Here is a 72,089-nt window from a genome sequence, read left to right on the forward strand (position 1 = left end):
TTGCTTTGTGGTTAAGACTTAAGATTTAATGTTACTAAAATATTAGATATGTGATTTGTTGGTTAAGAACTTAAGATATGTGATTGAACAAATTGGGGATGAGAAATATTACTCTCACTCTCTCGGATTGGAGCTTCAGTTCAGCCAAATCATTATTTATTTTTTTTATGATTTGTTTTGTGGTTAAGATTTAAGAACTTACTAAGATATTAGATATGTGATTTGTTTGTTAAGTTATGTGATTGAACAAATTGGGTAAACTGCATAAATTGGGTAAACTGCATAAATTAGTTAAACCATGTTTAGTTTTTTTCTTAACTTGATTTATTTGTTCATTAACTACATATGGTTGTTCATGCATTTGATTGAATTTCATTTCATTTCATTGAACAGTAAATTATGGCTCATCATAGTTCAGGGGATCCCGCATGGGCTCATGCCCGTGCAGGTGTTTCCTCTGCTTCTGTGGCCTCTGCCCCTGCAAGATCAGATGATCCCGCTTGGGCTCATGCTCGTGCAGTGCCTAATGCAAAAAATAACACTATATGTTTGCATTGTAATAAGTTGATTAAAGGGGGTGGTATTACTAGACTTAAGTATCATCTTGCTGGGATTAGGGGTCAAGTTGAACCATGTAAAAAGGCTTCATCTGATATTAGGTTTCAAATGAAACAAATGATTGAAGAATTGAAAAAATCTAAACAAACTAAAAAGAGGATTCAATTAGAAATTGGGAACCCATATGATATTGATGAGGAGGAGGAGGAGGATGATGAGGTTAGAGTTGTTGAAAAGAGTCCCCCTCAAACATTAGGTAAACGAAAATTTAGGGGAAAGGATGTTGACAATGACGTGAGTCAAATAAGAGGAAATAAGAAAATTAAGAGTTATTTTGCTCCTAGAACAACCCCCGGTGCTCAACCCTCTATAAGAAGTGCTTTGGCTACAAAAGCAATGATTGATAATGCAAAAATGAGTGTGGCAAGATGGTGGTATTATTCTAATGTACCCTTTTATGCATCTCAGTCGCCTTATTATCAACCTATGATTGATTCCGTTGCTGCTATTGAAAAATGAGTTGAGGGAACCCCTTTTGAAAAATGCTGTCCATGAAGTTAATGATTTTTTGTTAGATATAAAAAATGATTGGAAAGTATATGGCTGTTCACTGATGTCTGATGGGTGGACAAATCAAAAGCAACAACCAATAATGAATTTTTTGGTGTATTGTCCAAGGGGAGCCATGTTCTTAAAATTAATTGACACTTCAGTCCTTACAAAGGATGCTGAAACTTTGTTTAATATATTTGATTCTGTTGTTCAAGAAATTGGTGTGGAATATATTGTGCAATTGATTACAGATAATGCTTCTGTCTATAAAAAAGCTGGAAAAAAATTACAGCAGAAGTATGGTACTTTGTTTTGGTCTCCTTGTGCAGCTCATTGCATAGACTTGATGTTGGAGAATATTGCTAATCCTAGGTGGTTCCCTCTTATTGATGAAGCAATTAAAAAGGCAAAAAAGATAACAAAGTTCATTTACAACCATGGAGTTGTTTTAGACATGATGAGGCAAGACTTTACAAATGGAAGAGTTATGTCGTCCTGCAATTACAAGGTTTGCCACTAACTTCTTAAGTCTACAAAGCATGCTAAGGTTCAAAAAAGAGCTTAGACAAATGTTCACTTGTGATAAATGGCTTTCATGCCCTCATGCTAAGACTGCCGTTGGGAAGGAGATAAGTAAAATTGTTTTGGAAGATTATGCGTTTTGGTCTCAATGCAAGCACATAGTGAAAGTTAGTGAGCCTTTAGTTAGAGTACTTCGTCTTGTTGATGGGGATGAGAAACCTGCTATGGGGTATTTGTATGAAGCAATGGACAAAGCAAAAGAGGAAATAAAAAGAAGGTTGAAGAACAAAGTTTCTTTGTATGGACATTATGTTAGAGTTATTGATACTAGATGGGACAAACAACTTCATAGTCCTCTGCATGCAGCAGGTTGCTTTCTTAACCCTGCAATATACTTTAGACCTTCATTTAAAAGGCAAAATGAAGTTCAAAGAGGGTTGCTAAGCACTCTAATGAGGTTGGTTCCCGATCCTGACATTCAAGACAAAATAAGTTCACAACTTGATGAGTACAAAAAATCAATTGGTGACTTTGGCACATCACTAGCAATCCGCCAACGAGAGAGACTAAATCCAGGTAAACATTAATAATTTAATAGTATTTCCTTTCAATATGTCTATTTATTCTTTATAGTTGTTATTGTAAAATTACATGAGCAATGCTTATTTTACATTTTTATTTGTTATTATAGTTTCATGGTGGGAGCAATTTGGACTTGGAGCTCCAGACTTACAATCATTTGCCATTCGTGTGCTAAGTCAATGTTGTAGTGCAACCAGTTGTGAGAGAAATTGGAGCACATTTGAGTATGTTCACTCAAATAAGAGAAATAGATTGAAACATAAACGAGTAAATGATTTGGTCTTTGTCCATTATAATTTGAGGTTTCGAGAAAGGTAAATTTATAATCGTTACTCATATGTAAATAAAATGTACTTTCATATAATTATAATTTATAAAATGTTACTAATGTTTAATATTTTCATTGGTAGGAACATTCAAAGGAATAAATATGCAATGGATCCTATAAGCTTGGATAACATTGACTTGATGGGAGATTGGGTGGCTGAAGAACCTACACTTCTTAATCCAGATGACATAAATTGGGATTGCCTTAATGAAGTGAATGTGGAAGAGGATGCTGAATTTGAAACTATTGATGTTGATGATGATGATGATGATGATGATGACAACAACAATGAACATGTCTTGACAAATCTTCCAATGGGTGCTAGTAGTTATTGTGGGAGTTCTTTTGATGATGAATTTGATCAATTTTTCATGGATGATGAGGAGGAGGAGTAGGAATATTATGTTAAATTAATCTTAAATGTTTTTATTGTGTGATACTATATTTGTTTAAGACTTAAGACTTAAGACTAAGTGTATGTTGAATTGATGTTATGTTGATGTTTAAGACTTAAGAGTTAAGATTAAATGATTTGTATTATTTGATATTTAGTTATTTATTTATTAGAATTGACAATTTTATGTTTTACAAGAATATATAAAAATTATTTTTTAGGAACCCCGAAACACCCTGAAACGGTATGCTGAAATCGGCTGGTACCGAAATATTCCGTTCCACTGGACAAACCGAAACGGGCTCCGAAACGGTATTAATAACTTTGGTACTGACAATATAGACTCTGATTGCGCTTCATAGAGTCTCCAGCCATCTTATTCGGCCACTTGAAGAATGGCTTATTCTTGATTTTCTCCAAAACCTGATATACTGGTTCTCTGAATACTTCGTTAACCGTCTGCCTGTTGGCTAATCCGGATTGCCCTGTGAAATCTCTCCTCGGATGGTTATTGTTGTATCGGTCCGACCTGAAATCACTCCTCTTTTGAGGGATAACCTTCTCCTTTCCTTTCCCTTGTAGCTGGTCCTCTTCCACTCTTTTGTATTTGTCAATTTGGTCTATAAGTTGATGTACACCGGTGATAGGCTTGCTAGTCAAGGATTTTTTCAAGACGTGCTCGGTTAGGAGACCGCTTTTAAAAGTGCTGATGGCGACGTCATCAAAGTTGCTGTCCATCTCATTATACATTTCCCAATATCTATCCGAGTATGTTTTAGAATTTCTCCCTCACGCATGGATAATGACAACAACGAATTCAGAGGCCGAGGAGCCTACTGTTCGTAATGAAGCGAGAGCCAAAGGCTTGGGTGAGCTGCTTATAGGAATCTATGGAATTCGTCTTCAAACCGTTGAACCACCTCATCGTTATAGATCCTAGGCTGGACAGGAAAACCTTGCACATTAAAGTTTCGTTCTTGGAGTGGACGCTCATTCTTTGATTAAATTGGCTCACATGCTCTACGGGGTCCATTCAACCATTATAAATGGTGAACGTAGGTTGATGGAATCGCCGAGGTAGCCTAGCCCCTTCTATCTTGCGCGTGAAGGGTGACTTAGAGATCTGATCCAAAGTTTTACTCATGGCATCATTACCCAGGCCCCTATTAGATAGGCCCTTGTGTTTTCGTCTATGATGGTGATCGTCTTCATAAGAGAAGGTTTTGCTTAGAGGAGTTCTTGATCTCTGCCTGTAATTGTTGTCCTCTTCATCATTAGAGGATATGTCAGAACTAGAAGGAGACGACCTCCGTTGTGCATAGCGCAGTTTCTTTTTCAAGACATCTATCTCCTGCTGCATGGCTTGGTTGTTGTTTTGTCTCTGGGATACGCGACTGCCCACTTGGGAGTGGCTTTTGCTCGTCTGGGTGGTATGCACACTCCCCTCTCGATTCCTTTCATTCTCCTGATTTTGTTCATGTTCAGGGCTAGGAAAATTACCCTGTTGCTGGGATCCTACTGGTTCTGTCCGTTGGGGACCTGCTTGGTGTGGACCTGATCCTACCATGTCTAATTGTTGCACTCACTAACACACAAGTTATTCCCACAGACGATGCCAATTGTAGGGACTGGGTTTGAGCACTTTTCCTAAGGGATAAGTGAATTCAAGCTCAGTAAGCTCAATACAATAATTTTGTAGAGAGTGGGTAGAAGGATTGCGTTTTAATGAGTGTAACAACGGTTGAAGATGATTTGAAGAATGAATAAGTAAAACAAATATGGATTTGAACAAGCAATTCGATCCTCGGCACTAGTCCGAGGAGCTTCAATTTATTATTTCTTGAGTGACAATGACGATGGTTACAAAGTTAGTTCAGATGGCTACAGTGTTTTCTCTGGTAAAATCTCTGATCCCTTTTCTCATAGCTAATTCTTCCTTATATACTACTTTCCTCCTTCATCTCCATCATACACGTGCAGGTCAAATCTGCTATCGTCGGTCTTTGTCACATCAACTTCCTCCCAAAGTTCTTAGGTAGTAGCTGTGAGTCTGAAAAGCCATTACTCAGGTATCATTTCCACATTAATACGGCCAGAGTGTTAGTTGTGGAGCATTTAATGTAGAGGCAGTAGCTTTTCCTGGAATTGCTCTACCACTATGCTCCAGTGTGCTTACTGTACTTATCTTTTTCCTTGGAGTGCTTTGGAAGATTATCTTTGCCGGTAAATCACTTTTCTTCCACCTCGGCTTTGGCTAGCCGAGGACAGAGTTGTCCTCGACGCGGTTTCCTGGGTTGCCATGATCACCATTGTCTTCTTCATATGCGATTATGGGCCTCGACATGGGCCTTAGGCCCAGTACAAAAGGTGAATGTATATCACTGGGCTCTATGACCCCACAGATACTTTATATGAATTCTTATTTAAATTAAACTCGACTAAAAATTATATATTATAACAATGTCGTGAATAAACATGAACACTTACGTGGAAACATTTTAATTTTCAAGTAGTCAAAAAAAAAAAAAATGCTTTCATTATATATATAGACACACACACACATACATACACAACTATAGATAATAAGAGTTTTGTAGCTTAAATGATATCTCCCCATGCACAAAGTGCATCAAATTTTAGAGGGAAAAGAATTCGAGCTGTATGTTGTAACTATCCAAAAAAAAAGAAATATATATATATATATTTATATTTATAGATGTATCTATCAAGTAACCCATTTAATGGTGAGTTCTAATTAGTTCAACTGGTAAAGTCTCTGATGGTTGTATAAGAGATCTGTGATTCAATCCCCCGCCTACACCAAAAACTGATTGGTGTCTTGGTCTGATGATAAAGAGCAATCATCAGGAGTGGACGCCATAAGTTGAAACTCTCTAAAAAAAAAAGAAAAAAGTAACCCATTTAATGCATGAGAAAATTAAACAAAATATGACAAATTTTATATTTAATTATCTTCTAAATATATAATTTGGTAATTATATTGTAATTAATATGGATTAATTACTTTGTAGTTATTAATATGGATTTATTATAACATGAAAATTTAATTGCTACTACCAATTTCATAAGATCGAGACATAGAATACGTTGCTCTCTTGAGATGATATATCATATATGCTCTTTGTAATATATTTGATCAATTGATGCAACAAATTCTCCGGATGCAACAAATTCTCCAGATACAACAACTCAAATTAGAAATCCTAATATAGTTCAGACTAGGTGAATACGAAATAGTTGTTATTTTAGTAGCTTTAAAAGAATTAGGGATTAGTTTTCAAAAGAATAAAGAATTAGGGATTACAAATTTGGAGGATAAAGTTGAAAAAAAATAAAACTTTATGAGACCAAAATGTGAATTGACCAAAACTTAGAGGGTGTAAAATAATGTTTAGCCTAGATTTATATAAACTTAACCAAGATTAGCAACTCCAAGAAAATCACACGTCACAAAAACCGGCGGATCTTACTTCAAATGCAAGGCAGCCGGCCAAGATTGGAATCTCCTGATGCGGACCACCAAGGGCACTTTTTAACTGGACGAAACTACCCTTCCTCTCTCGTCTGTCCTTGTCGGTTCCTATGATTTTCGAGCTTATAAAATCACGCTAACATCTACATCTAGCTACGGGATAAGAAAGCTGTTCGGCTCTCAATTCTTACCGCTTATTCTTTCTCAAAAAAAAAAAAAAAAAAAAAAAAAAAAAAAAATCTTACCGCTTATTCATGATTAAAATATGTAAACAAGTTTATATCACTCCATAATTGTCAAATATAAAGTGATTGGTTAATGATAACATAATCATATGACATGTGCGGAGCCATGTGTCTGGTTTATTTTGATTTTTGTCCAAATCTACAAACGTTTAAATTAAATCAAAATTATTGGCTAAGTTTGTGGTTGGCTCCAGTTTAAAAAGTCAGCTTATTTTACTATTCAGTTTATTTTTGCTACTATTCATGGGTCCTATTATACTTTTTGATACTATTTATGAGTTTCACTGTACTATTTTAGCTAATTTTTACTTTTATTTACAGTATTTTCAGTAAATTTTTTTTCAATTTTAACTAAATAAGTGAATCCCAAATAAACCTTAAGCCTTTTAATATTTTACTATTTCTTTCAATGGATGTAGATCAGTTCGAACTTAAAAAATAAAAATAAATGCTGAGTTTGCGTTGCTTCTAGTAATTGCTTGACAACTTTAACAATGTATTAATTATAATTATTTATTTTAGGCAATACTTGTTTACCAATTCCTGGTTCTCATCAATTTCAAGATACCAAATTAGATCTAGACACTAGGCTTATTTAAAAAAAAAAAACCTTTAGCCTATTATATTCTTGTCAAGGTTCTAGATTAAATTTTCCATGGGTGTATAATTTAAGGTGTTAGAAGCGATTTTAATTTTTCATAAAAATAGGGAAAAAAAAAACTAATAATCTTGGATTATTTGCATCTTTACTGTTATGTTAGGTATGAGTACCTATCAAAAAAAAAAAAAAAAAAAGTATGAGTTGGATGTTGACTTTATAAGTGTCAAAACATGCTTACCTCGTTCTTCTCCTCTTCTTCTTAAAAAAGAGAAAACAAGACAACTGCTTGCCAAGCTATCTTAAGAGTTAAACATTTTATTTTCCTAAAAAGAGTATATTACGTAGTTTAATCTCCTCCAATTAAAAAAAGGGAGAGAATATGATAGTAGCTACTAGTACTCACTTGTTTCCATCAAAAGTATAATAACTAATTAATGAGATGTGTTATGTTCACAATATTTTTATAATATTTTCACAACAAATTATAGGTAGTTGATTGTTATTGGTTCAAATTTGAATATTTTTTGTCACAACAATAACCACAAGTAATAACCTGTCACTTAAAATTTGTTGTTATTTGGTCACAACAAGTAATAACCATCAAGTAATAACCTGTCACTTAAAATTTGTTGTAAAAGTATTATGGTCATTTTATTTCTCTTGATTAATCTCTTTGGCCAAAAATCAAAGAAAAGAAATGAAAGTGACACAGCAAGATGCGGATTCGCCACTCCTCACTTTGAACTAAACAAGAAAAAGTCAAAAAAAAAAAAAAAAAAAAGCAAACAAAAAAGGAAAAGTCACTCAAGCTTACCGTTTGGTTTTTCCATAGACGTTGCAACTTCCAATTAATAAAAACGTGTATTTTAAATTAAAATTTTTGAAAGAAAAAACAAAATTTCTGTACTGGTAGGGGTGACGTGTCGAATACGATATAAAAGTTTCGCCATTTTTGAGTCATTAGTCTACAAACCCATTAGGGCGGGAACCCAAAAAATTTCACCTAAAACAAACAAATGCCCGTAAGTTCTTCTCTCTTTCTTTCTCTCTCTCCTTTTTATTTTTGTTTGTCGCTCTCTGTTCTATTTTAGGGTTTTCAAATTTCAATTTCAAAACCCTCCCCTTTTGTTTTGCGAAAATTCTAGGGTTTCATTCACCTTCACCACGCTCATTCTCACACAGGAACCGAAGATGAGTGTCCGCAAGGGCTCAAAGGTTTGGGCCGAGGACAGAGATTTCGCTTGGGTACCGGCCGAGGTCCTCGGCTCCGTTGGCAATCAAGTCCAAATCGTTACCTCTTCGGGAAAGAAGGTGAAAAACGAAAAACCAATCTTGTCCTTTTTCTCTGTGTGTAAATTTTGACTTTTTTTTTGGATTTGTTTAGGTATTGGTTTCGCCGGCGAAATTGTTTCCGAGAGATGCGGATGAGGAAGATCATGTTGGAGTGGACGATATGACCAAGTTGGCGTATTTGAATGAGCCTGGTGTGCTTTACAATCTTCAGAGGAGATATGCTCTCAATGACATATATGTGAGTCAAAAAGTCATTTTTTTAAAATTTTTGTTGTGGTGTGTGATTATGGGGGATTGGTTAGTTTAACGGCCAATTGTGGACTTAATCATGTTGTTTTGAGTGGATTTTTGTTTTTGTCTTTAGTGGTTAATTAGATTCTGATTCTGTGTTTGGATTCAAGTTCTTTAAGCTAATGTGACAAAAAAGAATGGGATAATTTGAAACTGTGTTGGGGTAAGAAGTCAAACTGGGGAGTGGGGGGCCTTGAGCATTGCACTCTGTGTTGGTATCTGATATGAAAAATGGGCATTTCCTTTTTTTTGAGTTGGGGTTATGCCGAAGTCAAATAAATCAGAAGTTAAAGCTGGCAAATGTGTTAGTTATTATAGTTTGTTCTCTGGAGTTGGTTATAATGATGCTCATGTCCTTGAATTCTTCGAGTTAATGCAACAGATCACTAATTTTTCATTTATTTATTTTTAAATGGAAACAGAATTTTAAATTACTTTTTGGATAATTCGGTAGTTGGGGGAGGACGAGTTTGAAACCTGGACGTCTATTGGAGACACTAGGAGGTGCCACTGTGCTAGTTGAACTACGAGGCTCTTGGTGGGAAACAAATTTTTAGTAGTCAAATCAAGGGTATAAATTCTGACTGTGCATGCCAAGCTGGTATTAATTTTGGGATTATGGCCATCCATGCATGGAAAGAAGTTATTAGTGGTCGAATTTGTTACACATAGATAAAATGTAAATGCCGTATTGCCTGAATAAGAGTTCCTTTGGTGGCTGTTTCGCTCAATCACGCTTGGTCATCTTAATAGTTATGACGTGGTTGCCATAGGTAGCCAGCTCTTCTAATACATTGTTTTAAAAAAAAAAGGTCACACCCGATGCACAAAGCTCCCACTTTTGTTGGGTCTGGGAGAGGTCACACCCATCCCACCAAGTTTTAAAAATGAAAATTTTTAAATCTAATTGCCAGGGATGGCCTTTTGTGCTTCCAGATTGGTGCATGACTCAATAGTTAGATGGCATTGAAAATTGAATTTCTTTCAAGTTGCATTCTTCTACTGCAGGATTAGTAGATCTGTATCCTTTTAAAACATAGGTCCTTGGGTTTACCTCCTAATGAGAATTGAGATCCTAGCATGGGTGTCTCATCATTGAGACTTGCTTGTTCCTTGTGGAGTGCCTCAAAGAAAATAGAGAAAGAGAGGGATTTTATTTTTTGGTCTCTCTTACAATTCAAAATAAGAGAAAAAAGTTACTATTGCTTACTCTTTTTTCCTTAGCACCAGTCTTCTTTCTTGAGGAACAATGAAAAAAGCGACTAAGTTCAGGTCTAGCACTGAGGCTGAATATTAAACTCTCTCTCCATCACTGCATCTGATCCTTTCCAAGGCTGAATATCAAAATCTCTTGTGCGGATGTCAATGGATTTAGTGATTGAATGCCATTAGACAGAATTTCTCAATATTAGAGAGCTGTTCCAAGGTGCCAACCGTGTATAGTGCATGTAAGGGTTGCTGGCTTATTAAAAAGCATGCCATGTGCTTGTCCAGGCTATGCAGAGGCTCATATACTACTTGATAGCCTACCAAGTGGTAGATGGACCCATTACATTTGTATTAAGTACAATAATATGGTCGCTAGAATAGAAGCCTTTAAAGAGAGTTTTTCTTTTTTGGGGGGGGGGTTAATAATAAATTTTTATTATCTGTTTTTGATAAGCAGTATAATTTATTAATAAAAAAAATGTTAAGACAGGTTCATGATGATGAGCACTTTGTAAATTAAAATAATTGCAAAAAAATTGTACAAAAAGAACATGATTCTCTAAAATTTAGTAGAGTGGTACTGCCGGTGAGACCACATGTACAGTACCAATCAAACAAAGTTCGAATTACCAAGACTTCAAGCTGGTTCTTTGCTGTGACCGTATCCTCAAAAGTATAATAATTGTGCTCCTTTCACAATAGCCACATCAAACATAATGGTTCAAAGTTTCAAATCGCTGAAAATTGCTTCCCAAACCAATTTCTTCGCCCAGATAAAAGATAAACTGTCCTCATTGGCAACACCCAAGCGAGCCCAAACATTCTAAGAACCAAGCTCCATATGGAGCAAATCACGGGTATTCACATATTGGTCAAATGTGCATGTCGTTTTAAAGCAGCACGCCATGGGAAGAAACCATATTCTACATCTACTAAATGCTCGTATGCTATTTTCCCCCACTTAATATTGCCTTGATTCTTGTGTTCTTAATTTTCATATTTAGTAGGGTTTTAAATGATTGCTAACTAGTCTGCAACTTGATATATTTCTGTAAATGCCATAATTGTCATGCTGTAAATTCACATGGAATAATGGGAGTTTTAGTTTATTGATTCTTAACATAAACTTCTGGGATATTGAATTGACACACGAATTATTATCTTTTGTCTCTGATAGACATATACGGGAAGCATTTTGATAGCTGTGAACCCATTCACAAAGCTTCCGCACCTGTATGATGTCCACATGATGGAGCAGTATAAAGGAGCTCCATTTGGAGAGCTAAGTCCCCATGTTTTTGCTGTGGCTGATGCGTCATATAGGTTTGTTACTTTCAAATGTTGTATAAGTTGTGCATATACATTATGCTATTCCATGTTTAGTGATTTTCTTTGGATTTTTGTTATAGAGCAATGATGGATGATGGTCGAAGCCAATCTATACTGGTCAGTGGAGAAAGTGGGGCTGGGAAGACTGAGACAACAAAATTGATTATGCAGTATCTTACTTATGTTGGTGGCCGTGCTGCTGGTGACGACAGAACAGTTGAGCAGCAAGTTCTTGAAGTAAGAGTTTTCATGGAGTCAATCTAATTACCTAATATAGCCACAATATGTACAATATTCATTAGATATAGGTGTTATTTTTATTATTTGGTTAGTTGATAGAGCAGAATACTTTTGGTCACCACATAAACAAAAGTTGGTAGCTAAGAAGATATTGTTTAGGTTGATAATTAGGGACTTTGTTCAGGATGGACCACTTGGCCTACAACTTGAATTGAATATGGAAAAAAGCTTAGATCCTGTTTGTTTGTGATAATGGACTTGCCAAGTTTTATTTTCTTTTACGTTATTGAAATTGTTGTGTTTAAAATTTTGCTATTGACTGTGCTGACTCTGGTTTCTGCATGATTCAGTCAAACCCACTTTTGGAGGCATTTGGTAATGCGAGGACCATTAGAAATGACAATTCAAGGTGGGTTTTATATATATTTTTCTCAATTTCAGTAATAATGCTCAATTATTCGACGAAGTTAAATTGCTTGCCATCATGTGGTTTTTGCCTTCTCCCTTCTCCACCCCAAAAAATCTAAGAAATTAGCTTGGTATTTCATTATTTACCCTTGTGCTGTTATACTTATTAATTAATTAATTTATTGATATACATTTGGCCATGGTGTTGCATTGTGACTGATATGCTATATATATGGTAGAATATCTCTTTATAACCATAACAGTAGATTTTTTGATAATAACTAATTTTGTTAAATCTTGAAAGATGCCAAGTAAGTGTAACCCTAGATTGTTACACATGACAGTGGATGGCATGTCAGATATATAAGCAACCAAAACCATCTTCAGTAAATTATTTTTTCTAGTAGGAAATTATGAAAATTATAGTAATTGGGTTATTTTCTTTGACTTATTATTAGTCTTATGAATAGACGTGTAAACTTTAAACACATACTAAAAAAGCAATTAAGAAATTTATTTATTAGGTTATTGATGAGAGAGAGGGAGAGCAAATAATTAAAAAAAAGACTTAAATATGCTTTTGGTTCTCATCTTTTAGGGATGTTTTCATTTTGGTCCTCAACAAATTTAGTGTTTCATGTTTGTCCTTGAACATTTTTTAACAAAGTTTCATTCTCGTCCTTTCCATCATATAGTTGATAGGAATTGCTGACATCACTAACATAATACTTATGTCACTTAATCATAAAAAGGGAAAATTATATTTTAAACCCTATAATTTAGGGGTTTAATATTTTATTCCTTGTAGTTTTAAAAGTAACAAATTAAATCATGTGATTTCAAAACGTAACAATTAAACCTCACCTATTGTGTTTGTGGCTTAACAATATCGATTGGTGGTTTAATATGTTACTTTTTGATACCTCAAGGTTTGATTTATTAATTTTGAAATTATAGGGTTTAAAATTTGTTACTTTTTATTTAAAATTATCCAAAGGTTAGTTTCTTTATTTAGACAGCGGCTTTGGGGAAAATTTCAACCATTGATAATTTAAAAAGGCGAAAAGTGGTGGTGGTGGTGGATTGGACTTGTATGTGCAAGAGGAATGGGGAGACCACTGACCACTTACTCCTACACTGCCTAGTATCTCAAGAGCCTTGGAATATGGTGTGTTCACTATTTTGGGTTCATTGGGTCATGTTATGTAGTGTTGTGGAACTTTTGGCAAGTTGGTCAAACAAGTTCAACAGACTTAGATCTAAGGTGCTTTGGAGAATGATCCCTCATTGTCTTATGTGGGTCATTTGGAGGGAAATGAATACACGTACCTTTGACAGAATGAATAATCAATTCATGAGTTTTTTGATAATTTGTTTGATTGGGCAAATGCTATGGGTGTTTTTACTTTTATTTTTTTACCTGATATGCTTGATTTTTGTACTTTCATCGTTACTTAGTTTTTTCCCCTGTTCTTCTAGCACACGGCCTGTGTGCTTTTTTTTCCCTATGTATTTTCTCTTCTATTTTCAATGAAGTTTATTACTTATCAATTTTTTTTTTTTTTTTACTTTAAAAAGTTTTAGGGTTTAATTTGTTACGCACTCAAAAAAAAAAAAAAAAAAAATCCTAAAAAAGATAATTTGGCATTAAAAAAGGCTAAATCAGTATTTTAATGAAAAACAACAATCAGCTAAAAAAAACCTACAAAAATGCCACATAGAACCCGTCTCAAAAACAGCCCCTGTGAAACCAACTTTAAGTCGAGCCATATCCAATTCTCACCCAAACATCGCCCTTTAATCCCAATTTGCTGCTGCTTCAGCCCAATGGTTTCTCTCTCTACAAGCTCTCATGGTCACTCACCTCTTTCATTACATTGAAATCCATTGAGCTGGAGTTTTGAACATTGCACATACCTCTCTCTCTTTCATTGCTATACATTTCTCTTCCCTCCATGCGCATCTCTCTACTCCAAGTTGCACAACGTGATCTTCACCAATCTTGATGACTTTTAGTTTTAGCTGAACTGCTTTAATTCTCTTAGATTCTCCTTCATGGTTATGATACTCTATTGAGATCTATGTCAAAACTGAGAAAATTGACCAACCACCCTAGTGAATTCGACCACACCAGGTAGAAAGCCTCCAACAGTGCAGTTGGGTTTGCCATTTTCTAAAACTGAAGGGATTGCCTAGATGGTTTGAACTCCCACAAAACTATCCAAACCTATCAACAATCACCCCCAGGATTGTATTTACTACCTTAGTTGTAAATTTCCAAGTCTTGAGGCTAAATAACTGTGTTTAATGAGGGGATTGAGGTTGGTGTGATAGAGTGTGACATGCAGAGAGAGAGAGAGAGAGAGAGAGAGAGAGAGAGAGAGAGGGTGTGTGTTGGTTGCCAAGAAAGTCAAGGAAAAGAAATGAAAGTGAATATTTTGATAAATAAGAATTTTTATTACGATAAATGGAATGCACCAAGTACAAGGTACATCTACTAGATTTATATCAAACAAAGATCTAAAATTACAATGATCTTTAAATTCTAGAAGTTGGAGAGAGAATAATTCCTGATGCAGTCATCCATTTACACAAGGTTCTAGGGAATTGCAATTTTGTCTTAAATTGTCCTTTCACATCCCTCAGTTTCTAGCATGTCTTTCTCGGCATAGGCACCACATGAATGAGGGATGGCTTTTCAAATCTTATTGTTCCGATGTCTCCCAAATTCTGAATTGCTAGCAACCAAGTAATCTGTAATCCCCAGAGACATCACACATTAAACCCCAAATAAAGCTAAACCATATCCCACAGCTCTCTGGCAAGAGGGCAATGAAGAAGCAAATGATCAATTGTCTCCAAAATAATGTTTCTCCTCCTCAGGTTATCCACAATCAAGATTTTCCCCATAGGCGTTGTCCGGAGGATATCTGAAATCAATATACCTGCAGCTCTTTTTGTTTCCGCACTTTCGGTAATATTAATGATTGTTCGGCCATGTTGTGGCTTTAAATTCCTTTTCATCATGTGGTTTTTGCCTTCTCCATCTCTGAGAATCTAAGAAATTAGCATGATATTTCATTATTTACTCTTGTGCTGTGATATGATCACGAGAGTATCTTTTTAATCAATTAATTTATTGATATGCATCTGATGTGTTACATTGTGATTGCTATGCTTTATATGTTAGAGTATCTTTCTTTTTATATTTATTAATTAGTTAATTATGGTAATTGTTTTGTTGAGGAATGCATGTTACATAATTAGTGCATTACTTTTAAGAGATGGGACCTGTTGGGTTCGGACATTTTGTTTTATATTTTGGTATATAACATTAATATTTATGTATGCCATACACTATTTGGTCACATTGATAACTGATGTTTTTCACTAAAATAGTGGAAACCATAATGGTTATGATAATATGGCATAGTTTTTATAATGCAAGTTTTCCATATAACCATAGCCGTTCATTTGTTTTTTGATAATTATTTTGTTAAAAGAAGCCAAGAGGCCTAGTTGCTTACACACGACAGTGGCTGGCATTTGTCAGATATATAAGCCATCAAAACCAGTCTTTAGTAAGTTATTTTTTAAAAAGGAAATTATGAAAATTATAGCTTTGTTATAACTTTTGGAATAATTTGTTACGGCTGATGTATCCATCCCTTACTGTTTCCTCTGCCTGGGAAATATGATAAAAAGTATTTATTTTTTGAGATTTTTGTATGGGAAAATGACCTCATATGCAGCCACTTTCTCACAGAATTTTGGGCCCCACACACCTGTTGGCTCCACATGCTGTGAGAGGGTGGCTGCATACAGTTGCTCCATGGGGTACCATACCACTGTTTAAGCACTATCTTTTTTCTTTTTCTTTTTCTTTTGGATTTCTGTTTTATGTATAGTTGTACTGAAATTATTTTATGTTAAGATGGATGAGACCGTTCAAAGGTGGGAGTGACTTTTTTTGAGGAGAAGATGAGTCATGAGAGAGTCTCTTAGGTTGGTCTGGCCATGCATCACAATGACCAATTAATACATCGATGAGAGAGTAATTTAATTTAAGTCGATAGCGTGAATAGAGGCAGAGAGAGGCCTAAATTAACTTATAAAAGTATTGAGGAAGGATATATTAATTAGAGAGGTGATAAGGAGTATGATATTGGATAGGAAACTATTGTGGGGAAGAATATATGTGAAAACACCTATTAGTTAACTTAGGATTCATAGGCTGTAGTTGAGTTAGGTTAAATGTAATAATTACGTGTAAAAAATATGCTCATAAGTCTAACACAAAAAGCTTGAATGAACAAGTGGGTGAAAACTGAAAATTCTGTGATAAGTAAAAGAACGGGAAGTCAGATTTAATATACTAGAGAGAGAAGGCATAGGAATGAGGATCAGCTAAAGATTAATATCTAAAGGAGTAAGCTGTTGGTGTAAATGGAAAGGACATGTATGATATGTCATTATAATTCAAACTTATCTTGACTTACGAGATTAGCAGGTAATTAGTTTATCTGCATGTTGAGTCTAGCTAGAATTACTTTTATATATATGTGTGTATATATATATATATATATATATATATAAAGTCTAGCTAGACTATTGGATTTACTTATCACTTATCCAAAAAAAAAAATAAATTGGATTCATCAATAATTTTGGAATAAAATAAATCAATTATGTGGATGATCTTACATTAAATATGGTTTTGTAATAACCTTTAATCTATTGGCACATTTCTTGTTAGAATAGTAGTTAAATGGTTAAATTTACCCTTTCCTAAAGGTTTAAGCTTTTGGGACTAGTGGTCATGTATAGTGGAATTAGAGCAGGTGGTTTTTGTTTAAACCTTGTGTCCTCTACCTCCCATCTAAAAAGATAAAATCCCACATGTTAGGTCCCACTTATTTATTTTTAGTTTTTGATAAGTAATTTTAGGCCCCACTTATTAAGAGGGAGTGTGTTAGAGTAATAGCTAAATGATTAAATTCAGCATTTCCTGAAAGCTTAATCTTTTGGGACAAGTGATAGTTTTTTAGTTCTCAGTCATTTAACTTCCATCCATACTAATTATTTCATCCTTTATTTTTGTTTATTTTTCATGTCAGTCGATTTGGCAAGTTTGTTGAAATCCAGTTTGATGCAAGTGGTAGAATATCCGGTGCAGCAATCAGGACATACCTTTTGGAACGGTCCCGTGTTGTTAAGATAACAGATCCTGAAAGGAATTATCATTGCTTCTATCAGTTGTGTGCTTCTGGAGTGGTAATCTCTCTCTCTCTCTCTCTCTCTCTCTCTCTCTCTCTCTTGTATTGTCTTTATTTATTTATATTTAAATGTGAATATTGTGTGTTGAAGTGTGCTTGGTGTTGCTTAAGGCTTTGTTGATTTGTGTTGTGATGCTTTTATCATATGTACTTAAGTCATGGACATTGTTTTTGAGATTTATTTGTGTGTCCAGGATGCTGAGAAGTACAAGTTAGATCATCCAAGCCACTTCCACTACTTAAATCAAAGCAGGAGGTATGAACTAGATGGTGTGAGCAGTTTGGAGGAATACTTGAAGACAAGGAGGGCTATGGACATTGTTGGTATAAGTGATGAAGAACAGGTTTTAAAAACTTTACATAGCATGGTTTCTATGATTGCATAGCCTTTTCCATTTGAGACTCTCGTGCGTGTTGTTGTTTCTGTACTTCATTCTCATCCCACAATCTCCAATATCAGGAAGCTATATTTCGCACATTGGCTGCAATTCTACATTTAGGAAATATTGAATTTTCTCCAGGCAAAGAGCATGACTCTTCAGTTATTAAGGATCAGAAATCTAGCTTTCATATGCGGATGGCTGCTGATCTTTTCAGGTTGGTGATTTACAAAATCATTTGGCATTTTGTCTTGTTTGCTTCAATGTTGAGCAGGCTGAATATTTAATTCCAGTTCCATGATTCGTCCTTCATAATGTTTATGGATCTTTTCTTTTTATAATTTGTTGAGGGATGTTTTTAGCAGAATGTACAGAATGTAGACCATGTAAAAATGTGGAGAGGTTTGGAATTGAATTGTTAAATTGTTTCCTCGATAAGCATCGAACCCCAATATTTTGAATCAAGGAGTATTGATTTGAGCCTACAATCATGACCAAGCTAACCATTTGATTATAGAAGTGCGTTGCAATTGTCATACGATATGGATGGATTTCATTCCGTAGTTGTATGCTGACATTTTTTATGGAGTAAGAAATGAATAAGTTAGTTATTATGTGGATCACATTATTATTATTTTATTTTGGGTTATGAACAAGCTGACCCAAACTGAGTTGGTGGCTTGGCTTTTTTTTTTCTTGTCATGCAATAACTGTATGGAGCTTAATTGCTGCTTTTGGTCTTAATTATCTGATGACTAATCTTCTCTAATCAGGTGTGATGAGAAACTATTGCTAGCAACACTTAGTACTCGGTCAATACAAACTCGTGAAGGAATTATTGTTAAAGCTCTTGACTGTTCTGCTGCTATTGCTAGTCGGGATGCATTGGCAAAAACGATTTATTCTCGGCTGTTTGATTGGTATGCTTATATTCACTTCACTATCAAGAACCTTTTTATTTATTTATTTTATGCATATATTTTTTGGGCATTGAAATTTTTTATTGATTTTGATATTTCTTTCAGGCTTGTTGATAAGATCAATAGGTCTGTTGGGCAAGATCTGAATTCTCGAGTGCAAATTGGAGTCTTGGACATCTACGGGTTTGAATGCTTCAAGAATAACAGGTGAACTTTGTTTAATTTGTTTTCTTGTAACATTTACAGCTTATTTGTTAGTACATCTTAATTTACTGAATGCCAATATGTTCTTTGATTGGCTTGGTCTCTTAAAATTTACTATAAGATGTAGAAACTGTAGTAACACCTATTGGACTCAGCTGTCATTGAAACTTGTCTCTAGGATCTTGTTTTTGTGGTTTACTTTATATTGTTGTTTGCATTATGCTTGACATGCAAATCATAGCATTGGCTTCCATTTTTTGGCCCTTAGTATTGTTACTGGCTACATATTTTTATAGGGAAATAAAAATTTAATCTCCTGTGGTTAACCATTAACCCTTATCCCTTATCCCAATTTAGTGCGCATCTTTTCAAATTTTACACTACCCTTAAGTCTGGACTATACTAAAATTATTAGGGTTTTAATCCAAAATATGATTTTGGAAGGCAACCAGGACCCCTTGGGCATATGGGAAGGAGGTCTCAAGGATGAGAACAATGATATAGAAGAAGAAAACTCCTTTCATGATGCTGGACCCATAGAATATGCTGCATGAGGCAAATTGGAGGATTTATTGGGGTGTGCAGTTGAATTGAGGGACTATCCTGAAGAGTATAGTCAAGGAAAGGAGATTGGGCTTGTTGAAGATGGTCATATGCATAAAAGATGAGCCCATAAGCCACACTGTGGATGGGGCTTTCTCTGTTCAAGCGTAAGAGGCTGTTGATTTTATATTAGGCAATCATTCAACCTTACAACTAGCGTAGTCTTTTTTATTGGTCTCGGTGTTGGGTTTTTACAGATTGTTCTTCTCTACTACAGTTTTTTTTCTTCTCTTAGTTTAGTCTCTCTCTTTGTTTTTTGTTTGTGCTTTGCTGTGTTCATCCTCATGAATACATTGTATGTTTCTTTTTAATTTTTTCATCACTAATAGTACTCATATTACCTATCAAAAAATAAAAATAAAAATAGTGGCCTTGGATCCATATCTGAAGCATTGTGAAATATATTTAAAACAAAACAAAACTACGGGCAGTTTTGGTATACTAAATGAAAATTACATTAGGAATGGTAATATGTATTACTGGGAATAGAAGATGATGTAATGAAATAATTATTACAATTGATATATTTGGTTGTAAAATAGGAATAAAAGTCCAAATTTGTATTTACGAAGTATTTTATTTATACAATTATATTTACACTTGATGTGGGAAATAATTATCTTGAAAAACGAATATTTTTTTTGATAAGTTAAAAAATGAATATTTTGAAAGTTGGCTTTATTGCTTATTTTTCAAATCAATTCGGATAGCAAAATTTAGAAAAAAATAAGTAGATTTTTTTCCCTCATCCTTGTGTGTGTGGGGGGGCTCCATATGTTTGCTGTTATTGTGCAATATAGTTTTACTGAAGTTTATAACAGAAACTTTTAAAGAATTTTTATATCTTTTTTTGTGATGATTAAATGGTGGTTGATTTTAGATGCTTTGATTTTATCTGTGTTTGAGTTGGATGGTGTTTATGCATTTCACATCTTAGTTGTCTTGGGAGAGTCACTCGTGGGCCGCCTGTCTCATGATGAAAATTTCATACATTGGATCATCAATTTTGAAGATTACTCTATGCTCTCTCTCTCTCTCTCTCTCTCTCTCTTTTAATTTTTAATTTTTATTTTATTTTATATATCTTCATCTCCATACTCCCTCCCATCAATTGATTTACATTTTTATTCCACAGTTTTGAGCAATTTTGCATTAATTTTGCAAATGAAAAGCTACAGCAACATTTCAACGAGGTGCGTAATGATCTTCTGAAACGTGATTTCACACATGCATATAGATTCAACTGGTTCCATAGGAGCAAGAGTGTGATCTTATGTTTTGCTAACTTCCTCCTTTTTTTTTTTTTGTGCATTTGTTCCAGCATGTATTCAAGATGGAGCAGGAGGAGTATAGCAAAGAAAAGATTAATTGGAGCTACATTGAATTTATAGACAACCAAGATGTTTTAGATTTGATTGAGAAGGTTCTTGCTCATTCTGTCTGAAATGTTTCATCAATTCAGGCTAATTTTTGTTGATTTCGTCCCATCTTTTGGAATATAGTATGATTTTGGATGTCAATTTGTTTTGGATCTGGTTTTCTTATTTAGCTTTGTATCATGTAGTCATATAAAATCTAAGGTTAGCATTTGATGCTGATTTGAAATGTTTGGCATTGTGAAACTCTTGTATAAACTCTTAAAGTGACCTTGCCAATTGCTTTCCATGTCATAGGAAAAAATTCTATAAAGTGGGACATTAGCTTTCAAAAAATATTAAAAACTATATAAAGAATGTTTTTCATATTGATTTATGTCATTTTTTCCTTTAAAAATTTCTATTTACTCATGAGCCTTATGGAATTTTACATCCATTTTGCAGAAACCTATTGGGATAATTGCGCTCTTGGATGAAGCTTGGTACAAATTGAGTTCTTCAATATAAATTGGTGCGTGTTGCTTTATAAATGATTTATTTTCATATTATTCTTATCCTGATTTTTTCATTATTGCAGTATGTTCCCAAAATCAACACATGAAACATTTTCAATGAAGTTGTTTCAGAATTTTCAGGCCCATCCAAGATTGGAGAAGGCAAAATTTTCTGAAACAGATTTTACCGTTTCACATTATGCTGGAAAGGCATGTCATATGTCACGGTATTTTTTTGAATAGTATCTTGTGATATAAAGAATCTTAACAATGATTAACTCACTTGCTATTTTTTTCTGTAGGTCACTTATCACACAGATACCTTTTTAGATAAAAATCGTGATTATGTTGTGCTAGAACATTGCAATCTGTTGTCTTCTTCCAAATGCTCCTTCGTTGCTGGTCTTTTCCCTTTACCACCAGAGGAATCTTCGAGGTCATCATATAAATTTTCCTCCGTGGCCTCAAGATTTAAGGTATTAAAATTTTGTATCCATGGGTTAACCTGTATTTGATACGGAAGAAAATGGAGATATTTGGGCTTTATCTACCCTCGTTTTGGTAGCTTTGGTTTTGAACAGGCATCTTGGCACCTTTTCCGCTTTATTTTGTTCTATAATATAAATCTGGTCAATAAAAAAAATAAAAGTAAAAATCCAGCACTTGTTGGATTTAGTTGCTTAGGTGGCTTCATGATGTGGATATATTTTTTCCTCTTTTTCCAAATTATGGAATGGTACTACATTCCTTCCATCAATGTCTAATGTACCAGCCAATGATTTTGTTGATTGAATGAATTTATATTATTTCTGTTAGAATTATTAATACATATTGGCAAATGAGATCACAATTCTTTGATGCTGTGAATCTTTCTTTTTGTGTTTCTAGCAACAACTTCAAGCGCTCATGGAAACTCTCAACTCAACGGAGCCTCATTACATACGTTGCGTAAAGCCGAACTCCTTGAATCAATCTCACAAGTTTGAAAATCTGAGTATCTTACACCAATTACGTTGTGGGGTCAGTAACACGAAACCTCTATGCTAGTTCTCCTGGAGTTTAATCTTATAGACATGCATGGACTACCCACACATGTTTTTCTTTTGGCATTCCTATCTTGTGTTTCTGCATCTGTTATTGATTAGATTATTGCTTCCTTTTAGAAACTTGAGCTAATCACATGACTGACAATTGAATTTCCACTTTTTATTTATTTATTTATAAATTGAATTGTATGTTAACTTTAAACAAAATTATCACCATCACATGACATTGCCAGAAAGGTAGGTTCTCTAAAATATGTCAAGAATGCAGGTAATACTATGGGCTCAAGTATGAATTTGGCATTATTCTAATTTAAAAAAAAAATGTTTGCTGTCTCTATCAATATGTTTGCCATATGTTTCCAATATGTTACAAGAGTAATATGATTACCTAATGCTGGTCTGACCTTGTTTGTTCCAGTAACACTTTCATCTATAACAATGGTTTTATATTGTGTAGGGTGTTTTAGAGGCTGTTCGAATAAGTCTGGCAGGTTATCCTACTCGAAGGACCTATTCAGAGTTTATAGATCGCTATGGTTTATTAGCTCTTGAACTTTTGGATGGATGGTGGGTTTACTAGTGCTTCACTTATAGCTTCTCCATCTTAGAGCTTCCATAGTTAGCAAAACTCATGTACTATATCGAATAGTTGAATGTAACTTAAAAAAAAATCTGTTTTAGCTGTAATTTTACTTGATATAATATACTTGATTGCTATAATTTTAGCTGATTGTTGCATTGCAACCCGTGTATGCACCCCTCTATACTTGGTTACATCCTTTCCATTCTTTTCTTTAAAACTCTTACTTATAAATACAATAAAAAACATAAAACATGTATTGAATGTTTTTTTTTGGTATTATACTTGTACAAAAAACACCCATTTGACGAATCTTTAGTACTCTTATTGACATTATAAATTTTGATTGTGTCAATTTATATTCTTATATATGACAAAGCAATTATCAAAATCTTTATTTTATTTTTATTTCACGTTTTACCTTTTCTATTGAGCATCAACATTTTATTTCTTTGATCTAGTATATTTTTCTATAATTTGAATAATTAGATCTTAAAACCACCCACCCACACACTTATTAGCTTTTAAATACACAAAAATAAACTATTTTAAATTTTAGTAATACGAGAAATTAAATAACTTTGTTATTTTGCTTGAAAATATGGTAAATAATTTATATGAGGTATATGACATTACTTATTTAGTCTCCTAAAGTTGTCTGTTTGTTAGATTATCTTACAAAATACAAGAAACAATATTTATACACATCTTACTAAATTTGAATATAGTAAAAGAAATAATATTAACATTATAAGTTTTTCAGTCCCAAATTTTTCACACACATATGTAATATATCATTAAGTTATTTTATTTATGTTATTTTATTTTTTTATTCCATCTTTTATATCAAAAGTGTTAAAACATATTTTGAAAACCTTGAACTGGCTGAAAATGTTTGTATTCCCTATTTTATATATTCTGTCTTGTATATGACTATTGGGACTTCTTATTAGTATTTTCAATGAATCTCTATGCAGTTTTATTTGCTTTTGTATACTATCTTTATTTTTTTTTTTTTGTTATTCTGGTACAAACTAGCAAATCTTTATTTTTATGTTATCCTTTCATTTCTCTCTCTTGCTGGTTTACTTTCCTTCTAAAAATATTTTTATCTGTTGACAGTTATGATGAAAAAGCTATGACAGAGAAAATTCTGCAAAAACTGAAGCTTGAGAATTTTCAGGTGGGCTTCCTCAAAGTTTAATATTGAAGCTGTTTTGGAAATACTCTTGGCATGTACATGTGGTGCACCTGGTTAAATATGGCCAAATATCTGTTCTTTTCATTCACAGTTGAGTAGAACCTAAGTCAAATTTCCGTTCATTTCTTTTGCAGTTGGGAAGGACAAAAGTATTTCTTAGGGCTGGTCAAATTGGCATTCTAGACTCCCGGCGGGCTGAGATTTTGGACAATGCTGCAAAGTGTGTTCAGCGTCAATTCCGAACATTTATAACACGCAGAGATTTTCTTTCAACAAGGGCTGCTGCATCTGCTCTCCAAGCATGCTGCAGAGGTTCGGTTTACTTCCTCTAGTTTGATTTTTTGATATGATTTATCTCTCTTTTATACACACACACCAATTTTAAGTTTTTCCTAGGTGGCTTTTATACCTAGAAAATCCCCCCCCTCCTTTTTTTTCCCCATTCAATAAACTAAAATAAAGGAAAAGAAAACCTTTTTAACATGGGCTTCATCAGTATGTGGCAAGAGGTTGAAAGTGGAGCTATTAAATTTTGCTGTGAAAAGTTTTAAGGCTTGCAAATTTTGGTGGAACCCAAGACAGAATTCATGTTTTGGCCTCTTCCTTTCAAATATTGTGTTAGATTTAAATTCTCCAAAGGGATTAAAGCTGCCCATTACCACTGTCACCTAGCCCCATACCATGTCTTCATGTATATGATGACAGTGCAACCCTCCAGTTATTGTTACAGTCTGCACCATTTCTATCTCCAAAATGTTGACTTTACCTTTGGTACCAAGTGACCATCATTAATGTTACACATCTTTTGGTTTTCACATCTAGTATTATTTGTAGATGAAGAGATTCCAAAGGGGCTTCTTACTTCCCAAACAGAATGTCTTACATTTTTGTTTAAACATTGATGTATCAAGACTACGCAAGAAAAGCACTTCAAATTGTTTATTTATTTTCAGAGATAGCTTAGAACCAATAGTTCATTATCAAATGAATTTTTTGAATGTGTTCTGGTACTCCATCCTAGAGTTATCACTATTTATCAAATATGTTTGTGTCTAATCAAACACCATTGGATTACGTGACAGATGGGTGAAGAAAAGATAGCATTTTCTAGGTGAAACAAAAAGTTGATTCATGTAACTATTGAAAGGTTTCCTGTTCCTTTGGAAATATATTTTCCCCATGTATTTGGATTGTGTGGAGCCAAATGCACTAGGAGGTAGAGTTGGGGAAAAACCTCTTCCTTCTAGATTCATTGGGTGGGGTGGAGTGAAATGCTTTACATAGTGTCACATAGGCATTCTGAAATATATATATATATATATATTTTTTTTTGGTTTCAGTCCTAATGTCTTATATTTGTACAGGATGCCTCGCTCGAGAGGTGTTTGCCGCAAAACGGGAGACAGCAGCTGCTGTTTCAATACAGAAATATGTGCGCAAGTGGTTATTAAGATGTGCTTATATGAAACTATGTTCAGCTGCTATTGTAATACAGTCCAACGTTTGTGGTTTCATAATCCGTCAACGATTTTTGCAAGGGAAGAAACATAAAGCTGCAACTCTAATTCAGGTAAACCTAAATGGAGATGTAGATCTTTCCTGTGGTAAAATTTTCCATTCATGAATTGTGATATCTTTTTATTTATATAATAATAATAATAATAATAATAATAAATAAAAGTTTATTTTACCTAATTATGATATTTTTTGTTTACTCCCTTACCACTGTATTTGTTGCTATGGATAGTTTAATTTTAAAAAATCAAATAAAATTCTGTTTTATCTAGTTATTATAATTGTCATTAAAGCTTCCTTCACCACTATGTTGATAGTTATGAATTGTTTGATTCTAAAAGAATACCACTTCTGCTCCATCATATTTGGTGTTTTTAATTTTGTTCCATTATTTTGCTAATTTACATTTTTAACCCCATAGTTTAGAGGTGGTTTCAAATTAAACCCAACACTTTTAGAAGTCTCAAAAATAGTTGTCGAAACGTGATTCAATTTTTGATTTTTCCATATCGTGTATCTTATCTTAAGATACAAACACCTAATAAAATTCATTGAAAAAAGTTATAGATATACATATGTAAAAGCTATATTTGTTATAAATGCGGTTTCATATGATAAGTTGTTGTGCATCGTATGATTCATGATCATGGTTGATATGTATCTACGATGTGTTACTTTTTTCACTTGATACAATACAAATCATGAATTGTACTTGGTCTCAAATTAAACCCTATACTTTCAAAAACCTTTTAATTTTTATCATGGAAGTTAAAAAAAATCCATCGTGTAAATCCATTTAGGGGAAATGCTTAAACAAAGTGATGCCATGTGACTTCGAGTGAAAGGTACATGTGACTTGTAGTAAACTTCGACTATTTCTGGAAAAGTCGTCTTTACATTGTTTTTCCATCTCTAATATGTACATAATTGTACGTTTGTCTTCTAAATTTGAGGCTGTGTTCTGTTTGGACATGTAATATTTATTTTAAGGCTCACTGGAGGATGCACAAGGTTCGCATGGTATTCCGACACCGTCAAACTTCTATCATAGCAATACAATGTCTTTGGAGGCAAAAACTAGCAAAAAGAGAGCTCCGGAGGCGCAAACAAGTGAGAAAAAATTGTGCTATTGATTATGGAGTGATGACATACATCAAATGTTCTTTGTCATGAGCATTTTGTTCATTCACTTTTTGCAGGAGGCTAATGAAGCTGGTGCCTTACGTTTAGCTAAAAGTAAACTTGAGAAGCAGTTAGAAGACCTCACGTGGAGGTTGCAGCTTGAAAAAAGATTGCGGGTAGTGCTTTTTATTTCAGTAGTTTATTTTGGATGAGTTATTTATTGATTTCTATTAAAAGCATTTGGAAAGTCTGTATCAGGAAACTCCTGTTGCTGTTCTGCTGGTGTCAAATGTATGTTGGTGCTTCAACAGTTACACTTGTTTAAGTATTAGGAAATGACCTCTTGGTTGGGGTTTTCCTAACATACATTGGATATGCAAATTTCATTGTTTAATGTTATGTTAAGTATTAAATAATATAGCTAGCTAATTTATATTGTCTTGGCTCTAGGAATAGAAAAAAAAAAGGTAATGTCATATCTTATTGTTACAGACACATGGTTTTCTAAATAACAGAGCCTTAATTCTAGGGTTAGCCAATAATAATTTTTTTGGAACAATTGGTAGCCTTAATTCCTAATTGGAAAACAGAGCCTTAATTCCTAATAGCTTAAAATTTTGGGATAGTTGGTAATTTATCATGGTATTAGTATAGGAGATCTTGAGTTTGATTCCTGTCTCCTCTCTACCTTCCATTTATAGTGTTAAAAATCTCATGTGTTGGGCCCCACTTATTAAGTGGAAGTATAGGCCCACATGTGAAAGGGAATGTTGGAATTATGCTTAAATGATTAAAATCACCATTTCCTAATAGTTTAAGCTTTTAAGCTAAGTGGTAATTTATCAAACTTGATCATAGTACCTTTGAGGCACAGTACACAAGTATACAGGAAGCTGTATTAAAAAATGAATGAAATACAACTTAACCCCAAAGGTTGATAATCTAAACGTATTCTTCAAAACATGGTAAACGGTGAGAGAGTTTGAATTTCAACATCTCCATTATCAAAAAGTTCACGATTGAGGTTTTTATTCACTTGTAATCCATTTTATTTGAAATAACTTCTGTTCTTTATCATGTTTGAACATCAAAGTAAAAATGATCATTTTATGTCGTTATCCTCATGTGGCTGGTTAGAAGTTGGATCCTTACCTGGAGTATTCTGGAATGCAGGTTTCTCATGATGAGTCTAAGTCAGGGGAAATGTCAAAACTTCAAAAGGCATTGGAATCATTGAAACTTGAACTAGATGCAGCTAAGTTGACAACAATTAATGAGTGCAACAAAAATGCAGTGCTGCAGAATCAACTGGAATTGTCGGAGAAAGGGAAATCTGCTTTGGAAAGAGAGATCATTGGAATGGCAGAGCTGAGAAAGGAAAATGCATTTTTAAAGGTGGGTCTTCTATTTTTGATTGATTTCTTCGACTCAAGTTACTTTAGTGGGTTCCATTTTTTTAGACCAGTTTTTTGCATTATTTCATCCTCTGAAAGATCACATATTGAGACTAGGGCGATCTTGCTTGAACTATTTAAATTCTTTAGAGATATGTATATTAAAAGACATCAATAAAAAGTCTTGGCATAAGTTTATGGTTTAAACTATATTTCCTAATATTTATCCCCATAGCATGTGATCCAGGCATGAAGTTGGAATCAGTTAATAAAAAGTCTGGGCAAAAAGTTTTTTATTTTTTATTTTTATTTTTAAATTTCTATTTGCTTTCATGTTTTGAATATTGACTTGTTTAGCAAGAAAATACTAATGATTTAGTTGAGATTAAAGAGTTATGACTGAGGATAATTGAATTTATTGATTACTTAAACCAAAATCGGTCACCTTTGAAAATGGCATCAAAATGTCCATTTAACTCATCCTTATATTGGAAAGTGATGGAAACCGTCGTTTGTTTACATTATTGAACTTTGTTCAGGAGTTGAGATACAATCCAAAAGTGAACTGCTCACAAACAATCAGCTCTTTTCTATTAGCTCCCGCAGCAGTAAATAATGGATTAAAAACATTTTCACTAAATGTTACTGGAGGCATTTTGAGGGTTTTGAAGGTCAAAATCAGTTAGGGGATAATGCCATTTTCTTGATTTGCCTATAACTAAATTATTGGATGAAGAATTAATAATGAAATGGGAATCCACTTTAGTGGTAATTGTAGTATTGACCGGAAGACATAAAGATTTTATGAAATGGGGATAACTGAAGAACTTTTGTAAGATGTGGTGTCTGAAAATTGCGTGTTTGTTTTGTGACAGAATTCTTTGGATACCTTGGAAAAGAAGAACTTAGCTCTGGAGCTTGAACTTGTAAAGGCTCAAAAGGATAGTACTGATAGTATGGAGAAGTTGCGGGAAGTTGAAAACATGTGTTCTCAGCTTCAACAGAATGTTAAAAGGTTTTTTTTTTTTTTTTTTTTCATTTAATGAAAGTAGTTTAAATATTGTTTTTCGCAAATTCAATTTCAAATTTTATTGTGCTTGATGAAATGTCCCTTTTTCTTTTTTTGTAAAATTTGAATTTTAAATGGATTTTTGTTAGCTTGTTCTGTGGTATTTATATCATTTTCTTGTAAAGACTTCTGACATCAAAGTTAACTACTTTTTCCCTCCATGTTTATTCAGTTTCTACATATGTTGTGATTTTTTTATGCTGGCTAATTTATTTGTGTAATCGTAGTCTTGAGGAGAAGCTCTCCATTTTAGAGGATGAGAATCATGTTCTGCGTCAAAAAACTTTGAGCCTGACTCCAAACCGCAATCATCCTGGCTTTGCTAAGGCATTGTCAGAGGTGAGCTTTGCTTTTGTACATGTTGAGAAGCATATATGCAGACATACTGTTTGTTTGGTTTTACTTGGTTCAATGTTGTATCTTTTGTTTTGAATTTTCTGTTCTGACATACATAAGTTTTATTTGAACTTTCCTGTTAATATAATGAGTAGTGTTTATTTGTTTATAGCTATGTACTATTTGAGTAAAACTGTTGTTTCTTAATGGGACAGAAATACTCTGGCGCACTTGTTCTTCCCCAAATTGACCAGAAGCCTGTATTTGTAAGATATCATCTCTATGAGTTCTTCTGTAAAACACGAGCTGCATCACATCGTGTTGGTTTTTATTGTTTTGATATCCATCTTGTTTGGTGCAGGAATCACCCACGCCTACAAAGCTAATTTCACCTTTTGCACATGGTTTCTCAGAATCACGTCAATCAAAATTAACTGTGGAGAGGCACCAGGTTTTCTCTCTTGTTCTTCCTATAGCCTTCAGCTCACTGTGATAATTGGACTGATAGTAAAAATAGCAGTCCAAAGTGATTAGTATGTTAATGTTATTTTTCACTCATGGGACTCAAATTTCATATGTGAATCATGTGATTTACAGGATAATTATGAATTTCTCTCGAGGTGTATCAAAGAAGATTTGGGGTTTAAAGATGGTAAACCACTGGCAGCTTGTATCATATATAAATGTCTTCTTCACTGGCATGCCTTTGAGTCTGAGCGGACAGCAATCTTCAACTTCATAATTGAGGGAATTAATGATGTTCTGAAGGTGGCTTTATCCTCCATTTTTTTTTTCCTTTTTTAATGTGATATTCAAATCTGTATCGATGTTGACACAATTGATATTATGTTATATATATAGTACTTTAAAATTTCTGTAGATCCTGAATCATGATTATGATTCATTTTGTGTATTAGCTTCTAAAGATATGTAAACTTTGGTATCAAACTTGTTTCAGGTTGGGGATGAGAACGTTACTTTGCCGTATTGGCTGTCGAATGCGTCTGCACTTTTATGCCTCCTGCAGAGGAATTTAAGATCCAATGGTTTTTTGACTACAATAAATCAGCGTTCTGCCGGGGCTTCTGGGTTAATTAGCAGGGTTGGGCAAGTGAGTTTATGTCGAGAAACCTGACCTTATTGCATATTAGCAAGGTTGCATTATTTTATTTATTATACAATTAATATAAGTACATATTTCTATGGTAGTACATATTCTCTATTGTATCTTTAATGTGTTTATTATCCTATAGGAAACATAATATGTAAATATTTTTAGATTTACCTAGAATTCTTGGGATTTAGCATATATGTTTTTTATAGAAGTGCATTTAATTTTTAGTTACATGTCAACACTCACTTTGGTTGGTGTGGAGCGGGTAATTAGTGGGAGAGTGAGGGAGATGGTTTTGCTCTTTTGTCGTTTCACTTTTGTAGTTACATTTCCTTAGATTTTTTTTTTCCATGCCAGTGCTAAAGTAGACTATCTTATGATAACATTTACTATGCTGGTCTGTTTACAAACACCCAACACCCCCCCCCCCCCCCCACTCCCCCGGGCCGCCGCGACAAAAAAAAAGAAAAGAAAAAGAATCTTGTTGGGTAAACAGGTGTTGAAGTTTAAAGTGGTCTATTGTTTTATGATATTTGGTGATCTTTTTTTTTTATCGAATTTCAACTAAGTCATCAGAAAATTTATTGTGTATGATCACGTTTGAAAAAAAATTTGAAGTATGCAAATTCTTTTTTCATTTGTTATTTTCTGTATAGATTTTTTATCAAATGGGATTTCCCAAATCCTTACATCACAACTTTTGTAACAGTGAATTAAAAAAAAAAAAAAAAACTACTGGGGGATGGGTGTAAGAGAAAAGGTGGGGAGAGGGAGGTGCTGAGATGTGTAACGACTAGGAATATTGAAAGTTGTACTGGGTAGTGGTTACCTTGTTAGGCTTCAGGAACTACACATTGCTAATGGCTTAGATTTGTCTTATTTGTAATTTTTCTAGTTAAATTGGTATGTGCACTCAGTCTAGTATTCTAAAACTAAAACTTTTGATGCGGCCGGTGCAAAACCCATGGTTTTATGCTGTACCATTATGTAATCTCATTATTTTATTAAATTATTTAATAGCTTGCATTTCTATCATTGATGAATTTGGTTTGTGATTCATTTATATCCTTTTTGTATGGAGTGACATGTTATTTCTTGTATGTTGAATGGCATGCTTTGTGAGGCTTAAAGATTTGTATATTTTTCTACCATTAGTTTAGCAAGTTGTGCACTTTTAACGGTGAACTTCTGCAAGGTTTTTATTTTTAATGCCTTAAACTTGTTCTTGCAAAAGATGTGTGGCTCTGCTTCTTAGTTTTTTTTTTTTTTTTTTTTTTTTTTTTTTTTTTTTTACTTTTGTACATGTTGAATAATTTTGTATGAGATCAATGATTGTAGTTTGTCTCACTTTTCAGGGACTGAAATCTCCTTTCAAATATATTGGAGGATTTGATAATGGCATTTCACACGTAGAAGCAAGATATCCAGCTATACTATTCAAACAACAGTTAACTGCTTGTGTGGAGAAGATTTTTGGTTTGATTCGTGACAATTTGAAGAAAGAATTATCTCCGTTGTTGAGCTTATGCATTCAGGTAATTTTCTCTTTTAGTCAGACGTGATATACAACAATATATGCCAAAATCTATCAGTCATGTCAACTGTGATGAATTTCTTTGCCAATGAGCTTTAGCTCACATGACACTTTCTTCATGCAGGGTGAGGTTGTAGATTCAAAATCCGTTGGGTGTATCTGTTACTTTTCAATTAAAAAATGACACATGAATTTCTTTTTGATTATTATTCCCTTCTCTGATTGCACGCTTTGGTTGCTTAATACATAATCTCAGTGACAGTTTCAATGCATGTGCAAATTGTGTTCAAAATAATGGTCCAAAATGTCTGTCACTTGTTATTGTCCTGATGTATAGGTTACTTGATCTGCTTAGCTAACTTATCTACAGAATTTTCTGCTTAAATGATGGATTTGCGAAGCACCTTAAATGAAGGAGATACAGCCTGAGCTTATGTTTTTTTATTTGTGATCCTGGTAGCAAAGACTCACAGTGCACCGACTCTAATATTTTACTTGACATGTATTGCATAGTTGATTGGCCATTAGTTGTTGCCAATGAACACCATTTTACGTATGCACCAACAAGGTGAGAACTGCGGCAGATACCCCTTGAATAAACATATAAAGTTGCTTAAGGCTAAAATTGGTTGGGGTAAATTATAACGGCTTAAAGTCTGAGGCAGCAATCCCACCAAATCTGCATAATCTTACATTTAGTACCACATAATACTTTTCAAATAGATGATGACTTTTAAATATAAGTTGAAATGAGTGGTTCCAGAAACTTGAACTTTGGATGAGAAACCATTAACTAAAGCAATACTTTGAGGTGATGTAGCCAAGAGCCTTGTAGCTCAATTGACACTTCCTAGTGCTTCTAAAGGAGCTTTCTAGGGTTCAATCCCCCATTCCTAACTATTGAATTATCACAAAAAAAAAAAAAAACCTCTGAGGTGATGTAATAATAAGGTACTTAGAGATGAATTGATGCACCACCTATCATTTGCACAGTAGCACCAAACAATTTTTTTTTTTTTTTTTTTGATAAGTATAGTAGCACCAAACTTGATGACCCATGAATTGAAAGTAAAGGATAAATGACAATAGGATGCAGTACTTGTATGGGCTAGAGCGGTTGTGGAGGAGGAGGAAGTTGCTCTCTTGTGATGGGCTAGGAGTTGAGCTTACTCATCATTGGTATGGGAATCATCTCTGTTCCTGGACGATAGTGAAGAGGGTGGATTGCCCTGATGTTGGGAACTTGGGATGGAGTCATCCTATGTGAGTACCTAATGGGCAGACCGCAGACCTGCGTGGTTTGCCATGGAGAAGGCAAAAGCAATCTACTGTATGATTGTTGCGGTCACAGTGCATTTGTTTATTAGGTTCTTAGTTTCCAGAGTATCCATTACCTCTTGAATCTTGTCCACCATGGCCTCTATGGCCACCTCCATTATTTTACCCCCCTCGTGAGCCACTTGGACTGTCACACAAGGCAATAAGTGCAGAATGCTCACCAGGACTGCTGATCATATCAAAAGGGTAGAGCATTGAAGTTGGGAATAAACCTCATGGAGAGAAGGAAGATCAGAGTTATACAAGATCTGGGCACAGACTATAGCAGTATAGCTCATACTCAGATGTCAAACCACTAATTTCAGATTTTAATTATCAAAAAAAAAATATTGGTCATGAGTGGTTGATACATGTTTCTCTCAAGTATGTATGGAAGGCTTTGTAACAGTGTTGTGTGGGCTGCGTTTCCTAATTGTAGTATGTGGAAGGAATGAAATAGTCACATTTTAGTTGAGAGATCTGTAATTTAACTCAAATCTATCTTTTTGTGTTCTCTATTTGAATCTTGATATAGAGCATGGGTGTGTCGATTAGGTTGGTGCACCCAAGTCCGATACGCACGGACATGCCATGCGGCCGTGGATGTGGCTGCAGGCATGTCTGTGACCTTTTTTTTTTTCCTTGATTCGGTCTGATACGATCTGATTTTGTCCGAAACAGGCCCTGGATCAGTGCAATATGGGCCAAAATAAGTGTTTAAAAAAAAGGTAAAATGTTTTGTCAAAACACACCGTTATATGAAAAAATATGAAAATTTTTTGTCAAAATATGTTTCCTCTTGGTATATGTTTACCATTATATGAAAAAATATGTTTAGCAATATATAGAAAAATTAAGTAAAAATATATTTAATAATTTATTAATAAATGTACCCCACCGCACTTGAACCCGAATCCGTACCCGTGCTTCCTAGATTTGAATGTTGCACCACGATCAAGGATGTTTCCTGTATTTTGTTGGATGATTGTATGGATCATTTGATTTAATTTTTAGGAAGCTCTCTTTATAGAGATCCTTTTCTTCTTTATAAAATTCCTTGCTACTTCATAATAAAAGTTGGGTAATTTATGGAAACATCTTCTTATCAACGTATCAAGCTTAGTTTTTAATCTTTATTGTATGTATCATTACAATCATTGATCTTACTTGGCTTTGCTCTTTTGTTTTGATTATGAGAATTTGTCAGCAAAATCTTGTCTTTAGTTACTTCTTATATATAATTTTTTTGTGATTATTGGTAAGGCACCCAAAGCTGCAAGAGTACATGCTGGAAAATCATCTAGATCACCTGGAGGTGTTCCTCAGCAACTGCCTAATAGTCAGTGGGACAATATCATTAAATTTTTGGATTCTCTTATGAGTCAATTACGTGGTAATCATGTATGTGCAAAGCAACATTGTTTTTTACCAGTAGTGTGTTCAATATTTTTGCCTGATCTTCATTGTTTGTATTTATCTCTACCATTTGTGAAACATATGCAACATCTGGGAGAATGATTTTATTTTATTTTTTTTTAAATTGCTGGGGGGACAATTTCCATAAATTTATTGTATCTCTTCATGTTTCTAGTAAGTCTTAGCACAACATTGGTGATCTATATAGCTCATATGATTGGAAATGGTCATTGTAAATTCAAACCAGATGTTTTGTGGTGTACTATGTGATTAGTGAGATTATATAATGCAGTTTATTACAGCCTTATGAAGTCTGGACATCAACTTAAGACATGGGAACGGTACTACACAGGCATGCTGGCACAGAAAACTTAGAGATAAATTAGGAGACAACAGTGGGAAGTAGAAAATAATGTTTAACAAGTCCATAGCCATAATACATATGTTAGACATTAGGTATAATTCATATATAATTTTGTGGAAAACAAAAATCAATTTCATGCATGTATGCATCTTATGCCTTGTATGCCTCATCCCAAATTAAACCTTTGTTTTCACTTATTCTAATTTAGAATGTGAAATTGATAGTTTTTAGGACAACTTTTCATTTTAAAAATGACAATGCTAGAGTGGTAGTAATTTAATATGGCAGTTTGTCAGCTGCATGTCGGAGTCACGCTGGGGAAGTGCCCAAAATTATATTAAGATATTAAAATTTTTGACACATGATTTTAGGTTTGAAGGAGGTCCTAAAAAGTTGTTAGTTTTAAAAAGTCATAATTGTACACCATATGTGAACTTAGTGCGCTGTCTCTTTTGCTGATGTAAGTAGTGCTCACTCAGGTACCCTCCTTTTTCATACGTAAGCTAATCACCCAGGTTTTTTCTTTCATCAATATCTCACTTTTCAACAGGTAATTGTTAGTGTTCTCTATTTCATCATCAAATAATTATAAAGTTTTTGTGTTGAGAAACTTATAGTTTTATTTATTTATTATTTTGGTTTGGGTAGTCTTCTGCTGCGACGTGAATGTTGCACATTTTCAAATGGGGAATATGTGAAATCTGGCCTAGCAGAATTGGAGAAATGGATAGTCAGTGCTACAGATGAGGTAACTAAAACCTCTATTTTACAAGTTTATTGTTAGTGTTTGAATTCTATACTTTTAGGTCCTGAATCTTTTCAAACTGTAGTTTGCAGGAACCTCTTGGCATGAGCTAAATTATATTAGACAAGCTGTTGGATTTCTGGTATAAGACATAACTGTTTTTGTTGGAATTTTTTTAAGCTGTTATTTATAGGAATTTCACTAAATGCTTTACTGCAATTTATGTAGGTAATACACCAGAAGAGGAAAAAATCTTTGGACGAGATAAGACAGGATCTTTGTCCGGTATTATCTTTGCATATTGCTTATCTAATTATTTAAAATTTTTTTGGTCATGTAATCTGTTTTCTATTATAAATTAATTACTGATATTGTGATCCTTGGGCAGGCATTAACTGTTAGGCAAATCTATCGAATAAGTACCATGTACTGGGATGACAAATATGGTACTCAGAGCGTGTCAAATGAGGCAAGTTGCATTTTTTCAATTCTAGTTCAGTAAACTTTTGTTATGTTATCCCATATGTTTTAAATCTTATTGGGTTGGCAGGTGGTTGCTCAAATGAGGGAGAATGTGGACAAGGACAATCAGAATTTGACCTCCAACTCCTTCTTGTTGGATGATGATCTGAGGTAATCTGCTTGCCCCTCTCAATTATTTGGGAAATTGTGTATACAGAATAATAATGGACAAGAATAAATTAGTAAGTGGAATTGCTTGCTTTTGTACAACTTCTATTTATTCAAGTTTAATGCAGTGAACTGCAAATGATAGAATGGTTTAGTCGTATTCGAGGCGACTACCCTCCTAGAATTAAAGGGAGAAAAGAGTGTTTGGGTTAAATTCTTCTTGCCTCATGTTATTCATCTTTAATGCTTAAATACATTGAAATGGAATTCCAAATAACAAGATAACTCCTAATCTTATCATCTAGAGTTCTATCACAAGATAGACCCTATCCTAACAATAACTTAATTAAATTCAAATAACAATTTATCCTAACACACGATAACTACTACTTGAGGCAATCTCTTGATCCAAAGCACTTGGCCGATGTTAGCCACTATCTGACTCGGCCATTTCTTCTAACTCCACATGCCCACGGGTCATAACATTTAATGTTTATCATTTTTTTAATGGTTGTGATTTCCATAACTTTTGTGCGCATATCTTTATCTATTTTTCTTAATTCTTCTCTTTGCAGCATTCCATTCTCTACAGAAGACATAGATATTGCAATTCCTGCTATTGATACTTCAGATATTGAACTTCCAACATTCTTGTCTGAGTATCCTTGTGCACAGTTTCTCCTCCAGCATCAAAAGTAAACAGTCTGCTGGCTTCAAAGTTGCAAGAATTGCTGTTTATGCATTCAGTTTAGCCTGGCTTAGCCATACCCCAGGCTGTAGTGATTAGTGCTTTACATATAGGATACAGAGGTTTCCTTCCTACTCAAGGAAATCTGAGTAGTCATTGATTAGTACCCTTCCCTATTACCTTTTGATTTGGCCTGCAATGCATGATTGTGGGATTAGGTGACAGTTCTCTTAGCTTAAAAGGCTGCTGCTGAAGCTTATCCATTTAAGTTTGTATATATATATATATATATATATATATATATATATTACAACAGAATTGTGTCATTTTGTATTCTAGTTCGTTCTATAGTTTTTTTTTTTTTTGTGTATATTAATTTAAGAAAAGCAAAAAAAAAAAAAAAAAAAAAAATCCATCTATTGTTGTAAATATGTACTTTATTCCATCGATTAAGGATGGGCATTCACTTCTATGAACCCAGGCATTTTGTTTTTAGCATATTCCACACCCGTCCTCCCTCAACCCATATGTACTCGCATATACAGATGTGATGACATTGGCTGCATAAACACAACTGGACTTTTGTCATATTCACTTGTCTTAAAGTGGGGTTGCATCCATAAAATTCATCAGCAATGGTCATTTGTGTATTGTAATGTAAATCTGCAATCCTCCTACACTGGAAGTCTGGGATCTTTTAGTGCTTTTAGTGGACTCGGTTGATCACTCTGGGGTCATGGTTCTAGAGTGAATGTGATTTAAATGTATTTTCGTAGATCATTGCATAACAAGTTTTTATACGAAATGTTTATTTGCTTTATAGCATCTCAAGGTACTACGGACTTTTGTAACACGTCTTAGGGCCAATTTGGATGGAGGATGGAAGGGGAGTCGAGGGGTTAGTTTCTAGCCAACTGTATTTTACTCTCCTCTCTCTTCCCTTCCATTCAAACTGGCCATTAAGTAGTAATAGAGGCAAGCGTGTGTTTCTATATTTTACTTGGTTGAATTTTTGGTAATGTTAATACAATTAGAAGGAAAAGGTAAAATTTGTGGACTTGTTTGCATAAAATAAAAATGTGTATATGCAATTTAAAATGGTGAGATATTCCCGTCAATAGCTAATTTTATTGTTTGGATATTTACATATCTGTGGTCTCATTTGAAATTGTAGGAGATAAAAGAAAACCTCAGTGGACTGATTTGATCAAGGCATTAGAGCATCCCATCAATATGTATAAAGTCTTGCAAAATAGAAAAAGTAACTGATTTTACACATTTTAGGCAAAAAAACACTCACATCAGGGGGTGTAAAATTGTGTATAAATGCACAAGAGTAGTTACTATAGCTCTTGCATTTAATATTTTAATAATTTTTGATTTGCTCATTTTTTTTCTCTCTTCTCCATTTGTAAAACTAATGCATTCTCTTCTTCATCATGTTCATTCTTCCTCTAATATGCACACTCCCACATACACAAAATCAAAAATCAATTACAAAAATATAAAATCAACAACAAAATCAACCACTGGAACAAAATTGTTGGATCGTGGATCGTGGATTGGAGAGGCAATTTGGATCAATGTTGATGGAGATTGGTGTTGGAGTGGTTGTGATGGTGTTTTTGGGTTGACGGAGATTGGTGGATTGGAGAGGCATTGTGGTGCTTGTGGTGTTGATGGAGTGCTTGCTCTGGTGCTTCTGGGTTTTGACCGTGAGAGAAAGAAGAGGAAGAAAAGAGAGAGGAAACGGGAAAGAAATAAGGAAAAAGAAAGAAGAGGAAGTATAGGAAAAAGAAACGGTAGATAAAATAATATTTAAAAAAATATAAAAATATTATTTATATAAAATATAGTGTATAATAGAAGGACTGATGTAGGTGTTTTGTAAAAATAGGTATGTAAAATAGAAAATGTAGTTTTTTTGTGTGCAAAATAAATAATAAGTTTACATCTATTGATGTGGATGCTCTTAGAGATAAGAATTTATTAGCAAGCTGTTTACTTTGTTTCTATAACTTGTACTTCTAATTTAAAGTTTTATGTTGGAATACGGGACTATTCTGCAAGGTTTTCAAGACTCATCAAGAGTTCATAATGGAGCAAGACTTAAAGGAAAATAATAGAGCAGGGGGATCCTTTGCTTAAAGGAATTGTAGGCAGGCAATTTTGTAATCCACTCTAGTTTCTCTATTGAAGTAATTTGGTAGGATTTTTAATGTTGGCTAATTTTATAAAAAATTTCTTTGTAGATTAGCATCAAGCGTTCTTAAAAAAAGAAGAAGTTATTTGGACATAAGAAAGTTTATTTATTTTAACACTATTTTACAATACACCCTATATTATATATTCTATTTTTTACCACTTTATTTAAATATTCTTTCTTCATTATTGTTCTCCATGTCACTGAAGAGAGATAAGAGAGAGAAAGTTTGAATAGTTATTAATTAATAAGATATAAGGGAGAGAAAGTTTGATTAATTATTAATTTATTCCCAAAGGTCATGAGAAGAGAGAAAGTTTGAATAAAAAATAACAAAATATTTATACAATATCTCCCTGCTACCAAATTTATTTGGCATTTGACACATTTTGTGGGGGTGATTTTTGTGTTTGGTGTGTTAAATGGTAAAAATATGTTATGATCCTAGTGTCCCATATTGCTTAATTGTAAGGTTAAACATGTGTTTGTAACATTTGGTATTAATCCCACATTGCTTAAGCTTATTACTTAAAAATGTGTATATGCCCTCTTGGGCACCCTCTCATTGCAAGCCGGTTTTCAAAGGTGAGTTCTACCTAAGTTGGTAACAAAATTTAGCATTTAGCACATCTTATGATTGTAAATAAGGTAAAAGATTCAATCTTTTGGTCACTATAGAAAGAGTAAATTATTTTTATTTTTATTTTTTTTGATGTGATAGAGTAAATTATTATTATTTATGAAATGATGGAAAGGTGGAAGAGTAATTTTGTAATTTTATTCTCAATATCAATTCCCTCATGTTTTCTTCCCAATTTGGAAGGAAAAAACTGGTTGACCTGAGTGAAAAACTTCATTCCATTTTCTTTCCTCTCCTATCTTCTTCTTCTTCTTCTTCTTCTTCTTCTTCTTTTTTTTTTTTTAATTTTTTTTTTAGAAACAAACAAATACACACACAAAAGGAAGAGGATAGGGGCGGCACTAAAGCAAATTCAGGGGGTTCAAATGAACCCCCTGGCTTCAAATGAACCCCCTGGCTTCAAAATAAAAAGTGTATATATATATATATATATATTTTGTTAGCTTAATACTTTAATTTATTTTTAAAAATATTTTTTTTTTGCACACTGACTTAATTTTTGCATATCTTTATTACAAGTATTTTCGACTTTAAGAATAAAGAGTAAGGTTTTTTTTTTTTTTTTGAAAAACTGAATAAAGAGTAAGTGTTTGTGAATTGTAAGTGTAATTTTTTTTTTATTATAAATTTATATTATATGTGTGTGTGTTTAATATTAATTGTGTACATTACTTTTTGTTATAATATTACGTATTTGTGTAAATTATGATGTGTGTGGATGTTTGCTTGTACAATATAAATATAATATAATTTTATATAATTTAATAATTAAGAAATAGAGAGGTTTTTTTTATTTATTTATTGTTATCATATTATAATAATTTTTTTGTAATAAAGTAGTAAAATTCAAGAAAACAATTGTAAAGTTAATGATTGTTCAAGCATTACCATCGCACACTTTTGGTGCAATGGTCACTCCACAAGTATAAGTGCTTGTGGGGTATAAGGGGAAAGGATCGGGATTCAAGTCTCCAAGAGGGAGTTTCGCACATATATATATACTTAAATTAGGTTGTATAATTTATGTATGAATAAGTGTGATTGTGTGCATTAATAATTAATACGGAGCCAATGAGTTGGAAATTAGTCATTTAGTCTAAAATAAAATGTTAGATAAACTAAACATAATAAAATGATCATAGACTTATAGCTACCCACATTAGCAATAGATATTCATAATGAACTATTATGTAACATTCAAAATTTGAAAACTTGTAAAATAAAATGGTAAAACTTCATGTATTATTATTATTATTTCGATAATTCAACATATTCAAGTTTTCCTTTTATTAAAATTTTGTAGTGACTCCCCTAAACAAAATTTCTGGAGCCGTCACTGGAAGAGGAAAATGAATTCTAATACAAAAACACACCACAAACTCCATTTAAAAGCCATGATCTTTCTTCTCCTATCTCATTACAACTAAATAATGACAAATTATATTTTTCTCTTCTTTTCATCCTGATCAAACATAATTTTAAGGAGTGAAGCAAAATGTGAAAGGAATTTGATTCATGCTATCTATGATGTCGATAGATTTTACTGAGTCGAATAATTGACATCACATTTTGTTTTATATCATTACTAATTAATTTTCTTATTTTTTTGAGATAGCTACAATATGCAATTAACCCGATCACTTTCCACCCCTAAGCATTTTGTGGTGCCAAAGTTTTCCTTTCTTGTAGTTTTGTACATTGAGTTCTCCTTTATTTGTAGTTTTGTACATTTGAGATCTAACGCTAGCATTATTTCCCTGCAATTTTTTGTTTTCTCCCTAGCCATCAATGGGCAGCCTTGCCAATTGGATTTTGCATTTTCTTGTTGGTAAAATATATCGATATGTAAAGTGACAACCAATCTTACGTTTACAAATCATTTGGTTCCATGTTCTCTAAGCTCGCTTGACATGGCCAACTGTATGGTAGTTTGTCCACTTCTTCAGAGTATGTTCATCAAATTAGTGAAATAACAGATGGCATGTCCATCTTGTGTATTCTTCTCATTAAATGCAAAAAGACATGAATCTATTAACTGTCAAATTGCTTTCCAACAGTCTGGCAATAATGGAATCAAACGAAAATATTAAAAGAAAGAAAAAGACAGGCACAAAGAGGGTTAGCTCTCATAATTAATGAAGGTTACATTTGAGGATAACTCTCATATTAGAGAGGTGAAATCATAACTCTGTTACCATGTTAGAAAACGCATGCCATATCTTTAAAACTATTATAAAGCATATGAGAAAATATGGAGAAGACAACAAAGATCAGAGAACACCATCCCCTACTATAAACTCTATTGAGATTAGTATAAGAATGGCATAAGAGATTTTTTCAAGTCAAGTTAGTTTGGAATGACTGGTTTAGTTCACAATTGATAAGTGGAAGTAGTTGTAGTTGCAGAAGTGGCACATTGTTGTAAATCAACCATTGAGAATGAACGCCAAGCCGATGAATTTAGTTGCGGTGGAGATGATGAAAGTATGCTGTTTTTAGTTGATTTACTTTGTGGATGCCGTGGCGGCAGAGGTGAAGATGGAAGAGGAGGAGACCTTGAAATCGAATCATCACTTGAGTTACTGATGCTTTCAGAGCTGCTGCTGCTCATGGCAACTGCAAAAGCCAATGTACTTCGACTTGAGCTGAGTGGTCTCTTTGATATCCCACCGCCTTGACTTTTCAATGGGAAATTTCGGTTCTTTTCCCACACCTGATTGAAGGCAAGAAGGTTTCTGCGTTTCCTGGTGTAGGCATTTTCTGCTTTTGCAATGTCTTTAATGTTGGATGAAGAGGATGCCTCTGTTAAACTTGTGAACGACTTTGATTTACCATTGTAGAAATTTGAGATCCCTCTCCTGCAACCATTACATCAATTCATAATAAGAAAACTGGAAACAAATAAGATGAACTTTGTAAAGTTTGTATATCTCATACAATTAGGCCAAAAAAAAAAAAAAAACCCCCACATAAAATTTGGTATTTGGCAATTGTCAATCCTGGAATGTTCATCAAAACTGGCTAAATTAGCAATTTTGTGGAAACGTCAGTTTATGTTATGCAATTTTAGCTTTACATGTATGTATTTACTATAGACACTACCCCTTTTCATTTCCTGATCTAATTTTTCATGAAAACAAAGGTAGCACGATCTCTTGGTCATATCGTATTGTAAAAAGCACAAGTTTCCTAATCGAGTTTAAACCAGATATGCACAAAAGAATCCTGAATAGAACATTCAACTAGAGAGCCTTTGGTATACGTATTTCGACACAGAAAAACGAAGGCTTTCATATCAAAAAGCAGGACTGAAAGAAGGAGATCAACCAGGCTCAATCAATGCCTTTGGTAATGCTCTATTTGTTAGCAAAATTAAAGATTTTATCTTTTTGGTTGATACTTGATAAATATAGATTTAGACCCTAAGGCTAAGGAACACCATATTTAGCAAATAAGAATAATAAAAAGTATTGCTATATTGGTACAATGAGGAACAACATTAATTTAACCTCATAACCAGGATGAAAAACTCTGATCTTCATGTTCTTCTCAAACCCCATAACTTGGTTATATGCTAAAGATATTAGATCCCCTTTCATAGATTACATTCTACAACAAAAGTCAACTAAAAAAACCCCATAAAATTTAAAACCCAAAAATAGAAAGAGAAAAATTACAAACCTGATAGGCAAGACTTCTTCCAAGGCTTCCATCATATCAAGAGGCCCTTTATAAGAACTCTGTGCTTCATTCTCTCCGCAATCCTCACCGTCCGATGACACATCACTATTCCTCCCGATCGAAGATGATGAAGATGGTGATGGTGATGGTGATGCTGAAGAAGAAGAAGAACATGGACTGCACTCATTCAAACCCTCCAAAGCCAAAGCACTCGACGACCCTCCACGTGACATTCCAGCTGCTCTACTATCCAACTCTATGGACATGATTATACAGCTTCTATATTATGAAAGTGCACGACAAAGAACACAAACAAGAACAAAGAACAAGAAGAAGAAGAGGAAGAAGAAGGAGAACCGTGAAGTGGGTGGTTTTTCTTATTTAAAGACCTGTATGTGTGTGTATGATTATTCTAATTCTAATTCCATTTTTTTTTTCTATATATATAATAATAATAAAAAAAGCTAATTCATTATTTGGATAACATAGTGCGGGAATGAATTAGTTAATTAATATTTGGCTTAAGCCTTATCCTTATCCATCCACTCGTTGTTGCTACAATATTAATAATAAGAATAAATACGGATATATTCGCACACAGTTATGTAAACAGTGAGCTGTTTTATGGTGTAAATTTCATCTTTTACACTTGCTTTTTCTGACAATTTATAAACTTTCTTTCGGCCGCAAACGTATTTCTGTTTTTTTTCTTTCTTTCTTGCTCAACTGTAAATGTCTTTCTGGTGGACAAATTGTCAAATACAGGTGTTTTTGAATTAGCTTTTTGTTAAAAATTTGGTGTATGTTTACTTGTTGATAAACAATCTAGAATCTTAGGAATCTATTATAAGAAAAACTGAATTCAGCTTCAAGTTCTTTGGTATAGATTTTCAAGTTAAGTAATGCAAATATTTGTTGTATTAACAACTCAATTACGTCCGTCTAGAATTTGAATTTTTTTACTTATTTTCTTGTATAGCCTTTTAAAAAAAATACTGGAGTTGTACTTTTTAGATATAAAACCTACTTGTAGGGAAAAAATAATCAACAAAAATCAAATAAACCGGTGTGAAAGGAACGATAAATCAAACAAAAATTGTGGAAATGAGTTATAGTTAATTCAACTAATAAAGTTTTTTATGGAAAAATATAAGATTTGGGGATTAATATATTCCCGCTTACACTAAAAATCAATTAGTATTTTAGTCTGATGATAAAGAGCACAATAATCAGAAGTAGACACTCATATATTGAAACTTTATAAAAAAAATTAAGGAAGAAAAACAAAATTTTAAGCAAAAAAAGAAGAGAGGTTAATTCTATTTTTAGAATATAAATGCTTTTTTATATTGTATTATGTTTCTTCCATATTTTTGGTAAACACTCTGTTTTGGTATGTGATTAATTCACGTTGAATGGTTTTGTATTACAGGACCTCATTTAAAGACTGTCCATTTTTCTTCTAATATATATATATATATATACACTGCCATTTTATACGATAGTTGCAAATCTAGAACTAATTTCAATTGACAAAGAAAAATGTGGAGTCAATTTCGGGGTTAGCGTGAGATGGTCCTTTCCTCTATCCAACTTTATTAAACACATTAATTTATAAAGTATTCAAATGTTTGGTCCACCTTAAGCTTGACATTTGAACCAAGAAGGAAAAAAAAGACATTTGGAAGAAGTCAGTTTTTGATATTATAATTGATAGTTCAAAATATATTTGATAAATTTTATTTTATTTGATCGAAAACTTCTTTGAAATTAAGGCTTGTAAACACTACAATTGGGAAAAAAAAAAAATTTAAATTTAAATGTTGTTTAAGAAAAAAGAGAGAAGGAAACGTGTGATATTATTACCACGTAATAATTATTTTATACATCAAATGTACTCATAATTCTTCTTACAATATTTGAAATCACAAACTATAAAAAGTATGGGAGTGAAAGTTTTATTTTACTGAGAAATTAAAAAATAAGAAGCTGTTACTTAAAAACTGTTACTCTTTTATTTTTTTCATAAGAAATTTTAAAAAATATTTCCTAAACTATATTCGTAGAACATCTATTAACTTTTCCCTTTCATCTCTATTAAAAGGTGAATGGATGTGGGACTATTACAGCTAAATATTGTAGTAATTCAGGAAAAAATTAAAGTAAAATTTGTCTACTAAAATAGAAAGTTAGAAAGTGAAATTAGGCAAGGGAGTGATAAGTGGTTGTTGCCCATAATAGAAGGTGGTCATACAGTAATTCTATACTATCTATAAGAGGATTCTCTCTTTGAATTATATTTTTTTATGGTTAAAAATACCTTCATCCAGTATTTACTAATATCTCTTACAAATGTTTTAGGAAAATGATCAATAACCCTTTATTGAATTGGACTTTTATTTGATTAAAAAAAAATATCTTTATTAATAAACAGTGACTTCTTTTAAAGATAGGAACAACGATGTCAAATAACAAATCGTTTTGAATTCAAAAAGAGAACTCCTAAAATTTAGGTTTTTTTTTTTTTTTTTTTTTTTTCACATTTATCTTTTTTTCCCCCTAAAATTTAGCCTCTTTTTTTTTTATTCATAATAAAACACCTCTAGTTAATTTTTTCTTTTTAAAGTTTGTCTTATCTTCAATACTTTTTTAATCAGATATTTCTTGTTATTTTAAATATACAATGGCAAGTGATAGTGAGTTTTAATTTTCATATTTTATTTAGTTAGTGGTTTATTCCTTGTGTTGATTAGGAAGTTCACTCATATATTTGCAAAAATAGCATCGTCTTATTGGTTGGGAGGACCAAGTCAATAGTCCGCCTAGTAGACCTAATAATTTCTCCAAGTTCATCTTAGGGTTTGTTTAGATATCGCTTATTGCTGAAAACTGAAAATACTGTAGCAAAATAATTTTTGAATGTGTGAATAATACCGTATGACCTAGTTTTAAAATTGTTTTTGTTGAATTCCGTACTTGCAAGTCTCGTGAACAGTACACGAGACCCAAAAAAATGTTAAACGCAGAGAAAATTCAGTTTTCAGTGCAATCCTAAAATTTAGCTTTCTTTATTCCTTTTTCATCCAAATAAAACACCTCTACGTTGATTCTTTTTTCCCCCTAAAATTGAGCCCTTTGCTTTCCTTTTTATCCGAAATAAAACACCTCTAGATTATTAAAAAAAAAAAACCATACTACTCATTTTAAAAAAGAATTACTTATCCTTATCCCAATCTTTTCTATATCACTTTTATTATTATTGTAGAGGCCCCAATACATTACAGTTACTACTTATTTTTAAAATTTATCATTTTTGTTTGTTTGAAAAAATTAAAGAAAAAATTCACGTTTATTTATTTTTTAAAAAAATTCTCACGTCACAAGAAGTTCTAATTAAAACTAGTTTTTATGCACGCGCGTGCTCAAAAGCTTTTTTTTTTTTTTTTTTCATATATACTAATTTGGGATTATTGCATTATCCAATTACCAAAATTCCTAAGTGAATGAAATAAAATTTCTATGCTACATCTCATCTCATCTCATCACTCCACTAAAAATTTTGGTGATTGGATAGTGCAACAAGCCCAGAAGCCCAAATTAGTATATATGAAAATGATTTTTTTAATGAAAATTATATTTTTAGAGAAAAAAATGGAAAAACTTATGAGCACGCGCAACACGTATATGCAGAGAAGTATATACTTTTTATTTTTTATACAAAATAAAATTTTATTTTAATCTAATTTAAGTGTATATGAGTAAAATATGTTATATTTACTTATATTTATGATAGATCCTAAGATAAATTTAATGAGTCAATCACTATGAAGGTGAGAATTCTCTATATATTTTAAGAGTGTTAAAAAATTAATATATATATATATATTATAATAAAAATTTTGGTATTGGGTAATGAGTAATGATGATTATGGTATCCGTAATCCCCGGTAGTGCTGCCCATTTGCCACAAAACGAGAAACGTCACGTTAAGGTGATGTGATACCTTTTTTTAACCCTGTTAGATAACGGAGACCCGTGGGATCGTGCGGTTGGTTCGATCCCATGATATTTTCTTGGGATATGATGACGTGGCATTAACAGACAGTCAGACAGACACACTTCCTTTTTTTTCTTTTTATTAGGTAAGGGAATGGTGGTAAGGCTTATCCAAAACCGTGGGTCCCACATGTACCCACGTTCTCAATTAATCTTTGTCTCCCCGCTCCATCTCCATCTCCCTGTTCGGTTTTCGAGGGATTTTAGTACTTTTACCTTCTTCTTTTCTTTTTATTTTTTAAATAAAAAAAAATAATAATAAGATGGTATTTTTTATACTTAATTTTTAAGAAAAATATTTTAAATATTTTTTTAAAAAAAAGATAAAGGAAAAAAACGCTAAAGGGGTGTTTTTTCCAATAAAAAATTAATAAAAATGTAAATTATGACAAAATGTATAATAAAATATGTGCTTGTAAATAATTTGTGTTTTCTACGTTTCTTTGTTAAGGAGAATTAAAAAAATAGATAGAAAAATGATATAATATAACTAATTTGTTCATTAAGAAAATGAAACACATATTTTTCTATTTCTCTTAATCCATTTACCAATTCTATTTTTTAAAACATTTTTACCTTCTTCAAAATTCTAACTTTTCAATTATTCATATAACCTAATAATCATCGTACCTTCAACAAGAGAAAGTCTACTCAATTACTTATTTATTTACTTTTGGGTAAAATGATAGCAAGGGCCTAGTAAATTTTATCTTATAGATATATGAGAGATTGATGACAAAGTGTAAGGGTATTGGTACCAATTTATGCAAATTTTTTTTGTCAATTTTAATATAAGAACATAATTTTTTTTATTTTACACAATTATTTTTTAAAAACATTTATATTAGATTATTTATTTTACATTATATTTTATTAAAATATTATTTATTTATTAATTTTTTGTTGTTATCTCAAATCATCTCTCTATTTGTATATATGAGTAAAGAAGTATTATAAATTAGATTTGCATGTGAATAGTAATTTGTTATTGTGACAACAATTTAAACTTACACAAATTTTCATATGAATTGATGTAGATGATTTTTAGAATTGAATGAGCAAAATATATTACTTATAATATTATATATTAACTAATGCGAGTCTTTGAACTACATAATTTACCATTCACTTTAAGGTTGAAACGCCAATTTCCCATAATAATCCTCTGTATCTATAACTCAGTTTCCACGAAAATGCTTATTTGATACAAACAAACTTGGTTTGAATCACATGGTGCGTAACAGTGCAGGATCAACAAAAAAAAAAACTATAAAAAATTTATAAAATATCTTTATTTTTTTTTTTGAGAAACTATAAAATACTTTCTAAATTAATGCTCTTTAAGCTTCCGTTAATTTTTCTATTAATTTATAGATTTTATGGAAAATTATTATTTGATGAATTTCTTAGGTAAATAATTTTATTGTAAATCAAATTAGAGAGAGTTTAAAAAAAAAAAAAAGTGAGTCATCCAGACCCGATTTCCACGAAAGTAGATTTCCCCATCAAAGGGGGCAAGAGTGAAGAAATGATTCTATGACAGACAAAAAAAGCTGTAGAGCATGAAACAATTTCTGGGGTGTTTCCACAAAAAGGACAATAATTAGGAGATAAAGATGTACGAATTAGGGTCCAGTTGGTTGGGTAATTAGTAGTGTAATTAGGAATAATTAAAAGCGACTGTGTCTGGTTGTGTTTGTGGTTGTGATTCGCTTCAGTTTCAAACATGTTTGAATTTATGATAATCGTCGCCGTATCAATGAAGATTTTAACAACAACAGCATCTTCAACAACAACAAGGACTCTGTGACTGTGGATGTGGCGTGGGTCACACATTTGCATTTTGCTGAAGTGTGTGGATAAGACTAAATACTTTTTTTAAAGGACTAGGACATGGTAGTAGCTAGTATTGCAAAACCACGTGTCCAAGTTTTTGAACTTATCTCTTTCTCTTCTATCCCATTCTAACCTGACCTGACCTGACCTCCTCGTAGGCACGTGGTGATGAGTCATAATCACTTACTGACAATCCATTGCGTGAATTGAACTACCCTACCCGAGGAGAAACTTAAATGCAGCAAGGACCAAACGTTATTAGCTGTATCCTTCCCTTCACACTTTTCATGCTTCTTTGGCAATTGTATTCCATTTATTGTGTCCCCTTTGGGCGAATAATAGAATTTTTTTAATATAAAATAAAAATTCTACTTTAATACATTTATACATGAAATTTACTATCAAAGGCTTAGATCTGTTTGGATAGAACTTATTTTGTTGAAATTAAAAATTAAAAACACTGTAACAAAATAATTTTTAAATATGTGAATAGTACCGTAGGACCTATTTTTAATAAAAAAGTTGCTGAAGAGTGAAATTTGTATGTCCGTAAACAGTGAACGGATGTACTATTCACAGTAGAAAAGTCAACAAATGTGGGCTGAAAAAAAAAAAAAAAAACGTAGAAAACGTAAACGCAGTTTCAATGCTATCCAAACCGCCCCTTAAACTCTCGACACTTAACTCCCACACCTTACAAATATTTATACTTGTGAAATGACTATCGTACTAAGGGAGTGCAATGATTTTTATGCTACATTTTAATTTGCTTAAAAAGCTCTTAAAATTCAAAAGTTGGATTAATTCACTCTTGTTTATCCATTTTTTCCCAACTTTTGCGTGGTTTGATATAGTGAAATTCTAATTTTCATTCAACCTATTATATGTTGAAGGAAGAATGATCATTTATGTGCCGTTTAATTCATATAATTAATTTAAAAATAATTACGTGATTTATTTAAATAATATATATATCTCTATATACTAAGAGAAATCAAAAAGTTTGATATGACTTTAAAAAATGTCAAAATCTCTCTTAATCTAATTAGATAATTATTATTCTTTAGAAAAGAAAATTATAATTCAACAAAATTCAAGAACAAAAAAACCTACTAGAGAAAATTTTTTCCTAAAAATTAGCACTCTTTATTTGTCTAAAAGAAACGATATGTTTACAACATTTTTACAACAAATCCTAAGTGGCAGGTTGTTACTGGTTGTTATTGTTAGGGCAAAAAAGTAATCTTAGTATTAGTTTCAAATTTGAATCAATAACAACTAACCATTTATGATTTGTTGTAAAAATGTTGTAGACATAGCATCTCTCTTTCTCTAAATATATTCCATGCATGTTTGATACATTTTTTCCTAAAAACTAGCACACACTAAACTTAACAGTTTACTCCATTTCAAATTTTAAATTTTAGTTTCTTAAAAATTCATTCCCGTATAGATAAATTAAAATTGAAAAATTACATTAAACTCAAAATAAAAAAAAGAGTCTCATCGCACGTGCGAAACGCATGTGATGAGCCTAGTATATATTATTTAAATAAGTCACATAATTATTTTTAAATTAATCATATGACTTAAATTGTACATTAAATCACCATGTTTAAAGAAAATAACTTGAAATCGATTTAAAACTAAATTTTTTTCTTTTAAATAATAAAGTAAGAGAAGAGTTAACATATATCTTAAGAGTATTGGTTTAAAAAATATTTTTAGAAATTTTTTGTGGAAAAAAACTGATTTTTTTTTTTTACAACTTTTTATATTTCCTATGAAAGTATGTAATATCAAAACTTTCTTCAAATAATCCATTAACAGATGTCATAAAAGCACCAATTAACTAAACCAATAAAGTAAAGGGTATGTTAGTAAATTTATTTGAACAGAGAAACTTCATTTTGAGACCTGCAAAATTGAATAGAGGACTAATAATTTGAAAGAATGAGGTAGTTGATAGATATGATTCAATAGCTTTCCTTTTTACAAGAGGCATTAGCACTAGTGGTTGAGACAAATATCCTTTAATTTTGTTAAAAACCTATTGATATTCAAAGATGCAAATAAACTCTTCAAAGACTTCAATATCTCATCAGAGGTGATAAGCCTTTTTTAAGGATCATGATCCAAACTCAAATATAAGTCAAACGAAATCAAATTTGAGCATTTAGAGGAAGTGTTGATCAACACTGCTAGAGACCTAATCAACACGGATTCAGATCCTCTAAATTTCCTAGGGTACTCTACCAAATAGATTTCCTTAAATCTTAACCATTCTTTAATGATTTAATGGTCTAGATTCTGTCATATCAGCATTCCACTAACAATAATCTTAATTGTTTTGTTTGTAACATTATTTTATTATTTTAAATATATTGTTAGTGGAATGCTGACATAGCAGAATCTTGACCATTAAATTATTAACGAGTGGTTAGGATTTAAGGTAATCTACTGGTAGAGTACCTTAGGAAATCTAGAGGATTTGAATCAATCAACACTACCATATATGCACACTTAGAGAGTGTTGATTGGCACTTCTTGGAAAATTGATTTGAAATCTCTGTGACAACCTTCTCACTCCCATTCACGTGATTCAACCTTAAGGAGGCAGTTTAGAGCTCAATTGGATGATATAACAAGAGTTACACATGTTAGGGGTAATTAGTTACAAGTCAGTTACTATGATTAGCGTGAGTTAGTTAGGAATTAAATACATGTATCACATTAATCACATTTGTAAATTCTTATAGGGCGTGGCTTGTGTCCATTCTTATAAGTACATGTAGAATTAGTAAGCCTATGATATTGAGCCGTGTGGCCATCTAGAATAAGGCAAATGATGTACAGAGGTATATGCTAGCTTGTAACTCTCATTTGTGCATTAATTGAAGAAGAATCTTTTGTGTACTTAGACATGTGATTAGTCCTGCTTGGAGGTAGAGACTCTTTCAAAGTGGCCTCAATTGGAGCAAGTGACTTTCTCGAAAAAAGTCACAACCCTTTTAATCACTCATCTTCATGCATCCCATTCTTTAGACTTGTCATTGATCAAACTCCTACTCGCATTCCAAAACCCTAATTGCATAATCATCATTTCTTAAGTTCCTTTCTCTTCAATATCACCTCACTAATCACCAATATCACTCAAAACACAAGCCCTATCCCAAAATCCTAGGGTCCTAAACAATTACATAGTCTTCAACCTACACCAATATGACATCAATCATCAATTCGATCAAATTCTAATTCCTAACCGAAAGCCTCAAGTCTTTTAATCCTTAAATTTCCATTTCTCCATATCAAGATCTTACTTGAATCTCCATAAGAACAAAAACCCATAATTGGGTTTTTATTAGCCTTTGTTTTTCATGTAACATTAGATATAAACCATTTAAAAAAATTTAATTGAGCTAAGAATTCTTGCATTCCGTTTTTTATTCAAAGATTGTTTTGCACAAAGAATAGCTCGAGCCTTATTTTTATTCACTTTGGTAGCTCAATTATGAACTAAAAATCATTGGAAATTGATAAATGATATGTGGGGGTGAAAGGTCAGGGAATCCATATCTATGTATATGTTGGACCAAGGGCCCAATCCAAGGAAGAATCCCTCCTCGGGTAGGCTAGGCTGAGGACAAAGGGAATGGTCTGCCATTAAGAACGACATTCCGGACTATTCCATAGAAGATGATAAGTATTAAGAAAGAAAAGGGACAAAGAAAGGCATGGAAATATCTAAGAGAAAACTACTACTGTCGCATTAAATGCTCTGCAACTAACTGAACCGTACTTTTCAGCCTTTACAACCACTCCCAAAGACTTTAGGGAGGGGCTGATGGGACAAGTATTAGCATTATTAATCTAAATTTACATGTGGACGGTGGAAATGAAGGGAAGATAGTATAAAATAGAGGAGAAGGGAAAAAAGAGGGGGCCGGAGCAATCTGGGTGCCAGACTTGTAACAAAGTCTTAAGAGCAATATTTAAGAACCAACCTCCTCGGGTAAAATCCGAGGACGTCTTTTCCTAGTAAACTTTTGTTATCTTTCTTTCTTTATCATCAAAATCTATTGGTCGATCATCTAATTCACAAAAGTCCAGGTTTCCAACCTATTCTTTACAAATTTATTGTTTGGAACTTTTTTGGGCTTAAGTCCGTATCTCTGTTATGCTAGAAGCTCAAAAGTATGACCTTACATGATACTAAAAAGACAAATTTCAAGGAATTTAACTTCAGTTGATGTTTTCTCATTACCAATTCATTTTTAGAGATTTTCCAAATGGTTTGTTGCAAACACCCCCATTTTACAATCTTGAAATGGTAAATAATAAAGTAGTCATCAATCATGGTATCAGCAGCCGGCTCGTCAAATCCTATTTTTAGCAAAAGTTTTACATAACCAACCATAAAACACCCCACATTAGAGCATCCACACTAGCTCGTGGACCCTCATCTAAAATACAAAAAGTGCTCCAATTTACACATTTTCCCCCAAAATTCTTCCACATCAGTTCATGTAAAAATGTCTAAATATACACGATGTCTTGCAAAATGAACAGTAACCGTGCATATATACACGGTTACTGTTCATCGTGTAAACAATTTTTTTACATTATTTTCTCTCCCCTGTCAAACGACTTCTCTTCCCCAACCATTACAACAACCTAGCGCGCCAGAATAACCACCCAACCACCAAACCCAGCGCCACCACCAAACACCGCAATCTAACACAGAGTATTAACCAAACTCAACCCAAAATTAACAGAAAACCCAAAATCAACTGAAAATTAACCCAAACATATCCACAGACAAATCAACATAGAGATACACTTGCTCTAAAGTGAAAAAAAAAAAAAAACACAGAGATACACAGAGATACACTTGACTGGAACGATCGGAGCTCGTGGGTCTCGCTTGATCGGAGCTCGTGGGTATGGGTCTTGCCTGATCGGAGCTAGGAAGATACAATAACTGATCGGTGCTTATGGATCGGAGCTAGGGAGATCGGTGCTTGCCTGATTGGAGCTGTGGATCGGTGCTTGCCTGATCGGAGCTGTGGATTGGAGCTATGGATCGGAGCTAGGGAGATCGGGAGCTGTGGAACGGAGCTATGGATCGGTATAGACTGAGAGGGAGAGTTGATTCATATTTGGGTATAGAGATGGGTTATGGGTGTAGAGAGTTGTATCAGAGAGAGAGAGAGAGAGAGAGCTTCATCAGAAAAAATGAGAACCAAAAATGGGTTCAGAGAGAGAGCTTTATCAGAAAAGAAAAAATGAGAACCAAAAATGTGTTCAGAGAGAGAGCTTTATCAGAAAAGCAAAAATGGGTTCCCAGAGATGGGTTCCCAGAGAGAGAGAGAGAGCTTTATCAGAAAAGAAAAAATGAGAACCAAAAATGGGTTCCTGGAGAGAGAGAGAGAGAGAGAGAGAGAGAGAGAGAGAGAGAGAGTTTTATCAGAAAAGAAAGAGAGAGTTTTATCAGAAAAGAAAGAGAGAGCTGTATAGAAAAAATGAGAACATGCGTATAATAAAGTGGTTAGTTGAGGAAATAATAAAAAATTGAAAAAATTGAATATTTAAATAAAGGAGGTGATAAAATAGATGAACTGATGTAGGTGTTTTGTAAAAGTGAATGTGTAAAATAGAAAAAGTAAGTTTTTAGTGTAAAAATGAATGTGTAAGATACATGGACTGATGTGGTTGCTCTTAGACTCAATAAAACTAATAAAAAATTTAGCAATGAACAGTACCTTTTTGAGATGTTGTACTCAACAACAAAGCTAAACAAAATTATTTTTTATTCTATCCATTTGTGACTCTTTCTTCCCTCTCTGTCTCAGCCATAACCACAGTCAGATCTACATAGATCCATAACTATCAACTCCATAACCTTCAAATTTGTTAGGTCTTTTTTTAGTGTTTGCTCGTTGCATGACATTTGCTTGTAATCAAATTAAGTTCTTGATAAATTTGATTTAATGTAAAATGGGTTAAAGTTGTGTAAAAGAAAGTCGGAAATTTTCATTTTTGTAAAAGAGTTTCACTCAAGTAGAGTCAAAGTTGCTTGAGCAAAGATAATTTTATTTATTTATTTATTATTATTTATTCCATCCATACGTGAATCTCTTCCCTCTCCGCCTGTTACTCTCTCTCAAATATAAATTTACACAAAATATGTAAATAAAAAATATAAAAAATAATATTAGTGGTAAATTTAAACGACAAACATTAAAAACTCCATCAATTCAACTTATTCTTGGTTCATTAAAAACTCCATCAAAAAATAATAAGCTGATTACCTTTTGTTCTGGGCACACCACGGTCCACGGATATGCATGCAAGTGTGTGTGTCCATAGCTTGGTCGTGTGTCCGACAGGACACCAACTGGCTCGGGATTTTGCCATGTTTGTGCTTTCAGGGTCAAGTCTTCAGAAGATGATATACTTTTCTTAACATGTTTCTATTCTAATATTGGCATGGTTATTGCTGATCACTTTGAACCCCAAGCTGGAACTTCCCATTCTTTTAACTAATAAGAGCACCCACGTACACATCTAGTCCAACCAAAATTTTCCGAAAAATCAGCTCACTTTGGCCTAACTAGCATCTCAAAATTTGAGCTTCGATTTTCTTTTCCTTTTCCTTTTCCTTTTTGGGCTTTGAAATTGTTTAAAAGTGCACCCATGATTAATAAGATCAGTGAAATTTGATGGTATAAATGCCCGGTTTTTTTTTTCCTGTTAGTGTGTAGAAGATTACAGAATCTTTGTTTTTGTTTTCTTTTTTTTGATGGAAGATGAATTTCTCCTCTAGTTTAATCTAAGTGTAAATGTGTGTGAAACTCCCTTTTTGGTATTTGAACTCCGTCTCTTGCTCCCCATACTCTACAAACACTTATACTTATGAAATGACCATCACATCAAGTGAGTGCGGCGGTGATTATAGAATCTTTGTTGCTCCTTGGTATTTGGTTGTTATTAATTTGTTTTCTTATGTAGCTGACATGTTTGATGATTTGGTATTTTGGTTTTTTTTTTTTTTTTGGTTGTTGTTGTTGTTGTTGTGGGTTTCTGGGTTACAAAGAAATTGGGTTTAGTTTTCTGGGTTTTGGTTATTTGAAGTTTATATGGGTCTTTGGAATAAGATGTAGAAGATTGTTTTGGTTTTTTGTTAGATTCATTCGCTGTAGGGGACCATGAACTGAGAGAAGAAAGAAGTGTGTTTTTCCATTTGATTAGAACAGGGCATGAAGATCTGCAAATTGGATACCATGATAAAATATTGCCTTAGAAATTCATGTTAGTGACGAACTGTTGGGCTTTGTGGAGCCTAGTTTTTTGTTTGATCCGGTTCGACGACCTGACTCGACCCAAATAATATTGCGTGGTTTTTAATGGGAGATTTTCTGAGGCTTAATCCATGAAGCAGAGGCTTGGGCCAATAGAGTCGGTTGCCGTGTTTTTAAAGTGTGAGAAAATATTGTAGCCGCAAGTTGTACTCTGTATTCTTCCTTGATAATAGTGAAATCCCTGCAACTCCGTGGACATAGGCAAATTGCCGAATCACGTAAATATTGTTTTGTACGTGTGATTGTTTTCTTTGGCGTGTGTTTTCTCTATTTTTGTTTCTCACAGGTTGGAAATTTTGGTTAAATTCCCTACACGAACAACTAAAATTCTAATGATAATGTCAAACAGAAAAACTATGTTATAAACTTTTTTTTGTTTCCTCGTAACTCATTGATTAATTATAAGATTTTGAAAACTGAAAGCAACTTGTTTTTCTTATTCTTTCATGAAGAAATTGTTGAGAAATTTTTTGCTTCCAAATGCTACAGACAAAAAATGGAACAAATAAAATTCCAATAGGATATCTGAACCCTTTTTTATTTAATTGAATATTGGTCCTATTTTTGTATGGTAGAAGAAATGATTGGGCCAGAGAGATTAAAACCCCAGCATGAATATCTGATTGTGATGCCTTAATCTTCAAATGTGGGAGAAACTATAGAATTGGTTTGCTTCCAACAAGTAGGGAATGGATATTTGAACCCAGTTTCTTCCTGTGGAGAGAACTGGACAATACCATTTAGCTACAAGGCTTGTGATGAACTGATTTGGCATTTTAGTGTTAGTGCACAATTCATAGAAAAGGACATCACCCCTCCCCCCTCTTTTTTTCCTCACTCTTTCATCTTGTTAATGTATTTCTGCTTTCTGCCTAACTTGATATCGATCCTTTATAATGACAATGTTATTGTCAAAGGGTTTAATGCAGAATTGTTATTAAGATCTTTTAAGATGGAGTTCTATATTATTACTTTTCAGCATTATACAGAGACTTAACCAATATTCTTTTATTTTAGAAAGTTCTCAAGAAAGAATAGGAGGAAAGGAGAGCCAAAGAAGAGAATACATGCAAAACCATAAGAACTGGTCAGCTATTTACAAAAAATAATTTCTTGGTAATTATATTAAAATATTTATTAGTAATTGATAATTATACTACATATATCTAGGTAAAGTTGGAGGTCCAGACTTGAGTAGTTTCACTCGGCAATTTCCAGCTGCGTCAGAAGGTATTGTAAATATCTTAAATTGTAGGTACTTTATTCTTTAGTACAAAGTCTTATTCACTACATCAAATTACTTGAGATCATATAAGTCAATTAGCAAATATAAGTTGAACTTGGGGTTCAAATATGAAAATTTGAAATGGCCTATTTAATGTGTTAACATTAAATAAAAGTTATACAATTGAGAAATTTAGAAAATTCATAAAATAAAAGTATGCAATCGAGAAATATGGCATTACAAGTTAATGTAATTGGCTATGTAGTTAGCAGTACTTAGTACAAGTTCCTAATGAAATTCGATTGGAGTTGAGAATGAGTTTCTGTCTCTAATATGGTAATGACATTGAATAAACTCCATAAGTTCAAGTGTGCACTCATATGATATTGGTTCAGGGTGGCTGATGGACGAGCACAATTCCCTCATGCAACCTCCTCGTCTAGAAGAAGGGCCAGTGGACGAAGGAACCCTCCCATCAATCTCCGTCCTTGCCCATATCCATTGGACGAAGGAAAAGCAATCAATTCACAAATAATGACAAGGCGTTATATAGCTGCAATAAGTCTCCTTACCATTGGAGAGACGAAGATCCTCTCATTAACACCTCACGGAGGCGTTACAGATACCACATTGAAGCCACCATTAAAACACCTCCAACGGCTAGGAAAAAAAAAACAGGTGTATATATACAAGCACCTCGGGACCTACGAAGGTACGGAATTCTAACCCAGAGACTCTGATATTTTGGCATTAAGGCTTTCTTTTCTCTCTCAATTATTTGACTTCACCATCGGAGGCTCTATGGCAGGCACCACACCGGTGTTCTTTTCTTTGTTCTTTATCTATTCGTTCTTGCAGGGTCTTTGGATGGTATTGGTCAGACCTCTAACTAGACGATCATCTTGACTGATGATTTTAGCATCATCAATGGCTTTTATCAATTTGTTCATAAACGAAGTCATCTATTCCAAGGTATAAATGTCATTCATCTTCAATGATAATATTTATGCAATATTATGCATGTCATCATAATTTCTTCAAGAGTTTTAAGTAATTTCAAATCATGCTTGAAGCACTCCAAATGAAAGCTTGACATCCTTCCCTACCAACTCTTGGGTTGCAACAAAATATTTTTGTTTTGCTTCCTCGTGATGCTAGAATTGTTTTTACAAATTACATACCATCAATGAAATAGTATCCCATCATATAGCCATTATAGCATACTACTTGACATGATATTTACTTTGTTGTCCAGAAAATCGAGGAAGAGTACTGTTCCTCACTGATTGAGATTCGATGCAATGGCCCTAATTATTGCACCATGTAATTATCACCCCATCTATATAATATATAAAAGCTGAAACTTAGTATTCATTGTTGTTATACTCATGTTAAGCCAAATTAGCGTAGCATTTTGGTCCACTTTGGTCCATTTTAATTATAAAATCTATTAGAAAATAATTAAATGATTTAATTTAATTATTTTGTTCAAATCTATTAGTACATGAAGTCATTTAGCTTTTTTAAGATTTAATATTAATCAAACAATAAGATCTTTTAAAAAATGCATTTTATGAATGTTTTCATTTAAAATTTTAATAGTAAAAAGAATATTTAAAAAATATCATTTACTAACTAAAAAATTTATAAAGTGACATGATTGGTTAGATTCACATCAACAACATAATAAATATTTTCTTAATCATTTTTTAGTGATATTGTAGTTAATACAAATTTTACTATATATAAGTCTTACAAATATATATATAATATCTAGAAATTGAATTGTAGTATTTATTGTTGCTACGCTAATGTTGAGTCACATCAACATAGCATTTTTGATCATTGTAGTCCACTTCAGCCCATTAGGTCTATTTCGATTCAATTTGTCCACTTCAGTCCATTTCGGTCCACTTCGGTCTATTCAGTCCAATTTGGTCCAATTTGGTTTTCTTTGGTCCACTAAGGTCCAAGTCAGTTACCTTTGGTCAATTCAATCTATTTTGGTCCATTCGGTCCAATTTGGTCTATTTTGTTTCATTTGATCTAGTTCAGTCCAATATGGTTCCATTTGGTCCATTTGATTCAGTTTGGTCCACTTCAGTCCATTTTGTACTAATTGGCCCTTAAATTGATTACATTTGTAGGTTGCCTATTTCATTTTTGTACTCAAAAAATTAATTTTTTTTCTTTTAGTTTTTGGGTTGAAAAGTATGAAATTTTATTCTATTGGGGCCAAACTCTTTAGTTTTGGGCTAAAAATTGCAAACAAAATAGGCATTAAAAATTAGAGATATGGGCCATAAAAAAGCAATAAAAATGATACATTTCAAAAGATTACCTTAAAATTCAAGTTTCAATAATATAAGCATTATACTTATATTTGGAAAGAAAAACAAATGCTAAAATTCTAAAATTATATAATAATTTAAATTTAATGTAATATGTTACATGTATTCCATGGAATTGTGGCACACATTTTTTTTAATATACTTGGATATGTTCAAATTAGTCAATCGATTATAGTATATTTAAAAATTTTTTTTTTTAATAATATATTTTCCATTGGACAAAGTTTAGTTACAAAATTTGTTGTAGCCTAAGATTAAAACCTTACTCAATAAAATAAACATGACTACATATTTTAAAAATCTAACCGTTAATATGCAGGTTCTTTATACTCTTAATACACATATTAAATTTTGTGTCAATTGGATATTATTTATTATATGATCTATAAGCTTATATTTTATGTATAATTTTAAACAATAAAAACTTACAATTTAAACAATTTATTGATGACATAGTTATTGATTTTTAATTTTCTAGAAATTTTGCAAGTATGAAGGGTGTAAGGACATGTTTTTCAGCCCAAATCCAAGATGTATGGGATCTTGGACCAGTGAGCACAGTATAATAAATTTGTAAAGAGTGGGTCAAAGAATTAGGCTCTAATGAATTGGACAACGGCTAGTATGGATTTAAATGATAATCAAACAAGAACAAGAAGCATTGATTTGAATCAATTCACTGTCCGAGGAGGTAAGTTTTTATATAAATCAACTAGACTGAATACAAGTATAATTTTGATAGTTACAGTGTTCTCTTTCTATTTTTCCGATCCCTTCCTCATGGAGGGTCTCTTACATTATATAGCTCCCTTTGGATCATCTTGATCCTACACTTGTTGGTTATCTGAGCCCTTATTTGTAGGGATGGCAATCCGACCGGTGGATACCCGGCCCGGCCCGACCCTAATGGGTCAGATTTTATCCGGTTCGATAAAGAATAGGGTCAGGTTTGGTTTTTTTTTTAAAAAAAACCCGAAGCGGGTCCGGGTTTCTGGTAAAACTCGGTTCGGACCTGGACCCGACCTGACCCGATTACAAGATAAGACAATTACAAAAAAAACCCTCCTATATATATACTTAAAAACCATAATCTAATCCTCTCTCATTTCACAACAACTCACCAGCCACCTCTCTCCTCTCCCACTCTTACTCACTCTCACTCTCAATCTCACCACCGGCCCAAGATGTCACCGTCGGTCCAAGCTTTGTCACCGCTCTCCCTCAAGTGACCTCGCCGACAAGCACCTCAAGCAATCAAGCACCTCTCCTCACCTCGCCGGACCCTTATCTTTCTCACCTCGTTGTGAACTCAAGTTGCTGCACTGAAAATCGTTTTTTTTTGTTCAAAGAATCAAATTTGTATTTTCTAGTTTAAGTGCTATTTTTGTTGAATATGATCGGTTTGTTTGATTTGATTTTGTAGGGTCTTCTTGTTAGGACCTAGGGATTATATATTAATTCTTGTTTTTACTTTTGATGTGGGAAAAATTTGTAATGAAAATCAGTTTCCCTTACTGTTTGGTTGCTGAAAAAATCAATATCAGGTAAACAAATTTTTTTTTTTTTTTTTTTTTTTTTTTTCGATTGGGCAACGGATCTGTTCAGATCTGGATTTTTTTGATTTTCTTAATTGGACAAAGGGATCTGTTTAGACCTAGGGATTTTCTTGATTGGACAAAGGGTTTCGGATCTGTACAGATCTGGATTTTCTTGAGTTTCCCCTACTATTTGGTTGCTGAGAAAATCAATATCAGGCAAACAAAAATTTTTTTTTTTTGATTGGGCAACTGAATAGGCCCTAAAGTGGCATGGCCCAACGGGGCCCAACAGGGCTCGATGGGGCAGGTCTGGGTCCCGGAAAAAAATCCAATTAATAATTGGGCTGGGTCTGGGTTGCGAGTCCTGACCCGCGGGTCGGGCCTAGGTATAAAGAAACCCGACCCGAACCTGACCTGTTGCCATTCCTACTTATTTGAGTACCTGTTCCATCAGACACCCTCTTTGGCTTTCTGTGAGTTGTGGTAGCTAAGACAACACTGTTCAGAGGTCTTCTCCACATAAATGCGGCCAGAAAAGTAGCTGCAGTGCATTCAATACAGTGGTAGCAGCTTTCCCTTAGATATTTTTGGGTTCCCCTCCTTCTTGTATGTTCATGATGCACGTCCTTATCACTGGAGTTTCATGGAAGGTCACTCTGATCATTGGAATACATATTTGAGCTATACTTATCGTATCCGAGGAGATATTCTTTTTCAGACAACCTTTCCATTTATATCTTGCTCATTGAATCCTGAGCCTGAACCATTCTTTACCATTTGTTCCTCCTTGGACCACCCATGTTCTCGGACAAGGCCTAAGGCCCAAGGCCCAATATATAATTTGGGCCCTTAATCCTACAAAGGGTATAAGAAGAAGATGTAATTTAATGATGGATTTGTCAAAATTTATTTCCAATAAAAAGATATTGAGTAAGGTTATAGCCTAAAACTATAACCAATTTTGTAGCTAAATTTTGTTCTTCTCCATTTATATAAAATAATATCATAATTATGTAATTTAAATATTTTTATTAAATTATGTTTTTAACCTACAAATTTTACATTATATTCTTACTCAATATTTTTTTATTGAAGGTGAATTTTGACAAATCTCCCATTGGATCACATCTTCTTCTTATATTCTCCATGTTTGCCAAATTTCTAGAAAATTAAAGATCAATAGTTATTTCATCAATAAATTGTTTAAATTGAAAGTTTTTGTAATTTAAAATTATGCATAAAATATAAGTTTATAGATCATATAATAAATAATATCCAATTGACACAAAATTTGATATGTGTATTAAAAGCGTAAAGAAAATGTAATTCAACGATTAGATTTCCAAAATATGTAGTAATGTTTATTTGATTGAGTAAGGTTGTAGCCTTAGGCTATAACCAATTTTGTACTTAAACTTTGTTCAAAATGTAAACGTTGAAGGTAAAAAAAGTTAATAAAATTTTATCTAATCAATTTTTACATCTCACATGGGATGGTAATTACACGGTGCAATAGCCCTAGATCCAAATCAGATCCTCACCCATTCCACCTTAGGGCCCTCAAAAGGAGTGGGACAACTAAACTGCTCTCCCAATTTTAGGATGGTATAAAACCTCGAAATTATCCTTAGGAAGACTTCTATAACTATAAATACCCAAAGAATAAAGCCTATTACACACTTGTATGCATTAAATAACATTGAAATCTTGAGTCTAACTCACGTTTTCAATTTTGAAATTGTGAGTTAGACTCACAATTTCAGTGTTATTACACCCTAATGTGTACGAATGCAAGTGTGAAATAAACACCACTCATACCCAAATGTGCTCCAAATGTAGGTATGCAATCATGTCCCCTTACTTTGCCCTAGCTCTGCTATCTCATTTTGTTATTGGTTGGTCTCTGGTGTGGTAAGTTCTTAACTTCCTGTTCAGGTGATCAAGCAACCGTTACTGGCATTTTCGTTATATATGCCACATATTTGGGAAAGAAAGCAGGACAAAGAAACATAGTTCACTAATTTAGGAAAATGGGACATGTTTCAGAGTTGACACCTCAGCGGACCACCACTAGCACCAGGGGTCTATTTCACACGATACCCCACCTTGACCTGGCAACATATTTGGTTGCTCATTTGTTGCCAAATTTACTCAGATCTTGCTAAGTATTTGCAATAAAACATCAAATGGCTAGAAGTTTTTCAATTGGTGCTCTACACACAATTTTTGAACTCAATGCTTGTTTCTCCAAGAAACCAATGTGCCTTTGGCATAATTAGATCTTAAATTGGACAAAACATTCTTTAACATTTTTTGCTTTGTCTAACGTTTAAAGGAGGGGTTGCTTTAGCAGTTCCCGTCCATTGGTTGAGAAATGCAGCATGGAACTTTATAACTAGATATTAAATTCCACATGAACTGTTAAAGATATTAGTTTCCAATTGTTTATTATGTAACAGTGTGAAGTTCATTTAGAGGCTAACCCTAGACTCCATAGCTCATATATTATACTCCAAGCTAATATCAAAGATGTAACCATTAGGACTTTATCCTGTGCACATAAGCCATCATGCCACACCATGTAACTCTCATCTTCTCTCTCTCTTGCTTCCACATCACAAAATTAATCACTTGAATTTTATTTTTTAATTTTAACATGGGCAAACACAACCCCCATTTCTCTTTAAACTTTATAAGAAAAAAAAAAAGAAGGGAAGAGTGACATTTTGTCAATTTTGGAGAAGAAGTGCCACTCAAAGAAGAGACAACATCTTCAACCGTTTCCTTTCACATTACAAAGGGAAAAGTACCATGATCAAACCAATACCAAACACGTTTTTCAGTCCCTTCCAATACTGTAAAGTTGTAATTTACAACTATGTGTTTTGTTGGCTTTAATTCCGGCCAATTTTGATTGTAATTTTATTCAATCTTTTGTACCCTGTATTTATTGTGGAATTTGATTGTAAGGATTGTGTGATAGAGAGAGAGAATGTGAAGACTCAAGCAATTGAAGACTGGAGAGTTTTCACGGGTAGCTCGCGACTAAGTATCCTGCGAAGTGACCAATGTGACTTGCACATGCTGGAATGCGAAGAGTCAGGATAGAACGAAGACAGCTGTGTTTCGCGAGTATCTTGCGGGTAAGGCCTTCTCGCTAGACACCCGCGAGACTTTCTGTTTTGCCAAATTGTCAATTCTAATACACACTTTTTGTGCCTACACTATTTATACCTACATTACCCACAAATGTTGAAGAGTGCTTCTGAGAGAAAACCCTAGCCAAACACCTTGAGAGTTAGAGATTGTTATACCCACAATCTTCTACACAATCACTTGTGGATTTTCCTCAACTCCTACCTCTCCATTTCCATACTATTGAGAGGTTGATAGTCCAAATACTTACCACACCCTTTCAAAGTCTCAAGTGAGGTTTTGGTGCTGTTAGGAAACATTGGAAGAAGCCAAGGATGGTAGATGCAACATGGAGCTTGTTGCGGGATCTAGAGAGCTAGATAAGACACGATTCCGAGAAGCCTTGTTGGAGTAGAAGATTAGAGAGTCTCTTGCTAACCCATGTAGGGTAGATTAGGCTTGGAGAGTCTCTTGCTAACCCATGTATCCCAACTGATTGTTTAGTGGATCGATTACCGCTTAAAGGGCGGTGGAGAGGTTTTTTGCCGAGTTCTTCGGTTTCCTCTTCGATAACACATCGGCATGTTATCTTGTGTTTGCATCTCTCTTCCCTACTCTTTTACATTCCATTTTCCTGCTGTGTTGTCTTGATTATAGATTAGAGTAGCTTGTTTGTTTATCTGCTCGCACTTACACTATTTCGCACTTAGTATTAAGTTAGTGTAAAATCTATCGAGATGTAACTTTAATTTGGAGGTCTAAACAGTTCTTGTGTTTTTAACACATTTTCGAGCTTTCAAATACCACCATCAAATTGGAAGAAACATGCTCTTCCTAATTTCTAGCCCTTACACTGTTAACTTTGTTTGCCATTTTCCATAGAATTCAGCCATGCCATGATGCCATTGTTAAGAGTGTGAATGATACAAAAAAGAAGTATATAAACTCAGTAGTCACCAAGTGGAAACACAACTTGCCAAGTTGTTCTCTTTCTCTATCTTGAAGTATTCTCACCATAATTAAATAATGGAACGTGTTTCTGTGCTAAGTGGGTTTGTTCTCTCCCTTTCTTGTGACACTCAAGCTTTTCTCCTGTGAGTGTTTTCTTTTTGTTTTTTAACTTTCATATTCAGTTCTCTTTCCTTTCCAGTCTTTCTGGCACTGCTCTTTGCATTAATGTATCTTCTCTTCTTTTTAGAAAGGGTGGTAGTTTGGTTTGCTGCACTGCTCTGCCAATGATCCCTTTCTAATGTTCTCTCTTCAAATTTGAGGTCAGTACCTATTCCTTGTGAACTTTTGCAGCCGCCTGAATTTTCACTTTTTCTTGCGCTAAGCATTGATGGACAAGTCATATGTTTAAGTTTGCCACCACTTTTTTCCTGCTGCTTAGTAAGATAGATTTGTGTTTTTTGTTTCTTCGTGTACCTGTTGCTTTCGGGTTTAAAGTAGTGCAAACAGACCACCAGATTATCTACTTTTACCTTTGTTCCTGTATATCAGAACTGGAATGGATAATTCTTTTTCTTCTTCAAGTCTTCCTGTTTATGCTTTACTTGCCTTGGACAAGGATGCTAAGTTGACATTCTTTCTATCTTAATTTAAATGGCTTATAATGCAGATGTGGGTTATATTCAGCATGTTTTGGTAGTTAATTTGTTTGAGTAATACCCTTATTCATTTTCATTCAGCATGCCTATTCTGTTTCATGTATGAGGGTCAGGGGTGAGGTTCATCATTTTTAGTATTACCAAGAGTCTGGTTTTGTGAGGTTCATCATTTTTAGTATTACCATGAATCTGGTTTTGTGTGTGTCAATCTTTATTGTGTGTATCAGAGCACTCTCAGAAGGGGCTTTAAGACCTGATATTGTGCAAGTTGGAGCTGTTTTCACGTTTAACACTATTAATGGGAAGGTAGCAAGGATTGCCATGAAGGCTGCTGAGGATGATGTAAATTCTGATCCAAATATTCTTGGTGGAAGTAAATTGTCTATACTTATACATGATTCCAACTTCAATGAATTTCTTGGCATCATTGGGGGTAAACTTTTCTCTCTTATTTTTTCGTGAATTCTTTCTTGCATGTTCTTTCTTTTAACTAGAAGTTTTGGTTGGATAATAATATTCATAATTCATAGTTCTTCATTGATCACAGCATTGAAGTTCCTGGAGACTGATACAGTAGCTATAATTGGTCCACAAACCGCTGTAATGGCCCATGTACTCTCACATCTTGCAAATGAATTCCATGTTCCATTGTTGTCATTTACAGCACTAGATCCAACCCTATCTCCTCTGCAATTTCCTTACTTTGTTCAAACAGCACCCAATGATCAATTCCAGATGACTGCAATCGCAGATATGATTAGTCATTTTGGTTGGGCAGTGGTTGTTGCAGTTTTTAGTGACGATGATCAAAGCCGAAATGGTATTACTGCTTTAGCCGATCAACTTGCAGAAAGACACTGCAAAATTTCTTATAAGGCAGTACTTCCTCCTGACCCTACTGCAAAGCCAAGTGAGGTTAAGGATCAACTAGAAAGGATTCAAATGATGGAAGCTCGAGTAATTGTTGTACATACCTTTAACAGGACAGGTCTTTTGGTTTTTGATGAGGCTCAGAAACTTGGGATGATGGAGAGTGGCTATGTTTGGATAGCTACCACTTGGCTATCTACTGTCTTAGATTCTGCTCCATCTTCAAAAACTGCAAACTCTACCATAGGAGTTCTGACTCTTCGTCCACACACACCTGATTCAGAAAGAAAAAGGGCTTTTATGGCAAGGTGGAACAAGCTGAGTAATGGCTCTATTGGGCTGAACCCTTATGGTCTATATGCCTATGATACTGTATGGATGATTGCTCAAGCAGTAAATTTGTTTCTTGATCAGGGAGGTAACATTTCATTCTCCAACAATACACGCCTAAGTCGTATGAAGGGAGGAGCTCTGAATCTTGGTGCATTGAGCATTTTTGATGGGGGGAATCAATTGCTTAACAACATATTGCAGACCAATATGACAGGTTTGACAGGACCTATTCGATTTTATCCAGACAGATCCCCTTTACATCCTTCATATGATATCCTTAATGTATATGAAACTGGTTATAGGCAGATTGGTTATTGGTCTAATTATTCTGGCCTATCTGTTGTGACCCCGGAGACACTTTATACCAAACCACCAAACCGTTCAAGTTCAAGCCAGATTTTAGACACTGTGATTTGGCCTGGTGGAACAACAAAGAAGCCTCGTGGCTGGGTTTTTCCAGAAAATGGAAGGCAATTGCGAGTTGGAGTTCCAAACCGAGTCAGTTACCAGGAGCTAGTCTCACGAGTGAATGGTACTGATAAAGTCCAAGGATATTGCATAGATGTGTTCCTTGCTGCCATAAACTTGCTACCTTATGCAGTTCCATATAGGTTCATTCCATTTGGAGATGGTCATAAGAATCCAAGCTACTACAAGCTTGTAAATATGGTCTCATTAAATGTAAGTATAATTTAATAAATAAAAAGAAACTTTAGTTTTTTACAAACAAAAAATTGAAAATATTTCTACAACTGATGCTGTGACTTTGTTTTATAGGTTTTTGATGCTGCTGTAGGTGATATTGCAATTGTCACAAACAGAACAAAGCTTGTGGATTTTACTCAGCCATATATAGAGTCAGGATTAGTTGTTGTAGCTCCTGTCAGGAAGTTAAATTCAAGTGCTTGGGAATTCTTGCAACCATTTACTCCATTGATGTGGGGTGTCATAGCAGCTTTTTTTCTTACTGTTGGCGTCGTTGTTTGGATTCTTGAACATAGAATAAATGATGAATTCCAGGGGCCTCTTAGGAAACAAATAGTCACAATTTTATGGTAAGTAATTGATATGTTGAACATATAAGCTATAGATTTTTGTGTACATACTACTACATATATTAACATGTGACTTTCAAAATTGGGGGTAAAGCTGCAGTCTACTGACCACCTTTCCCAGATTTCTAGAAGCAAGAACTTTGTATACTGGTTACCACCTTTAACATGTGAATTTCATGTTTTTATGAGACACTCAAAGCATACAATACCATTGTGATTTTAGTGTACTTGGGGTGTTAAACATATTAGCCATAGATTTTAGTGTGTCACAGTGTGCACCTGGTATGTTAACATTTTAGCCATGTATTGACATGTAACCTTCAAAATTGATGATAAAGCTGCTTACCAACTATCTCTCTCAAACTCCTAGGAGTGTGGGAGCTTTCTACATGGGAGTACCATGTTTTAAATTAACATTTGACTCTCATGTTTTTATGTATATTTTTATCAGATAATCAGACATAACATTGTGATTCAACTCAACAACAATGTAGCTAAATATTGATCCTTTTTAAGTTCGATCTTACAATTCATCCAGTTAAAAATCAAGTAAATTTTTTGTATAATTTTCTGTTTGACTTTTAACTTTCCCACTGTTCTTTCTGTAACTGCTAATCTAACTTTATTTACTTTATCTGCAGGTTTAGCTTGTCTACTATGTTTTTTGCACATAGTAAGTTTTTCCATTTTGACAGTCTACATTGTATTTTTCCTGGATTACAACAGTACCTTAACCAATGGTGTCAACTCTAAAATTCTTCAAATTTTCAGGAGAAAATACAATGAGCACACTCGGTCGCATTGTGCTTCTCATATGGCTTTTTGTAGTTCTTGTAATCAACTCGAGCTATATTGCAAGCCTGACATCTATGCTCACAGTGCAACAGCTTTCCTCCCCCATCACAGGCATTGATACCTTGGTGACTAGCAATAAACCTATAGGATTCCAAGTAGGATCTTTTGCTGAAAACTATTTGACTGAGGAACTTAACATCCCAAAATCTAGACTTGTTGCTCTTGGCTCACCAGAGGAATATGCTGTTGCACTTGAGAGAGGAACTGTTGCTGCTGTGGTTGATGAACGGCTATATATAGAGCTCTTCTTGTCAGACAACTGCAAGTTCTCAATTAGAGGTCAAGAGTTCACCAAAAGCGGGTGGGGATTTGTGAGTAGCTCTCATCATGTAGTTAGTTAATTTACTTTCATTTCTACACCTGTTAATCAAGTTGGTTTTTTTTTTTTTTTTCAAAATTACTTGGCCTTGAATAGAAACCTATGTGAAAACTGAAAACTCCAGCTGGATTCTGAATGCTTGCATCTTGATTTTGCAAAGTCAGTTTTCACATAAGTGAATTGCAAAGCAAACATTATATTAACAAATAATAGTAAAAAAAAAAAAAACAACACTAGCCTAAAGACTCTTTTTTTCTTTTTTTAAATTTTTTAAAAAAATTTAAGTTGTAATCATAGGTCTACAAGTAAGCATAGTTTTAGTATAAAATGTGTGTCCTAATTTTATAAAAAAAATTCTATAAAAAAAATTATGGAATTTGATTTTTTCAATTTTACTTTTTAACCTTTTTGTTTAGCTTTTGAGAATATGGTCTTTATTTAGCTGTGTTGTGTGGGGCTGTTAGTGGAAAAGATTTTGATAAACAATTTTAAATTTCTTAAATTTATATTTATATCCTTAATTTTTTATTATGAAATTACTTTTAATCAAATAATAAGATTATTTTAAAAAAAATTGACACTAAAAAGTTATATTCCAATTAAATATATAAACCATATTGTGCCATGATGTTCGAAAAAAAATATATATATATATATATATATATATAATCTTGTGTAAAATTAGTAGTGGTCATAGTTATTAAATTCAGACCAGACGTTGACCCGGTCTATGAGTTGGGTCACTGATTCAATCAATGGGTCATTTGTCAAACCACAGGGTTAAATAACAAAATTTTAAAAATTAAATATATATAAAATTAAATTTGAGAAATCATAACCTGAATATGTAAATTAAAAAAAAAAGGCATATGCCTAAATTAAACTTGTCATTATAATTCAAAATCAATGTTTCATAAGCAATATAATTAGAAATTCTATAAAATTCACAAGGAAAATAAACAAATGTCATAAGATTGCAACAAAGTCTTTGCTAAAGAAAATCTTGTTACATGTCTAAAAATTATGTATATTAAATAAATAAAAAGGAAAATCTCAAACTCTAATACGTATTTCTCTCAGTCTCTCACACACTCACACTGTACACAAAAAAAAAAAAAAAAAACTAAACAAAAGTAGATAGTTGGTGGCATAGAGTTATATGGTCATACTTACATGCTAATTGTTGGCCAAGCACATCTATTCAGACTTCAAAGCATAAAAAAATGTATGCACTGTAGCAGCTCGTAGAAGTAGGTTTTGAGAATTGTGAAAACTAAAAAGTGAAATAATGTTTTTATTTTTTTTTTCAGGTTTTCTCTTGTTTAAATTACCATATTATCACATATTTAAAAAATAAAAGAGTCAATAAAGTAGATCTATTAATGTAATTTTACACAATTCACAAACTTGACCGGGTTAATAAAACCCAACCAGGTCACACAAGTTACTTAAAACTCACTGGGTTGCATCGGTTTTGACCGGGTCACATACTTTTCCGATCCAATTGATTACCCAGCCTGGTCAATGTGCCGGATCACTGGTTCGACTCAGTCGGGTTTAACAACACCAATAGTGGTGGAGCCAACAATTTACTTTCAGGGGAAAATTTAAAATGAAGAAGAAAATTGTATACCTCCTCCTTGTGCCATGTGTAC

The 72,089-nt window shown here is 33.4% G+C and overlaps 4 protein-coding genes across 8 annotated transcripts in view; 3 read left to right on the forward strand and 1 right to left on the reverse strand.

The window, feature by feature from the left end:
- Nucleotides 1-1,171: 1,171 nt before the first annotated feature.
- Nucleotides 1,172-3,073, forward strand: LOC115960295. Its single transcript, XM_031079116.1, has 5 exons — nt 1,172-1,618; nt 1,722-2,208; nt 2,324-2,528; nt 2,625-2,866; nt 3,051-3,073. The coding sequence occupies exons 1-5, from the start codon at nt 1,172-1,174 to the stop codon at nt 3,071-3,073; spliced, it is 1,404 nt and encodes a 467-aa protein (XP_030934976.1).
- Nucleotides 3,074-8,233: 5,160 nt separating this feature from the next.
- On the forward strand, nt 8,234-38,174 carry LOC115974776 (myosin-15). Of its 3 annotated transcripts, none has more exons than XM_031095290.1 (39): nt 8,234-8,297; nt 8,458-8,586; nt 8,660-8,806; nt 11,246-11,391; nt 11,478-11,634; nt 11,988-12,046; nt 17,163-17,319; nt 17,516-17,665; nt 17,782-17,918; nt 18,475-18,621; nt 18,727-18,828; nt 20,564-20,621; nt 20,750-20,851; nt 21,249-21,286; nt 21,382-21,508; nt 21,601-21,774; nt 22,187-22,318; nt 22,802-22,911; nt 24,047-24,107; nt 24,260-24,437; nt 25,490-25,695; nt 26,631-26,750; nt 26,840-26,938; nt 27,936-28,157; nt 29,032-29,171; nt 29,453-29,564; nt 29,777-29,827; nt 29,923-30,012; nt 30,159-30,329; nt 30,520-30,672; nt 32,031-32,210; nt 34,790-34,927; nt 35,786-35,856; nt 35,955-36,054; nt 36,137-36,193; nt 36,280-36,336; nt 36,440-36,520; nt 36,602-36,684; nt 37,257-38,174. In XM_031095290.1, exons 1-39 carry the CDS (start codon nt 8,292-8,294, stop codon nt 37,378-37,380), a joined length of 4,572 nt encoding a protein of 1,523 aa, XP_030951150.1. In that variant the 5' UTR covers nt 8,234-8,291; the 3' UTR covers nt 37,381-38,174. The 3 variants fall into 3 exon arrangements, with proteins under 3 accessions (XP_030951150.1, XP_030951152.1, XP_030951151.1); XM_031095291.1 differs by having other exon boundaries at nt 8,280-8,297; nt 8,421-8,586; XM_031095292.1 differs by lacking the exons at nt 36,137-36,193; nt 36,280-36,336; nt 36,440-36,520; nt 36,602-36,684; nt 37,257-38,174 and having other exon boundaries at nt 34,790-34,919; nt 35,955-36,047.
- A 4,144-nt stretch (nt 38,175-42,318) lies between these two features.
- LOC115974777 lies at nt 42,319-44,279 on the reverse strand. Its single transcript, XM_031095293.1, has 2 exons — nt 43,894-44,279; nt 42,319-43,070 (listed from the first exon to the last, which is right to left on the reverse strand). Exons 1-2 carry the CDS (start codon nt 44,157-44,159, stop codon nt 42,584-42,586), a joined length of 753 nt encoding a protein of 250 aa, XP_030951153.1. The 5' UTR covers nt 44,160-44,279; the 3' UTR covers nt 42,319-42,583.
- Nucleotides 44,280-66,402: 22,123 nt separating this feature from the next.
- The window catches only part of LOC115974893 (glutamate receptor 3.2-like), a 7,459-nt gene continuing 1,772 nt past the window's right edge, over nt 66,403-72,089 (forward strand). The window contains exons 1-7 of one of the 3 annotated variants that reach the window (XM_031095449.1): nt 66,403-66,489; nt 66,594-66,666; nt 67,230-67,435; nt 67,550-68,886; nt 68,983-69,260; nt 69,902-69,933; nt 70,032-70,426. In XM_031095449.1, coding sequence (XP_030951309.1) covers nt 67,324-67,435; nt 67,550-68,886; nt 68,983-69,260; nt 69,902-69,933; nt 70,032-70,426 — 2,154 coding nt within the window. In that variant the 5' untranslated portion in view covers nt 66,403-66,489; nt 66,594-66,666; nt 67,230-67,323. Of the gene's footprint in view, nt 66,490-66,593; nt 66,667-66,967; nt 67,436-67,549; nt 68,887-68,982; nt 69,261-69,901; nt 69,934-70,031; nt 70,427-72,089 lie in introns of those variants that run through there. The other 2 variants (XM_031095448.1, XM_031095450.1) reach the window with 2 other exon arrangements.

Source organism: Quercus lobata, chromosome 2 (genome assembly GCF_001633185.2).
Source record: "Quercus lobata isolate SW786 chromosome 2, ValleyOak3.0 Primary Assembly, whole genome shotgun sequence".
In the NCBI taxonomy this organism is placed as follows: domain Eukaryota; kingdom Viridiplantae; phylum Streptophyta; class Magnoliopsida; order Fagales; family Fagaceae; genus Quercus; species Quercus lobata.

What these genes read in the sequence shown, in the direction of transcription:
- LOC115960295 (XM_031079116.1), top strand. Translation starts at nt 1,172, where the DNA reads ATGTCTGATGGGTGGACAAATCAAAAGCAACAACCAATAATGAATTTT. An exon ending in ACGAGAGAGACTAAATCCAG is followed by an intron (nt 2,209 to 2,323) that starts GTAAACATTAAT and finishes TTGTTATTATAG; the next exon opens with TTTCATGGTGGGAGCAATTT. An exon ending in AAATCTTCCAATGGGTGCTA is followed by an intron (nt 2,867 to 3,050) that starts GTAGTTATTGTG and finishes TTGATGTTTAAG; the next exon opens with ACTTAAGAGTTAAGATTAAA.
- LOC115974776 (XM_031095290.1), top strand. An exon ending in AAGCTGCAACTCTAATTCAG is followed by an intron (nt 25,696 to 26,630) that starts GTAAACCTAAAT and finishes ATTTATTTTAAG; the next exon opens with GCTCACTGGAGGATGCACAA. An exon ending in AGCTCCGGAGGCGCAAACAA is followed by an intron (nt 26,751 to 26,839) that starts GTGAGAAAAAAT and finishes CACTTTTTGCAG; the next exon opens with GAGGCTAATGAAGCTGGTGC.
- LOC115974777 (XM_031095293.1), bottom strand. Translation starts at nt 44,159, where the DNA reads ATGTCCATAGAGTTGGATAGTAGAGCAGCTGGAATGTCACGTGGAGGG. An exon ending in GAAGAAGTCTTGCCTATCAG is followed by an intron (nt 43,071 to 43,893) that starts GTTTGTAATTTT and finishes TAATGGTTGCAG; the next exon opens with GAGAGGGATCTCAAATTTCT.